This window comes from Saccoglossus kowalevskii, chromosome 6, assembly GCF_978046115.1.
Source record: "Saccoglossus kowalevskii chromosome 6, keSacKowa6.1, whole genome shotgun sequence".
Classification (NCBI taxonomy): Eukaryota; Metazoa; Hemichordata; class Enteropneusta; family Harrimaniidae; genus Saccoglossus; species Saccoglossus kowalevskii.
Genome location: NC_140646.1, coordinates 28,772,523 through 28,844,611, shown reverse-complemented (window position 1 = coordinate 28,844,611; position 72,089 = coordinate 28,772,523). Strand labels below are relative to the sequence as shown.

General features: G+C 35.3%; 2 protein-coding genes across 3 annotated transcripts in view; one reads left to right on the top strand and one right to left on the bottom strand.

The window, feature by feature from the left end:
• The window catches only part of LOC100372622 (piezo-type mechanosensitive ion channel component 2-like), a 79,614-nt gene extending 53,151 nt beyond the window's left edge, over positions 1-26,463 (top strand). Inside the window, exons 27-48 of one of the 2 annotated variants that reach the window (XM_085500319.1) lie at positions 235-273; positions 681-802; positions 1,063-1,207; positions 2,496-2,723; positions 3,250-3,413; positions 4,694-4,833; positions 5,262-5,330; positions 5,910-6,183; positions 6,433-6,621; positions 6,811-6,982; positions 15,070-15,127; positions 17,503-17,650; positions 18,760-18,974; positions 19,832-19,990; positions 20,741-20,888; positions 21,256-21,444; positions 21,829-21,927; positions 23,249-23,418; positions 23,735-23,869; positions 24,181-24,260; positions 24,832-25,015; positions 25,276-26,463. In XM_085500319.1, coding sequence (XP_085356445.1) covers positions 235-273; positions 681-802; positions 1,063-1,207; positions 2,496-2,723; positions 3,250-3,413; positions 4,694-4,833; positions 5,262-5,330; positions 5,910-6,183; positions 6,433-6,621; positions 6,811-6,982; positions 15,070-15,127; positions 17,503-17,650; positions 18,760-18,974; positions 19,832-19,990; positions 20,741-20,888; positions 21,256-21,444; positions 21,829-21,927; positions 23,249-23,418; positions 23,735-23,869; positions 24,181-24,260; positions 24,832-25,015; positions 25,276-25,528 — 3,380 coding nt within the window. In that variant the 3' untranslated portion in view covers positions 25,529-26,463. The remainder of the gene's footprint in view (positions 1-234; positions 274-680; positions 803-1,062; positions 1,208-2,495; positions 2,724-3,249; positions 3,414-4,693; positions 4,834-5,261; positions 5,331-5,909; positions 6,184-6,432; positions 6,622-6,810; positions 6,983-15,069; positions 15,128-17,502; positions 17,651-18,759; positions 18,975-19,831; positions 19,991-20,740; positions 20,889-21,255; positions 21,445-21,828; positions 21,928-23,248; positions 23,419-23,734; positions 23,870-24,180; positions 24,261-24,831; positions 25,016-25,275) is intronic. The other variant, XM_085500321.1, reaches the window with a different exon arrangement.
• Positions 26,464-32,135: 5,672 nt separating this feature from the next.
• LOC102808999 (beta-1,4-galactosyltransferase 5-like) lies at positions 32,136-71,855 on the bottom strand. Its single transcript, XM_085500318.1, has 7 exons — positions 71,620-71,855; positions 61,974-62,219; positions 57,509-57,759; positions 56,744-56,860; positions 46,322-46,509; positions 37,013-37,237; positions 32,136-36,546 (listed from the first exon to the last, which is right to left on the bottom strand). Exons 1-7 carry the CDS (start codon positions 71,837-71,839, stop codon positions 36,399-36,401), a joined length of 1,395 nt encoding a protein of 464 aa, XP_085356444.1. The 5' UTR covers positions 71,840-71,855; the 3' UTR covers positions 32,136-36,398.
• Between the last annotated feature and the right edge of the window lie 234 nt (positions 71,856-72,089).

The following is a 72,089-nucleotide window of genomic DNA, read 5'->3' as shown; positions in this document are numbered from 1 at the left end:
GGATGTGATTGTTAAACACATTTTCTCAAAGAACCAGTAAAGTGTGTTATGTGATCAGATCATATTTGAAATTCTGAGACACTTCATTGAGTCCAGTTTACCACTAGTACATCGCTATTCCCATTCTATCCCTTCTCTTTCCTGGAAATCACAATACTAAAACACATTGCATGTAAAAACATTAAAACACATCAAATCAGACTGTAAATTGTTGGTGGTGGTATTTTATAATAGAAGAAAGCGAATTCTTCCTCGGGGGAAGAAGAAAGAAAAGTAAGTAAATTCTTGTTAGGTGCTTTTCGCTTTCCTTTTTTTTTCTTCATTTCATCATGAAATACAATACGTTTCTCTCCTTGCTTTTTCATAAACACAATGCTGCTTTAATAATTGAGTATTTTATGATAACGAACTTTTACATGAATTTTTAATTACTCAATTTTTCTGTATTGGAAGTTTTTATACATATAATACATTTTCTATTTATTATGTGCAGTTCTACTATGTGATCATTGTTTATTACTCTCAAAATATGAAATTCAATGGTTTTTACTGAGATCTATTTTGAGTGTTATCATGATGCTGATCAATTCTTTATTTTGTCTTTCTACTTGGTGTACTAAAATGTGAACAACAAATATTAAAATAATTGACCAAGTCTTGTGTTCTTTGTATTCACTCAGCAATCAGAGGTGGTGATAAGTATCTCTGGGAAGATGAGAGTGATGAGGATATGAGCGATTATGATTCTTCTGAGGACGAAGATGGAGATAGTAAAACACCAAAGAAAGCTGGTCCCATAGAGGTAATCAGTAATAGTAAAATAATGCACAAATATTAGTGATTGACTGTGTATGAGTGACACATCACCTGCTGAAAGCCTCCATGAATAGCCAAAATAAATGGTGTCAATAGACAGTGTGTTAAATTAATGTGAACTGAATGTAATACTGAAATATATGTCACATTGTGTAATTAGATAGTGCATGGCTGTACCTCATAAAGTGTCTAATTACACTTATCTTCTTGTTCATTCATTATATTATTTTATTTTTTACTATATAGTTGGCATATTCTGCTATAACTGAGGGAACCAAGAAAACTATTAAGAAAGAGAGAGCGATAAAGAGATCGCTATCTCAAGTTGATGAAAGTGATGGTAAAATGAGACGCAGAACTGTAGCTGGATTGCCAACGACTGAAGATGAGGGTATGTTCAATATGAGTCATCTCATGGTTGAATTTTTGAAACTGGGTAGTCTCTTCCCATGCCACGTGATTACAAGACATTATTGGTCATTATTTAAAATAATTGTTGTTACTCATACCTGTCACTTCTCTAACCACACATGTTATGATCGTGATTATTAGCAATTCTGCTAAGAGATATCTATATGTTGCATACAAGTTGCACATTCACTGTGTTCTAAGAACAGATGAATAGTGTCCCAAGATTTCACCCGTCCTGTTTTATGGATTCTCCACTTTCCCCACATCAACTTGTACCTATCATTTTAATGTATTTATTTTCTAGCTCTATTTCTATATTACGGTATAATATTTATTTGGGAAACTTTCAGTTTTAATTATTTATCATATTTTTGTTTACCATACTTTCATATGAAGTCTCTTGTATTTAATAACCTATTTATCTGAAAGATAACCTTACATCTCCAGGTAATTCCTACTGGAGATTACAACACAACATACCAGTGACAATTTCTACAAAACATGACATCTGATATTCAATCACAGATGACTTTGACGATACTGAATTTTAATGATTACTATACCATGTAACCATGTTTTTATGAACTTCTATTGAAGCAATGAGTGTGCCTGTGCAAGTGTTGGATTGGCAGAGTTTCAAATTAAAAAACAAAACAATAACAAGTAATTATTTAATAGTCTGTTTTCTCTGTTGAGTGTTTTTGTTTCAAAGCACATTTGGCAATTTAATGAAATAAATAAATAATCAGTCAAGGGGCCAAGGTGTGTCAATGGAACGTAAAAATAATGATAATAAATTTTATATGCATTCTTAGAAATAGTTTCATTAGTTGACGACAATAAAATATTCATAGACCATAGAAAGGCTTGGCTTAACAAAGAGAATCATGTTGTAGACCAACTGAGTATTTAAAGTTCAACTCTCTGCGATGTCACAGGGTCATTATTATGCACAGGTTACACACAATAACACCCATGCGCAGATTGCTTATGCTCTTACATACATTTTATTTAGTATACATTATATATCTCTCTAGAGGTTACATTTATTTTCCCATAGAAATTTTGGTATATTATTGCTCTATAGCTATGTTTGCATGAATCTTTCTATTATGACTTTTAGTATATTCTTCCATTTTTATTCTGCTCTTATCTTTTTTCCTTTTCCCATACTTTCATCTTGTTTCATATATTCTATGTAATTAATGTTTTCATAATGCATGTACATATAGATTATTTCAGACATGATGACTTTCCTGTTTTTACAGAACCATTTACCATATCAACTCCTGGGAGTCCATCTTCCCCATCTTCTCCCAAATCACCCAAATCACCCAAATCATTTCCCACATCTTCCATCCCACAAACTCCAGAGGAAGGCGACACCACCGATGGTGCAGGGCCTTCAAAATCCGAAATGAAAGAAGCTCTTTTAGAAGAAGAAGATGAGGAAGAAGAAAATGATGAAACTGAGCAGCCTAAAGAGCAGCATACTGGTAAGATAGATGTTGCAGATTTAACAAGTAACTTAGCAACGGATTGTTTGACTAGCTGTATTCAGCAGTGGACAAGAACATACTGCCAAAATACATGGCAGGTTTTATGACATAGGCATAGGATTGTACATTGCTTTGTTCTGTGTACATGTGTTGTTTCTATCCAATTTGCATTATAATATTGCAGTGAATTACATGTACCATATTTGTTCTTAGTGCATGCACTTATGTAAATTACCGAAGTGATTCTAAAGTCAAAATATATAATATTTTAATGGTTTATAGCACTTCTATTGGAGATGCGCTTGTATATAGAGCAAATGTGGTATCAATAAATAAATAATTAATAATTTCTCTCAAATACATATAGTTGTGTTTTAATATCTGTACTACTACATAAGCTTTGAAAGTTTCATTTATGCATGATTGTAGATGAAGTGGGAGCAAGCTATACTATTACTATTACTATTAGGGGTGCAACAGTTTTTCTGTACTGATACTTGTTTATTGTTGTTTCTCTCTTTAGATACTCTCTGGGATAAATTCTGTAATACAATTACTGTTGGCTTGATGATATTTTTACGAAGTCTTGATGCGGTTATTACATTTTTCAACAGAGCATCTGCTAATTATCGCTATGTCGCATATAAACTTAAGGTTTACAGAGCAGAACTGCGTAAAGCTGATATGGTGAGTATCAGTATATTAGCTGTGTAATAGATACTGTTCTGCCATGATATGAAGAATTGTAGCAGTTGTGATGGTTATATTCGGGCTGCCAGTTTGCAAGATGGCTAGCAACTTTTCAAAAAACTTCAGCATAAGCCATGGTAGACTTGATAGCACAATTTGATTGGCAGGCATGCTGTCTACAGCTCACTATTTCATAGGTATGGTCTACATGATGTATAATGTACTACCGAGTAGATTTGATTCCAGTCTCTAGATACTGCACTTCTGCAACTTGTGGAATACATACAATAAAATATTGCATACTTTCAAAGTATTGTAAGTAGCTGGTTTGAAGTCGCCTAACTTGCATCTTTGTATCTTTTTAAAAAAAAAAACACTTTGCCCCTTGTCTTGTATGATAATGAAATGATCTGAAGGTTTGTCAATAAACTGTATTGTCAACTGACTGTCTGAATAACTGAGAACCACTGTAATATATTAATGCTCAATTATTGTGCTTTATGTGTACTTGTAACAATTTAATGCTGAAAATAGTGGGATCCATTCAGGCATACGTGCTATGCCCTCTGGTGGAAAATTTCCTTTAACTCACTACTTGTTGGGGATCAGTATACTTATAAAATATCTAAATATTTATTTCTGTAAAGTATGATGTCATTCTAGTACATAGAATATTATAAAACACATTTTATTTTAATTACAAATTATCCTTATAGCTTTTCAAAGAGAATGAAATCAATGAAGTGTTAGTTTATAAATAAATAAACGCTGCTCGGACTGATAAGTATGATATATTGAAGATAATATTTGGTAATCGTAGTCCTAAATAACTATTAAAAATAGCCCGACGTTTCGAGCAATGGCTCTTTATCGATAGCATAGAACACTTGCTATTATTTAGGACTACGATTACCAAATATTATCTTCAATATATCAAGTGTTAGTTTAGGTTGGTCTATATCCAATAAATGAAATTTGTGTGAAGTTCATATCCTATGTGTTGCTTGGGTAGGTCAAAATGAATGGTCATGATTCATTCGCTATTGAGATGGCATTGGTGCTTCTATTCTATTGGACATGGTGAAAGCCAGAATAGGGCATCAAATTACCATTGTGTTATATATAGGAAGATGTTCACACATCCCTTTCATGGAATGTCCAATCTGTTAAATGCACTGCACATATGATTTTTACTTATATTAAATAAACTATTTCTACTCACAAATAAAAGAGAATTGAGAAAAAAACTGAATCAGATATCAATGAATGTTTTACAGCAAAAGGATGAGGATAGAATTAGTATCAGATTAGAAGATGAAACACGCCCTAGAGATGATGATAGGATAAGTACATCGTCTCAACGTGACAAAGATATTGATGAAAGGTCACAGATGTCAGATGATAGCTCACTGAGAAGGTAAAATGTTTTAATATAACATGCATGTAAAGAAAAAAATTGAATTTGGCCATTTCTTGACATTCACAGATGTCTCCAATAATAAGTCAAGTTTCTCAATCAATCTGGAATGTTTCAGTATTTATATTTGTTACATAAATTTAAGCATGGATTAAGAAAAAAATCGAGTGATCATTATTAGTTATGTTCAACCACTAATGTCTAACTGTTCATTGTATATCATTTTGCCAGTTACCTATCTGTTCTTTCTTTTAATTGATCACATTTTGATCACCGAAACTTCATATGAATGGGGGAAAATATTATTACATTATTATGTTTATACATTGTTTACCAACGTGTCTTTACACCACCACACATGCCATTGTTTCCTCATTTCTTTTGTACATGTATTTACAACATGCATCGTGATTTAAAATTTCATTTAGAACTGGTGCTATTGTTAAAACAAAGGAGCCACAAACCAAATTCATCCCACCTATACCACCCCCTCACAGGTAAGGTTATTATCATCCAGTCTATGTTATCATCTCAACCAATCAACATGGTTCAATAATGGCACATGATAATGCATACTGGTATGTTCATGATGTTTACATCAGCTCATTAAATGGTTGATCTTCATGATAAACCACTATCTCATACATGTAATACGTAGCTTTACCTAGACCATGCTAGACAAATTATACCAATACATGTATGTCTATTTATTGGTTTATACATTAGTCATCAGATCCTTTGGACCAAATCCACATGTAAATTTGGTAAATTACTGTTCAATGAGTATCAGTATACACCAATAGTTAGCTTCTGAATATAAATATACATACATAGTGTTCTTAGTGAAGATCAATTTTCAATAAATGGTACAGATAATTGTGTCAGTTAATTTAGTACAGTTTGCACTTGTTTGCTGGACCAAGCATCTCGATGTATTGCACTTGTTTTATTCGTATTCCTAAAATAATTCTAGAATGTCATTTTGAATGATTTATAAATACTGAAAGTGAGTTGAAAATATAAAACTGTATAATGCTCAATGTCTGCAATTAGTAATGTTTGCTGTTTCTTTTTAGTGCTGATGATTTTGAATATATGGATGACATAAATGAAGATGGAGAAGTCGCTCGGCGACAAAAACTATCACGTCCAGTCAGATTGCTGTTTTCGGTGCTCTATGCCATCATTGCCCAGTCTCAAATTGTTTGCTACTTTCTGATGATACTAAGTCAAATTGTAGAAGCAAGTTTATTATCACTGCCTTATCCTATCTCTGTGTTTCTATGGGCAACATTGACAGTACCAAGACCAACAAAGCGATACTGGATCTGTGCTATATCATATACTGAGGTAGGGTTAGTTGTGTAGATTAACATTTGTTCGCTTTATCATTTGAAGATCACCCGGATGAGTTTTAACAAATTAAAGAAAAAAAAGTTGATATTATAGGATCCATGAATTTATTTCATAGCTTTTAAAAGTTTGTAGGCAGACTTTCCATGTAGTGTTCTACAAACATAGGGATACAGAATTAATTTCTTGTTTGTATCACTTGAAACTGTCATGATATATGAAATTAATGATTCAACTTTGTTCTAGATTGTCGTGCTTGTGAAGTTCTTCTTCCAGTTTGGGTTTTGGCCTTGGAATTCAGAGCCAGAACGGATTGAGCATATGGATGATCCTTTCTGGTGGCCTAGAGTAATTGGTATTGACAAGAGAGACAGCTATGCTGCGTATGATCTAGCTATATTATTAGCTTTATTCTTCCATAGATCTGTATTGAAGGTAAGATACATTGTATGTATGAATTTAGAAAGAAAGAAAATACTCATACATACCTGGTACTATGACTGCATATATGGATATGACCTCTAACTTCTAATAACATGTAATCTGAAATGGTGACACCTGATATGTCAGCAAAGACAAAAGTTTTATAAAGATGCATATTACACTATAATGTTTTGTTTTTAGTCACATGGTCTATGGAAAGATGGTGGTGACATGGTAGGGACTGATGATGCAATTTCTAGAGGTAGTGAAAGTACAAGTAAAGCTGGTGAATTAGAAGATGTGGCATCACCGGGTTTGACTTCTATATCAACAGATCTCACTGTTATAGATGATGGCACATCTAGAATATCAGGTAAAATACATCACTGCTTGTATACCATGTTGGATGATGACACTACAGTTTATTACAGAGTATTGCATACTAACCCCTTTGGTTAATGAAATTTTAATTTCATAAACAAATGGGGATAATTGCCAATTATCATATATACTGGTTAAATAGAATCGAAATAACAGTGGATAGCTCCCGTAGGGGGCGTCCTTCCCCTGTCATCTGATTTGCATACTTCCATTTTTAACCACGAGATTGATTCACGGTTGAAATTTGGGCTTGCCAAAATATCATTGTTTTTGCGGTGGAAATACATTGTTACCACCCATCAACACAGCCACCGAACTATTAGTGTGTCAGGAAGCTCTTGTGGACATCAAGAACTTCGTACTTAGTCACCTTGAGTAAAAAATTGTAGTTTTAGTAACGAAACTCAAAAGCCCGCCTTCAGTTTCACGATGGCGGAAAATATGGATACCGGAGAGTTGAACACCGTTCATCCCAGCACTTCGGATTCAAACACTTTCGGACGAAAGTGTGAAGAGTGCCATATATCGATGCTCACTTACGATGATCACCGTATTTGCATTCTATGTGGCAGAAAATGTAATGGGCACATCAACTGCGGTGTTTGCTTCGCCTGGCCGATAGAAACTTGGAACTGGGATTCCCGCCTACGCAAGTCAACGGGAAAATCAGGAAAGAAGAAATCCAAAAAAACGTCATTTGGAGGAGTCTTCGGTTTCATCGGTACCTACCAACGCTGAGGACGAACTATTGGCAGACGAACCCAACCAAAAACGTCCAAAGGAGACTGACAATGAGCAAAGTGTTATAGCTCATTTACAGAACAAGGTGGATCTACTGACCAGAAAAATTAAAGTTTTGGAAAACCCAGTAGACGAAGAGGTACCACCAAAAGCATGGAGTGTCAGCGCTCTCCAGGCGGAAAAGAAAAAATCCTACACAACAGTGGTGCGAGAAAATGTTGAAGACGCACTGGCTGAGGCAGGCGTGATTTTTTCTACTGAAGATACTACAAGCAACGCGGGGGAGGCCGGCTCGTCGAAAACCACAACAGCGAGTGGTACCGACAAGGAGGACCCCGAATTCAAAATCCGCTCCGATGCTATCACGAAAGGTGCGGTTATGGTCAAGAAAATCTTACCTCTACCGATTCCACCGATGGCGGACGCCCCACGTTTCTCGATCGGTTTGTCTACACTGCCGAAAAAGGACACTTTTGCGACTTCAGCAATGCTACCATGGTCTCCCCGACTGACACAGGGCGCTGCTATAACACAACGCGTGATCAGAGGAGGCAAATGGGATCGTGAAGTTACCGAGAAAACCGCTACAGCCACCAAGGACGACTTCTTGGGGACTAACCGGGACGATTGGAGCAGACGCTACCAAAAAGTTATACCGGCCGCTGATGAGTGGAAAACACCGGTCGGTACCGACGCCAGCCTGCACGAACGACCTCTCGGCGTACAACCACCAGAACTGGAGCCATGCGTCCGGGAAATGGTCGCCGAAGGAAGTATAACGAAACATCCACTCGGCAAACCACAAGTTTACATCCCGTATTGCCTGTCCCAGTCAACGCTATGTAGATTGGAAAACAACGTTTGGGACACTTCTTTTGCATTAAGCCATAGAGAATTTTTCACTACTACTACACAAATTCAGTTAGCGAAATTCAAAACAGGCAACATCACCAAGGATGAACTGTTTAGCACATTAGAGCCGCTGTTGGTCGCTACTAACGTCGTCGACGCTGACATAATACAGAGTCATCTCCAGTTACGAGCGACTATTCAACACTCTCGCCGTGCAGCAGTTTGGTTCGCTATGCTAAAGACAGCCGCCAACGCTGAAATCAAGAACGAATTGGCGACGATCGATTTCAGAGGGACCAAATTATTCGACGGAAAACTCAGCGCTGTGAATTCTAAGTTGGATGAGAAAGCAGCGGCAAAAGTTAACCGTGTGATGATCGAAGGCGCCTTTAAAGCCAAGCAAGCCGCTAATAACAAGCAGAGCATCGCGACCAAGGCGAAGCCAGTTAACCAAGCTACTACGGGTCAGCCCAAGGGAAACGCAAAGGCAAACCCGAATCAGGCAAAAGGAAAAAGTGGAGACCAGCAGCGACAGAATAAACAATTCTCGAAACAGACTGGTAACACTAAAAAGTCTTCCTGACTATACGTCAGCAAATATGGTAATGTATCAAAACAAGGTGCGATTAAACATGTCAAATATTACTCAAGTCTCCGAGTATTTTTGTCAAACAAATCAAACCACAGATCCCCTTACACATATACCACTTGCATTAAACGATTCGGTTCAGTGCCCAGGTCGGCGGGAACCAAGTCGTGCAAAACATCGTGCATTAAGCGATTTTGTTCAGTGCCCAGGATGGCGGGAACTCAATCGTGCACAACAAAAACACGGTCGGCCGCACCTCAGGTCGGTGGGCGATCGTATAAACAAACAACCGGCCGAATGCGTGGACCTAGGGAGAATGACGCATCGACCGGTGAAAAAACAGAAACCCGTAAGGCAGAGTCCCTACTCCCCTCCAGGTGGGAAAAAAGGGGGGGAAGGACGTTAAACGGGGATATAACGCCGCATTCACTCCAGGGGGAAGTGGAGAAATCGGCGATGTCAATGTATATCGCCACAAGCGACCGAGGGTTGGTGAGTCCCTCGACGCCGGTGGCACTGCGTCTGCAGAAATGTATTCCCCGGTGGAAAGAAACGATAAACGATCCATATGTGATATCGATAATAACACACGGGTATCGAATACCGTTGAAAAAAGAACCGAAATGCGAAAAAAGAACATGTATTTCGGGGAAACCGGGCTCTACTCAGTCAACAATACTGAAAGAAAGCGTGGAAATACTACTCGAAAAAAAGGTAATTCAGCGGGTACAAAACCCGAAAAATTCTTTCATCTCGAGGTTATTTCCCGTCAAGAAATCAAACAGTGGGTACAGGCTGGTGCTGGATTTAAAGGAGTTGAACAAAATTGTGAAGAAAGAAATGTTCAAAATGTTAACTCCGGCACTAGTGAGAGCGTCAATTCAAAAAGGGGACTGGATGACGTCCCTCGACTTGACCGACGCTTACCTGCACATACCAATACACACAGAAAGCAGGCGCTTGTTACGATTCGTGGTGAACGGTGTAACGTATCAGTACACCGTCCTACCTTTCGGCCTGACGTCAGCCCCACTTCTGTTTACAAAAGTTCTACGCACAGTGGTGGCGTTACTGCACAAGAACGCAGCAGACGTCAACCCCTACTTAGACGACTGGCTGATAAAAAGTCAAAATCGGAACCTGATTTGTCAATCAACCGAGCGGACTGTCAGTCTACTGCTAAAGCTAGGTTTTCTGATAAATATGGAAAAATCAGAATTAATACCGACACAGAAAATAGTCTTTCTGGGCATGGAACTGGATGCGGAGAAAGGCATGATCCGACCAGCCCAGCACAGAATTGACAATGTACAAAAAATGATACAATCATGTCTAAAACAAAAACAAGCCACACTACGCCAGGTAATGCGATTAGTGGGGATGTTAACTTCGATGAGGGGCTTAGTACCGAGAGCGGCACTACAGTCCAGACCGATCCAACGCCTAGTGTTAGACGCACAGTTAAAAATGCGACTATCAAAGGACTGGATAAAATACGAAAAACCGGTACTGTTCACACCGGCCTTTCTGGAATCACTTCCGTGGTGGGGCAACCTCAAGAACCTCACGGCGGGGATTCCCATGGACAAGGCGAAACCGACAGTAACGTTGGTGACGGACGCATCCATGACGGGCTGGGGAGGGCACTGCATGGACGGGATTGCACACGGTCAGTGGAACGAAAAACAAAGGAAATTTCACATAAACCGGCTGGAAATGCTAGCGGTGCAGTTCTCCCTGCAATCCTTCAAAAAAGCGGTAAAAAACCGGGCCGTGTTAATAAGATCCGACAATCAGACTGTAGTAGCTTACCTCAACAAGGAAGGGGGAACGAAATCACAGTCGTTAAACGACCATGCTGTAGCAGTGCTAAAGTGGTGTGCACAAAACAAAGTCGAGCTGATGTGCAAACATACTGGGAGTCCAAAACGGTGTAGCGGACTCGCTATCCCGGGGGAAACCCTACGACGACACAGAATGGGAGCTGTCACAGATGGCAGTAAACCTAGTGTTCAACATGTGGGGGGAACCCCAGGTAGATCTGTTTGCAACACCGGAAAACAAAAAACGTCCCGTTTTTGTGACGCGTTATCCGGACAAACAGTCACTGACGTGGGACGCACTTCAGATGGAGTGGGGCGGAATGTTCAGTTACGCATTCCCACCATTTCCATTGATCCACCGAACGTTACAAAAACTGGAACAATTGGAGAACTCGCACATGATCTAGTGGCACCGAACTGGCCGTCTCAGACTTGGTTTCCGTTACTGCTGTCTCTGCTAACGGACCATCCGAGAAGCCTGCCACAAGAAATCACGTTGACACAACCCGGCGGTTATACACCAACCAACCCGGAGCTGTACCAACTTCACGTGTGGAAACTATCCAGCAATTTAGAATTGCGCAAGGGTTTTCAAGCCAAGTGTCGCAAACAACGACGGCCGGGCTTAGGGATTCCTCAAATGGATTGTATCAATACCACTGGGAAAAATTTCGTAATTGGTGTCTTGCAGGGGATATACATCCACTCTATCCCTCTTTGCCCCAAGTAGCGGAGTTTTTTTCTTATTTGATCAATGAAAAAAAGTTGAAACCGGGGACAGTAGAAAACTATAAATCGGCGATCAACTCTGTACTCAAACTAAGCCTAGGCAAAAACATTTCGGATGACCCGACAATCTCCGATCTGTTCAAGGGCTTTATTACACAGGCGGGCCCCATTGAGAGGTACAAAGCACCTGCATGGAGCTTGTCAGTAGTCCTTGAAGCGCTACGACAATTCCCATACGAACCGAAGGAATTGGCGTCACTACAGGACTGGACGAAAAAGACTGTTTTTCTGCTAGCACTCGCTTCAGGGAGGCGAGTTAGCGAAATACACGCTCTGTCATTTGAAGACAATTTTACGGTGTTTTATCCCGATAAAGCGATTTTAATGACATCAGTAAAATTCAGAGGAAAAAATCAGAAACTGCACGAGACGGCGACTCCGATCGTTATCCCGGCACTGAGCAATATTTCCAATGAAAAACAAGACAGAATTCTTTGTCCGGTACGTGCGCTAGCTTATTATAAGAAACGTACTTCCGGGGTCAGAAGGGGTCAAAGGTCGATGTTCGTTTGTTACCAAAAAGGTAAACAAAGCTCAGCGGCATTGAAATTCACGTTAGCGAGATGGGTAAAAGAGACAGTTTACCACACTTATAGTGATAAGTATTTGAGCACAGAGGCAGGCAAAGTCACTGCCAAGATGCATGACTTAAGAGGCATAGGTAATACATTGGCATTTGCTAGCGGAGCTTCTTTAGCCCAGGTGCTAGCAGCCGGGTCCTGGAAAACTAGCAACACTTTTCTCTCTTATTACCTGAAAGACCTAGCGGCCGAGTCACAGGGCCTACACTCGTTAGGCTACCTAGTGACAGGCCAAGTTGTAACGAAACAATAGGGCATGTAACTTCCCGCAACTGCAAGAATTATTCAGTTAGCGGGAGTTATACAGTTAGGGGGATGGAATTTTTTCAATTCCATAATCAGGTGGGGTAGTATTTATCTGCCAAGAGATATTCTCTGGTAATCTGTCCCATTTGTTTATGAAATTAAAATTTCATTAACCAAAGGGGTCAGTATGCAATACTCTGTAATAAACTTTTAAAACTAGCGCCGAAGGTGCATATTAGTTTTTATGTTTATATAAGAGATTGCATACTTACCTTCCCGGCCAAAACCACCCCAGATAAATAGCTACGAATCAATATCGTGGTCAAAAAGATCTGGAAGTATGCAAATCAGATGACAGGGGAAGGACGCCCCCTACGGGAGCTTATCCACTGTTATTTCGATTCTATTTAACCAGTATATATGATAATTGGCAATTATCCCCATTTGTTTATGAAATTAAAATTTCATTAACCAAAGGTAAGTATGCAATCTCTTATATAAACATAAAAACTAATATGCGCCTTCGGCGCTAGTTTTAAAACATTGTTGTATAGAGATACATCACTGCTTATATACTATGTTGGATGATGACACTACACATTGTTGTATAGAGATACATCACTGCTTGTATACCATGTTGGATGATGACACTACACATTGTTGTATAGAGATACATCACTGCTTGTATACTATGTTGGATGATGACACACTACTCATTGTTGTATAGAGATACATCACTGCTTGTATACTATGTTGGATGATGACACACTACTCATTGTTGTATAGAGATACATCACTGCTTGTATACTATGTTGGATGATGACACACTACACATTGTTGTATAGAGATACATCACTGCTTGTATACTATGTTGGATGATGACACACTACACATTGTTGTATAGAAATACATCACTGCTTGTATACCATGTTGGATGATACACTACTCATTATTGTATAAAGATACATCACTGCTTGTATACTATGCTGGATTATGACACACTACTCATTATTGTATAGAGATACATCACTGCTTGTATACTTTGCTGACTGATACACTACTCATTATTGTATAGAGATACATCACTGCGTGTACACTATGCTGAATGATACACTACTCATTATTGTATAGAGATACATCACTGCTTGTATACTATGCTGAATGATACACTACTCATCATTGTATAGAGATACATCACTGCTTGTATACTATGCTGAATGATACACTACTCATTATTGTATAGAGATACATCACTGCTTGTATACTTTGCTGACTGATACACTACTCATTATTGTATAGAGATACATCACTGCTTGTATACTTTGCTGACTGATACACTACTCATTATTGTATAGAGATACATCACTGCTTGTATACTATGCTGGATGATACACTACTCATTATTGTATAGAGATACATCACTGCTTGTATACTATGCTGAATGATACACTACTCATTATTGTATAGAGATACATCACTGCTTGCTATACTTTGCTGACTGATACACTACTCATTATTGTATAGAGATGCATCACTGCTTGTATACTATGCTGAATGATACACTACTCATTATTAGTCTCCGTTCGGTGGAAGACTGAAAACGGGGACTTATATTTCGGTCTCCGTCCGTGCGTCCGGAGTCATATTTCAGAATCCTTTGGGCTGATTCCATTCATTCTTTGCATGTGCCTAGTACTTTATGTGGGACATATGCACATGCAGTTTTTCAGCGATTTCATTCAAAATGGCTGACTGGCAGCCATCTTGTTTTTTAAAAATGTTGTATTTTGGACATGCTTTGTCAGTTTTCATTCAAACTTGGTATATAGATTATACATGTTAGGATACATGTCCATGACAATTTCTTTCGCAATTGGATCAAAGATGGCCGACTGGCAGGCATCTTGTTTTGTTTTTTAAATGTGGTATCTTGGACATGCTTTTTCATTTTTTATTCAAATTTGGCACATACTTTATAAATGATCTTTGCTATGTCTTAAATCGGAAGGGTCGTCATACAACACATGTTCGAATTTGATGTAAAGAAAACAATCTGTTGTATACGCCACTTAGGACTCAAGTTTCAAGGACACACTCGCGACAACCCCTCCACTTTAATATGACGAGCACAAAGAGAACTTTAAAAAAATTAACGGGGACTGTGTCATTTCAATGACTTGTTGTATCGAGATACATCACTGCTTGTATACTATGCTGAATGATACACTACTCATTATTGTATAGAGATGTAGGGAAAGGATGTGTCTACCATTTATGTGCTTTGCCTTGTTACAATGCAATAATGGTGGATTGTGAGTTTAAGTTATCACATCTTTAAATGCAAGAGAAAACATACTCTTTAGAAGTTCTACTCATCTGTATAATTTTGTAGATATATGTAGATATGTCCTAGAAATCATACTTTACATAATGCAAATGTTGTCTTCTACTTTTTCAGGGGAAGATGATGAAGACGGGGACACGACAACATCAACAGATGAAGATACAGAATCGTGGTAATTATAACCAAGCACCGAGTGTGTAGCTAATGTGGAGTTATGACATCATATTTTGGTATACAGCGCCCTCAGTGTTGAGTGAATAAAACAGTGATGCTGATTATTGTGTGATAACAAACAAGAGTGGGGCTGTATATTTTAATTATATTACCACAAAATGAGTCAATATAAACAATAATGTTGTTATTATGTCTGAGGCATTTGTATTACATGTAGAACTTTCACAAGCAAATGGTATGTGAAAACATGCTTATGCTCAATTTCACAGAGGAAAATTTCCAGGAGATGAAAGCATCATTTCTGATTGTTTAGTAGATGCTAACAAATGTGAGGAAACATTGGATGTTAATTCACACACAGTTTGTGTTTTCTCTTTTCAACAACAAATGTGAGGAAACATTGGATGTTAATTCACACTCAGTTTGTGTTTTCTCTTTTCAAAAACAAATGTGAGGAAACATTGGATGTTAATTCACACACAGTTTGTGTTTTCTCTTTTCAACAACAAATGTGAGGAAACATTGGATGTTAATTCACACACAGTTTGTGTTTTCTCTTTTCAACAACAAATGTGAGGAAACATTGGATGTTAATTCACACACAGTTTGTGTTTTCTCTTTTCAACAACAAATGTGAGGAAACATTGGATGTTGTTAATTCACACACAGTTTGTGTTTTCTCTTTTCAACAACAAATGTGAGGAAACATTGGATGTTGTTAATTCACACACAGTTTGTGTTTTCTCTTTTCAACAACAAATGTGAGGAAACATTGGATGTTATTAATTCACACACAGTTTGTGTTTTCTCTTTTCAACAACAAATGTGAGGAAACATTGGATGTTAATTCACACTCAGTTTGTGTTTTCTCTTTTCAACAACAAATGTGAGGAAACATTGGATGTTAATTCACACACAGTTTGTGTTTTCTCTTTTCAACAACAAATGTGAGGAAACATTGGATGTTAATTCACACACAGTTTGTGTTTTCTCTTTTCAACAACAAATGTGAGGAAACATTGGATGTTAATTCACACACAGTTTGTGTTTTCTCTTTTCAACAACAAATGTGTGGAAACATTGGATGTTAATTCACACACAGTTTGTGTTTTCTCTTTTCAAAAACAAATGTGAGGAAACATTGGATGTTGTTAATTCACACACAGTTTGTGTTTTCTCTTTTCAACAACAAATGTGAGGAAACATTGGATGTTATTAATTCACACTCAGTTTGTGTTTTCTCTTTTCAACAACAAATGTGAGGAAACATTGGATGTTGTTAATTCACACACAGTTTGTGTTTTCTCTTTTCAACAACAAATGTGAGGAAACATTGGATGTTAATTCACACACAGTTTGTGTTTTCTCTTTTCAACAACAAATGTGAGGAAACATTGGATGTTAATTCACACACAGTTTGTGTTTTCTCTTTTCAACAACAAATGTGAGGAAACATTGGATGTTAATTCACACACAGTTTGTGTTTTCTCTTTTCAACAACAAATGTGAGGAAACATTGGATGTTAAATCACACACAGTTTGTGTTTTCTCTTTTCAACAACAAATGTGAGGAAACATTGGATGTTGTTAATTCACACACAGTTTGTGTTTTCTCTTTTCAACAACAAATGTGAGGAAACATTGGATGTTGTTAATTCACACACAGTTTGTGTTTTCTCTTTTCAACAACAAATGTGAGGAAACATTGGATGTTAATTCACACACAGTTTGTGTTTTCTCTTTTCAACAACAAATGTGAGGAAACATTGGATGTTGTTAATTCACACACAGTTTGTGTTTTCTCTTTTCAACAACAAATGTGAGGAAACATTGGATGTTGTTAATTCACACACAGTTTGTGTTTTCTCTTTTCAACAACAAATGTGAGGAAACATTGGATGTTGTTAATTCACACACAGTTTGTGTTTTCTCTTTTCAACAACAAATGTGAGGAAACATTGGATGTTGTTAATTCACACACAGTTTGTGTTTTCTCTTTTCAACAACAAATGTGAGGAAACATTGGATGTTGTTAATTCACACACAGTTTGTGTTTTCTCTTTTCAACAACAAATGTGAGGAAACATTGGATGTTGTTAATTCACACACAGTTTGTGTTTTCTCTTTTCAACAACAAATGTGAGGAAACATTGGATGTTGTTAATTCACACACAGTTTGTGTTTTCTCTTTTCTTGCATTGAATTCAAGCACTGCTTGGTTATTAGTACATGGTGTCGATATACTAATCAGAAAATGCTGATAAATTAATTGGCAGTGCATGGAATTACAATTAATAATAATTGCATCAACATCACAACATTATCTTGTGTTTCCAGTAACCAGCTTTATTTTATGATATATTTTTCTACTAGGTTGGGTCATTTATTCAAACCGTTTATAGAATTCTATCAACAAATGGTTGATCCAACATACAGTGCTGTCGCTGATATTTATGTTATCATGTTTTTGTGTGATCTCATTTGTTTTCTGATCACAGTCTTTGCATTCTGGGCATTTGGGGTAAGTTCATTTCAGTAAATTCAATTCATTGTTGCCTGTGTTAATGGCCACCTCTATAGAGCGGCCACTTGTCTATAGTGGCCACTATCAAACATTCCCAACCAAATTTACATGTATGAGACACTGTATAGAGCAACCACCTGTCTGAAGTGGTCGATTGTATTGCCTATTAAGACCAACTTCCCAGAAGCAGCATGGTCCGTGGACTTGTTAATTGCTTTCTAAAATGACTGAATGAGGTTGCAACAATCAAACAAGCTTCAAATAAAGCTATATTATAATTTGTTATTAAACATCTGCCACCCTAACGTTACAGCGTGCCATAATTTTGTTGTATTGCACTGGATATTTTCATGCTATCATATTAGGAAATGCGAATTCCAAATATTGAATGATTACACCCCCAGCGTTTGGCTGAACCACACACAAAAAAGTTTGCTAAATCTGTTCTTAACATTTTGGATTTCGGCATTCCCATGATGTATTCCTGGGCAGAAAAGATGTATAATAATAAGGTTATTACGAGGATACTGCAAAGTATGCCCTCAGAAAAGATGCGGTCATATCGACCTCTGCTGCACGTCAGCCGATACTCTCGTTGTACTGTCTTCGTGTATACTTTGCAGTATTCTCGTAATAGCCTCATAGATTCACACCTTCTAAGTGATTATTTTTTGACAATGGAAACTAATTGCTTTGGAACCTTGAAAAAAATAACAAATTAGGGTCTCAATATTATCACCACAATATCTTAGATAATTTTGGATCAAACATTTAATAGGTTCACCTTTCATAACAACACTAATATAAATTTGAAGAGACGTTGACTAAAGGAAGCCATGAAGTGCGACATAGTGTTGGCACACCAATGTCAGTGACACACTGCCCTGGTAAGATTCAGAGCATGGGACACAAAAACGTTACCACACATTTAGGCACTAAACATGGGCATTTATTTAACTCCAAGTCAATAAAATGTTGAGATAGTGCAATCAATACAAGATAGTTTTGACATTGTTTTTGTGACGTGATAGACCAGCTTGCTGAAGCTTACACCTACAATGAGAATATATGATCACTCCATATAATACTGTTTACTTCTTTTACAGAAAAGCATGGCGCAGGGCAATGTTACAGTTTTTATTGAAGAAAACAAGTTACCATTAGCAACAGTTATGTTGTGGTTGGTACAGTTTGCACTGATAATCATTGACAGAGGCTTGTATCTTCGTAAGAACGTAGTTGGAAAGTTTATATTTCTGATCATACAGGTGGTTGTTGTACATATTTGGCTGTTTTTCTTATTACCACATTTGACTAAAACGTAAGTGGTATTATTTGTAATATCCTATGCTGTTAAGGGTGGGTTGGTTTAATTGATGTTGATTCACTTTTGGTTAGCAGGGATGTGCAATTTTAGAGAATATATTTTACTATACCAGCTAAAGTTTTGTATTAAGCATGTTGATTTTAAACATTGATCTATGCCTCCATACATTTTTAAGATGACATCCATTGGGGGCAACATACAAGGATGTGTATTCAACTTGTGCTGATAAAAACAGCCCAGTTATAAAATCAAATGACTAACTGTAAAATTAACTCCCCCTTTATATTATAAGCATGCTGGCAACCAGGGAGCTTGCCTGGAGAACCCTGAACTCATTTACTGTGAACTCTCACAGGGCTAAATTGGATTAGAAGTTGAAGTGAGATAGCAAGCACACTACCCAGCTAAACCACTTTAAATCCCACATATTACTATGAAGAGTGAAATACTATTACCATAGTATACTACATGTACATTACGATAACAATATTTCTCTCACCACAGTTGTGTGATATGTTAAATACATTTATTTGCAGTTCCCTACAATTTCTTGCAAGTATATTCAAACAGGCTTTCCCTCATTCATGGATGTAATATATGCACAAATTTAATACTTTATTTCACTGCTCAAAATCATATCTTTAGACCCCAGAAACCTACATGTACTTGCTGATGATCACATACATTTATAATGTATTTGAAAACATTTTCAGTGTTTCACAACACTTCAAGCTGACATATTTTTAACATGAATCCCATGGTTCTACCTAAATACTATGAGTTGACTACACCTATATATCACAGGTTTATATTTGAAATAACACAAGCTATTGTCTGTTTTCTATTACCAGCTTGTTCATTGATAACACTCCTGCCCAGTTATGGTATTTTGTTAAGTGCTGTTATTTTGGGTTGTCAGCATACCAGATTAGATCAGGCTATCCTACAAGAATTCTGGGTAACTTCTTAACCAAGAAGTACAATTATGTCAATCTCTTTCTATTCAAAGGGTGAGTAAGTCTTCTTCTTCACTTGCTTTTAGTTGACTCTTCAAACTGAATTTTCAGTTAAAACTGTCAACTAAAATATACATTAAACCAACATACTTTAATCTTACACATTTTGGTTGTGTTGTCTTTAATAATTAGCCATTTAGTTTGGCTAATAATTGAAAAGCAATCGCATTGTGATCTCCTATTTATATTCAACGTGTCAGATTATTAGTCTCCTGTTGTGGTCGGTTTAACCTATCTTGTTCGTGTTAGCGTTTGCCTTTCACATATTTCAATCAATCAATATAAATTTGTATATAATAAATGGCAAATTTATTCAAATAAAATTAACTGTATGTATGTACTGACTCAGTCAGTAAATGAGCACATTTTGCCAAACTGCGTAACCTTGTAAAAGTGGTTTGAACTAACCACATATACAGACACACATATAGCAAACCAGTCAGCAACATAGCTGGCAATGTTGCTGTTTTGGTGTTCAGAACAATATGGCGATGACAGTAACATGAACATTGTCCAATTACATTGCATGTCCACACTTGCAGCACAGGCAGTTCTGTTGTTGATATTGCTTACTGTTCATATTTCATAACATGGACTCATGGCATGCTGGGATGAATTATTTTAAAACATGCCATCTCACAAGAAGAGAGAGAGGGGAGGGGGGTCATGGGCTTGTTAAACTCACAACTGTAGTTGAAATGTACATTCTACCTATCTTTTAATTTAATTTTTTATTTTTGTTAGATTTTGTCTGATACCATTTTTATTGGAGTTACGTATAATAATGGACTGGACATGGACTGATACAACACTGGCTCTATCACATTGGATGAAAATAGAAGACATTTATAATATTGTCTATGAACTTAAATGTTGGCGGAAAGGAGAAAAAGTAAGTGTTACTCTTGCAATGCTTAGAATGATAACATTCTATCCATGCTGGACATAAGCATGTAAATTACACCCAATGTGTCAGCCCTGCCCTTACTGGGGAACACATGATCTTCCCCAATTCAGTGATCTCACAAATCTCCTTATGAAGCAACTTATAGTAAAATAGTTTCTATTTAAAGAGATACTAGCTACCACCATACCATGAGACTGCTAAAATGGTAGGAATATTACATGAATGTCTTTTAATACACTGTAAACTTTTCCCCTGAAATTAAAGGCCTGGCGTAATTTACATTGTAGCAAAGACATGTATTTCACTGTATTGCAATTATATGTGTCTTAAACCCTCTTTGATGTTTCTGCAGGATTATCCAACTCCAAGAGGACAGAAGAAAGGCACCTTATCTAAATACTTTGTTGGTTTATTATTATTGATCTTATTGATCCTTATAATATGGTTTCCATTGATATATTTCTCTGTGATCATAGAAAGTACAAGTGTGTCAAATCCGCCTTCTGACTGTACTATACATATACAAATAGATGGTTATGAGGTAAGTCTCTGCCATTGACTTAGGAGGGGCATATGCAATTAAATGGGGAATGCTGGAGGGTAGGAGTAGAGTTAGAGTTAATGTCAGAGGGTAGGGTACAGAGGTAACACTTTTTCTGGGAATGCTTGTCATGCACACATATCAAGGGTGTTAGATGCTGGCACTGAAATGAGACATGGCCATAAATAACAAAACACAAAGACAGTAATGAGAGCCTTTTCTGAGACTATTAATTTTATAACACTGCTTGTTGAATTAACCTCTTATATATATAATATAATTTCTATAGCAATTTTTGTACAAAATTAAGGCATTTACACCCAACTAGTTGTAAGTTTTACACATGTACAGAAAATGTTTGTTAATCAAATTTTCTATTTGCAGTACTTGTATCAAATGAGTGCGCAACAAGAAGACTTAAAACCAATATTAAGTAATAAAGAATATGATCATGAGTTCAAAGAAAAGTATAAAGAAAACTTAGTAAGTATCCTAGATTACAATGAGAAAAACAATTACAATGTGTCAACTCCTATGAGAAATATAAGCTTAGAACATACAGAACAATTAAATCTGATAATGAGCCATATCTGATTAATCTCCATAATATTGACCTGCATACTTCACTGCTTACATTGTATGTTCCATTGACTGACCATAATCTCAAAATTGAATCTTTGTACAATAAACGCATCCCACTTAATGACTGGATTTGTGATATGTAAAAAGGGCTGTATTGAAGATAAATTTTATTTGCTACACTGACATGCAGGAAATACACTACTGTAAAGGGGGTAATTATTCACTGGGTTTTAATTTAGCTTATTTCGCTGACTGGAAAATGCGCTAATTTAAAACCCAGTGAATATGTAAAATTTACCATAGAACACATTATCTAAATGACGAAACCGTGAACTTAAAACCCACTGAATATGCCTGAAATGGTAAATCAGTGAAATTTAAACCCAGTGAAAATTAGTCATTTTACAGTACTATAAGTAACCAAAAAACAGGGTACATGCATTTGTTAGGTGCACAAAAGAACAATATTTAGTGTCCTTCTTAGTTAATGGTTATATCAGTAAGGAAGGAAAAAGATAGCAAACCCTCTTCTGAATTTTTTTTTTTATATATATGTAACCATTTCTCTGGGAAATGAGTTAGGTATTAATTAGGATTGATACATATATAGGTTGTAGATATGCACTGCAATGTATTGTCATTGTCTCACATTGTGTATCAGACACTAGTAACTTTAAAATTTCACCAGCCCTGTCAGAAAGTTACTAGCCCTGTTTCAAAGTTTATTTTATAATGCCTCTGCTGGGAGCACACCAATTTATTTCATTGCCTTGCCCGTAGTATAATTATGAAGGGCAAAATATATTGGGGAGAAAATGTCACTGTTGTTAATATTGTTATATTGTGAAGGATAATTTTTATTCATATAAATTTTAATCGTAGTTATATTTTTCATAGGTTTAAAATCTTGCTTAGGTTTGATTGTTCTGCGTCTAATGTATTACAGACCACTCACATGGAGGTTTAAACTGGAAAGTTAACCATCTTGGCCATACACGCAGTTACAGTTACACAGTTGCTCTTCTAGTCTGTTATTACATAATCGTGTAACTTGTTTATAACTTGATAATTTGATCAATGTTTATATACCAATTATAAAAGTGTATCATGATTTTCGTTCTATGTGATTCATCTGTTCGTATGATTGTATATACATGGATGTTTATTACCTCATATCTTTTCCAACTAAAAGCTGTTATTATTATTTTTTCTTTACTTCCAGAATATTCAGGCATTTTTACAACAGTATGAAAGGGAGGACATCTATGTTTCCCATTTGTCTGGTTCCTCCACAACAGTGTGGACCATAAGCCCACCAAGCCGAGACCTTTTGATTCAGGATCTTGTATCAACTCGTGATTTAGATATTAAATTCTTCATGAGCTTCACAAGGTATTTTCTGTTTTGCTTCATGAGGCAAATTATTTTACAGCCATTTCTACATTTAGAATTGGCAATTATGCAGCATTACATCCATATTAAGTGTTGGGTCTTGCTTGGATCTCTTTAGTAGGTCTCTGTAATATGTCATTTCTAAGGATGGAAACAAGACTGAAAAGTGCAGGGTAGAAATATGCCACTAGATTTGCAAATAATTACAGTATATTACCATAGGCTGGTATATAACACTCAAAGAAAAAAAAATAAGCAGACATTGATCTATTTCTTGTGCATCTTATCTCATAATATTTCTTTTTACTTTGTACAGAAGACCAACCAATGCCTTAGTAGTGGAAACTGTTAGTTACACTGCTCATCATACTTTGAACCCAAATAAAATACAAACCAAATTAATCAGAATGGAACTGGCTGCCATGTTAAATAAAACAAGATCAGATCCTGTGTAAGTTGATGAATCTTTGCTTACATTCTATTGGTATCATATATGTGTGAGCAATATACTCCTTCAATACTGTGTAGAGTCTGTTTTCATCTTCTGACTTTCTGGTACAGTACCTTGAGTGCGACCATTTAAGCTGTTTGGATTTGGCATTGTCGATACGCATTTGTAGGAGAAATGTGCAATGTGTATCAGACAATGCAATTTCATATATACCCACATGTATGCTGTTACTACAGTGTTCATATGAGATGATGCATCACAATGTATAGTCAGGGTAAATGATGAGTTTATGCATTTTTGTCTTATCTTAGGAACATCCCTAATATGTTTCCACGTTATGTTGTGGTACCAGCATCTGGAGAAGTGAGGCCAGCTGAACTACTGTTACCAGGTAATTTCACGTCCGCATTGCTGCCCACAGTTGTTTACTTGAGTCTTTACATTTTGTCTGAAATTAAGGTTGATGGATTTTAGTCAATTTCTTATTACAAGTACACAGACATTTGTTAGATAAGCAAGTCACCAATGCAAGACATAGTGTGTCATTAGTGTGTTATTACATTTTCTTCTATGCTATTGATAAAGAGCCATTGCTCAAAACGTCTAGCTATTTTTAATAGTTATTTAGGACTACGATTACCAAATATTATCTTCTATATATCATAGTGTGTCATTGGTGGCCATTCTTATGTCCCATGCTTTTGTCATGTATGGACCATTTAGATTTAAATTCAATGTACCTACCATCAAATCATGCTGGGGTTCATAGTATTTTCACAATTTAGCTGACTGACTGGTAAAATAGTTACTGTATTTCTGCATGTTTCTGCCAATGCTTGGATATATTTTATTGTGACTACAATACATGGCAGCTTGCACTGCAATCAAATCACACATAGCTGACAAGCCAACAGTTTATGTACGATAGAAACAGTCTAAAAACAAACCTTTTTTGTTTTTAGGTGGTGAGAAAAATTTCAGCAATGTGGATGTTCAGCTACAACACGATGAAGACCAAAAATTTGTTGAGTGGTGGCGACTGCAAGAATATGTTGACAAGGATAGTCCTCGTTATAAATACCTAACCATAATCTCATTCAATGATCGAGTTACAACTGATGCACTATCCTTCCTCACCAGTTATGGGTATGTATCTCATCTTTTATCATCATCCATAGTGTACACATGTACATGTTACAAGTTTACGAAAATTAGAAATGAATACTTCAGAAAAATCCACTATTTATATTAAGCATGAATTCACATTTGGCCACTGTCAGGATGTGTATGTTAACCCTCAATGATGTCCAGGTAAATTATAGTAAGTATTGTCACATTATGTACATGCCCTCTTCCTAACATAGACACACAGATTTAGTTACTAACAGATATTTTATCAATTTCAGCATTATTGGATTGTATGTGTCCTTAGTATTGGTGGTCGGTAGATTTGTCAGGATGTTTGTCAGTGGTATCTCATACAGAATTATGTTTGAAGAACTTCCAAATCCAGACCGCATCTTGCGTCTTTGTTTGGACATTTTCATGGTCAGGGAAAGCAACGAGTTCTTACTGGAGGAAGAACTTACTGCCAAACTGATATACCTCTACAGGTCACCAGAGACGCTTATCCAAGTGACAAAAGAGAAACAACAGTAGTCACTGTATTAACCAACTATTGTGGCTCTCACACTTTTTATCCTGCTGTGTATGGTTATATTGTTTGCTGTAATATGATTGTATTTTATTCTAGTGGTATTCACTTTAAGACTGTGGCTGTAATATTTTCATGCTGGTAAATGAAATTAATTACTGCAGTTCATAACTCACTGTAATCTACAATTTCTTTGCTTATAAAAAAATGTCTAGAATTTTAGCAGTTTTAACTCATTGCATTCAGTATACGATACCAGGCTTAGAGAAACAAATGGTCTATCACAAGAACACTGTAAGCTTCAGAATCTTAGCACCTCAATGAACAGTAGTGGATTAGTGTGTGATGGGTTCTACTTTAGTAATCATGGTAATAATTGCTAGCTTAGCAGGGAGTTTGTAAATAAATCAGCTAAAATGATTCCTGCAATATTTCAGTTTTGCTGTTACTAAAAATATAAGATGTAAATATATAATTATACTCAGGGCTTTAAGATGTTTATTGCCATGGTTCGAGCATTTCTTTAAATTGCACCCCTTGTCATTGTTATTATTTATAAAATGTTGACACATCACAGCTAATTTGAACTGCTATAAGAGATGTTTATTTATGCTAGTTTTTTACATACAATAAGCAATATGTATTTAACAATGCATTTTTCTAAGAGGTTACATTTATTGCCTTTTACTCCATTCAAGTTTTACATCTATATTTTGTCATTTGATAATAAACAAACAACAGCAAAACAAATTCCCCATTACCTACACTCATGTGTATTAATAGTTAGGGTATAGAATTTTTTTTTGAAAACTATTTTATTTGTGCAATCATGTTCACTTTTTATTTCATCTGATTTTAGTTTTTTCCACATTAAATTCAATTAGACAATAATTATTGTGTTTTTTTTTCTAAATAAAATATGTACATTTTGTGAGTTGTATTCTGTGTTTGTATGTTGTGCAGTCAGACAAAGTGCATCTTATAACTGCCAGCCAGAACCCAACGATTAAAAATAATGGTATCACCCAGCAGGACCACCTCCAGGGATTATGGGTAATACCTGTCAAATTTTTAGTTTTGCTCCACTTTTCCGTCCTGAGGCTCAGCAGCTTCTCAATGGCAATGTACTGGTTCTGGGGAGGCAGACGGGTAGTATAAGTAGTAATTGGAGTGACTAAAAAACAAAGGGAAGCAGCCCCTCTAATTTATGGTATCACACCAATTACTATGAATATTTTTCTATTATAAAGTTAGACAAGTGAGTTCAAGTCTGAATCTAAAAAATGAAGCTGCATGCATCGCAGTCAACCCAAATCTCACTTAAAACACAGTGTGAATTCAATACCTACACTTAATAAACACTAGTGAAAAAATACAAAACTGGGTAGGCACAAGATATGTTATACAGAAATGACTTGTGAGTCATTTCGAAGTGAAGCTCGGACTGAAATGAATTTATTACGTGAATTCCAGTACCCCAATGGTCTAATGCTGCATCATCAACAAAATACATAGGAGTTAGAGATCTTGAATCATGCATCTGTAACGCATATGCACTGGCACAGGGTGCTCCACCTCTTTGTTAGTTCCCGTTCGGACATCGTCTGAAAACAGACTTATGGATTGACTTCTGTGTATGCTTCTGTCCATGCCTCAGGATCTATATCTCAGACATGCCTGAACCGATTACATTCAAACTTCACACACACATCATAACTAAATATTATACATGTACATACAAATGTATCAATTTGTTTCACAATCTGGCTGAATGGCAGCTATTTCTGGCATTCCTGAACGAGATCTCTGCTGTTTACAGATGGATTTTGTTCAAACATGGTGCATACATTGGACATTATGGGACCTTGATGCACGTCGTTTTTTTCAGATCTGATTCAAAATGGCTGACTGGCAGCTATTTTGTTTTAATGAATAGCTTTGACTGATTATGTTCAAATTTTATATATTCAATATACATCATGTCATAGATATACAGATGTATTGGGTTTTTTTGATAAATATTTTTCATTACCCATAAACAAAAAAATTACAGGACTTTAATAAATACAGTAAATACAGTAATAAACAAAACCAACAATTAATGAAGACAGATTACCATGTAACTCCAATTGTATTAAAAAATGTGGATTGTAAATTGGAAGATGCACAAACCAACATTAGGTAAAGTTTCCCCACTTCACCTGAAACAATTCGATAGTGCTATTTTTACTACATATACAATATTCCATTTCTATAGTTTCCATAACTTTTTTTTCTACCAGACGAAATGAAGGTGAAGTGCCATTTAATTTACAGGAATAAATAATTTGTTTAGTTATAATAATGATATGGTTCAACAAACTTGAGAACTGATCATCGCCCAGCAAAATTTGAATATCTGTGAAAGTGTCTGGGGTATTTAAAAGTTCACCCCATCTATTACATATTGATGTCCAAAGAATATGTTGTTAATGTACAAACCAATAAGCAATTCTGGTCTAACAAAAAAGGGAGTACAGCCTCTCCATTCTGGTGGTATAGCAGAAATTATGCCGTGCCAAAGGAGATATTGTCTAGGAGTAAACCCAATTTCTTGTAGTTGTGTCTAATTTTTTATTTTTCCATTTGAGATATAAAGGTCCGAGATATAGACAATGCCCTTTAAAATGAATCTAGATAACACACACTCTTGTTATCAATGAGAATGTTGGCGTTATTCCAAATTATATTGTTAGCAACTGTTTGAACTGGTTGCTGGCAATGTAATTTCCACCAACTGCACAATAAACTGATAGAAAGGGGGTAGAGTAACAGGTAATAGCTCAATTTTATAATTACATCTAAAAATCAAGGAACCACCAAGGGAAAGCAGATAGTGTGATAAAAAAAGTTTCCAGGGATGATTAATTTTTGGATTAAGAAATCGCTGAACCCATTTAACTCTGAACGCGTGATAAAGAGCAAAAATGTCCAGCATATTTAGACCTCCCCGGTCAACATCCCCAATCAAAGTGTTACGTGCAATTCTGTCTGGGCCTTTCCAAATAAATTTATGAAGTTTATTATTTATTTTTTTAATATCCGCCATTTTGACAATTATGAGATTAAATATATAGAGAAATTTTGGAATAACCAGTGATTTAATAATTTGAATTTTGCCAATAAGACTCTGACTACGCGAGGACCAAAGATACAAACATTTATTAAGAGAGTCAATAGGAGCTTCCATATTTAGTAGATAGGCACTCTCGTATCTGTAAGAAAATTATATACCAACAATTTTGATTGGAGTTGATGGCCAGAGAACCCCAAATGGTTTATCCGTACGAGACCTCCAGCACCCAAGCCACATTGCCTCTGTTTTGTCATAATTTACGTGTAACCCTGAATATGTCTGAAACTTGTTAAGAAGGGAGAACAAATTAATGCAGGAAAGTTTGTCCGAGAGAAAGCAGGTTAGATCGTCAGCAAATGCAGAATACTTAACCCCCTTGCCCTGGATATGAATTCCATGAATAGAGTCATCACATTGCAGTGGATTCAAAACTAATTCAAGTGACAAAATAAAGAGGGCGGGCGAAACCGGGTCACCCTGTCTAACTTCCCTTCTTATATCAAAATAGCCAGTGCTTAGACCTCGGTTCATCACACAGCTGGAGGGGTTATTGTAAAATAATTTGATCCAGTTAATAAGGGAAGGGCCAAAATTATAACTGTTAAGGGAGTGGAAAATAAAATCCCATTCCAAGCTATCAAACGCCTTTTGAAAATCAATGGCTATAAGTATTCCTGGTTGATTAGTATCTTTGGTGTAATGCATAATTGATTCAATAAGGCGTACACAGTCCCCAATTGATCTACCCTTAATAAAGGCTGACTGCGTTTCATTAACAATTTTAGGAAGACTTTTATCAATTCTTGTGCAATGCATTTTGATGCAATTTTGTAATCAGTATTAAGTAAGGTTATTGGTCTCCAGTTTTTGATAAATCTTTTATCTTTCCCCTTTTTTTTCGATGAGTGTGATAACCCCCTGTTGTTGACTGTTGCTAAGTTTACCGTGCATATATGCAGTATTTAGGGAATTTACGACAATTTCTCCAATTAGAGGCCAAAATGTGCGGTAAAATTCTGGTTAATCCATCATTACCTGGGGCTTTATTGCTTGGTAAACACTTTAGCGCTTCAAACGCCTTGTTCATTGTGATAGGGCCTTCACACGAATCTCTTTCCATGGAATTTAATTTGGAGTGGGTTGTAAATATATTGTCCATATTTAATTGATTTATCCGTCTACTGCGGTATAAATAAAAATAAAAATGTTTAATTTCTGCTTGAACATCATTTGCATTATGTAGATATCTGTTGTTACTGTCAATCAGCATAGGAATTTGTGATTTTTTTGCATTATGGCACTCAAGACCCAAGAAAAATTTTGTATTGTTTTCACCCTGTTCGTACCAGCTTGTACGGGATCGGATTATTGCTTCGTTTGTAATGTACGCATATTCCCCCTGTAATTGTTTTTGTGCGTTTTCGAGCTCATTTTGAATATTGATAGTTGGACGGGTTGACATCAATTTATCTAATTCCGATAGTTTATTTTCCAAATCACGTATTTTATCTTTCCTGGCAACTGCTTTTGACTTGCTATACTTTATTGTACAGTTTTTGATTTTGTATTTAAGAAATTCCCACAAGAGTATACTGTTATTTTGTCCAAACTCGTCAACCCACGTTTTAAATTTATCCTGAATTAGATTAATAAATTTTGTATCGTCTAAAAAGCTATTATTGAATTTCCAATATGATGTTCCAAGTCTACAATGGTTATCACCAATGGTTAAAGTTATAGCAGATTGGTCCGAAAGCACACAGGGAACAATGTCTGCGGCACTCACTGCTAATTGAATCGAGCTACTATCTAAAAATAATCTAAACGGTTCTGTATAAGCCTAGATGTATTGGTTTGATGATCTGATTCAAATTGCTGGCCATTTTTGTGCTAAAAAATTATCAAAATCAGTATATCTGTTTTGTTTTTGACTCCCGTGTGCAAAGCACACTGGGAGTCTTTGCAGTTAGGGCTTAGTGTGTCTGTCTGTCTGTCTGTCTGTCTATTCTGCTGATATCTCAAGAACCATACATTGGTTTTTGATAAAACTTGGTGCATAGATGCTCTGGGTCAATGCGCAGATTTGGTTTTGGTAGAAATCCGTGAATAATAATTACCTAATTTGCATGATAATTAGGTAATTTTTAACTGTTCCGAGACTGTTTCACTGATATCCAAACAACCACTCATTGGATTTTGATGAAACTTGGTACATAGATGCTCTGAACTTATGCACAGTTTTGAGTGAAAATCTGTGCATAACAATTACCTAATTTTTAAGTGTTCCATGACTTCCATGGGGGTCACTCTATATGATGTTTAATACTACCCCATGTGCGTTCCAAATTTAGTGGGAAAGGCATTGTTTTTCACCTTCTAAAGCGGGCCCGCGCGGGAGGTAAATAGGCCCTATTTAAAATGCTAATACAATAGGCCCATAGGAATATACTCACAGGGTTGCTGCGCCCGTTGTAGGCCCCTCTTGCAACAACTATTCCATACACCGCCCTAGGCCGAATTGGCTGACCCATAAAGCAATGACACCAAGGAGTTGCATACACAGTAACCATTAGTTTGTTTGAGTTGATCACACTCCACTTTTTAGCAAGAATGCACATGGTGTAAAGTGTAAGACACCCCCCCCCCCCGGAGCCATGACTGTTCCACTGATATCTAAGCAACCATTCATTGATTTTGATGAAACTTGGTTCATAGATGCTCTAACTAATTTTGATTAGTTTTGGGCGAAAATATGTGCATATTAATTACCAAATTTGCATAATGATTAGGCAAGTTTCAGCTTTTCCACTGATATCTCAAGTACTAATCATCACATTTTAATGAAACTTGGTACATAGATATCAAAGGACACTGCACAGACCTGATAGTTTTTAGGGTAATATCAGTACATTGTACATAATTTTATTCATTTTCAGCTTTTGATATTTCAAGTACTAAGCATTACATTTCAATGAAACTTGGTACATAGATCCTCCAGGACTATGCAGAGACTCGATTAATTTTGGGTTAAAATCTGTACATATTAATTACCTAATTTGCATATTTAACCAATTTTGAGCTTTCACGCTGATATCTAAAGTACTAATTAGTCCATTTCAATGACACTTGACACAATAAAAATGCACCTGATAAGTTTAAGGTAGAAATCTGTACTTTCATATATCAGCCAATTTTCAGCTGTTCCACAGATATCTCAAAATCCACTTTAAATATAAAGAAACTTGGTACATGGGTGGTCTGGGATGCTCCACATACAGTTAGCAATTTTTACCTTGACCATATCATAGATGAAAGGCAAGGAATATGAAGGGGTAAATGTTTGTTCTTGTGTCATTGTTGTTGTCAACGTTAACTTACAATAACCAGTTTTTATTAGCTCCACTGTTGACTGTGGTTCAAATATCTGTAGAGCAGACCTCCATACACCTGCATGGTATCATGAACATAAACAGTAACCGCAGAAAAAACAAAAACAGTTTGAATCTTTATAATTTTTATTGCAGATGACGCAATATAAAAAACGTGGATTAAATAATGGTTAAATTGCAAAGTTATAAACATGGTAAACGGCATTTACAGTAAAATGAAATATACTGCTACTTGAGAGTTGATGTATATACACCGCTTGAATCTATTTAGAATATAAGGAGGCAAAATTTAGTATAAAAAGAAATTACAAAAGTTGATTTCTTTACACAATATATGCAATGCACATTATTTTAAACGGTAACGAACAGCAACAATGGCAATGGTTTACAATTGTAGGAAAATAAATAAAGTAACAAAATTCCACAATGTCTATAGTTGGCACACATGATTAGAAAGTAAACAAATCAACACTACAGGTTGTAGATATTTTAGACAAGCCAAAACTGTCCATCTTATGTAAAAAAAATGTGGAAATTATTAATAGATTACACTTACAAGCAAAACAAAGTGTTAGGGGTAAGCAGGTCAAATACATATAACCTCAATGTGCCACGACTAACATTTAGGGCAGACATGTATTCATAAGCACTGTTGGCTTTTAACAAGTAAATATGTATATAAAAGCACAGCGATCACATCCACTTATAGCACTGTGGCCACACACACAAATCCACATATAGCACAGTGGCCATACACACCAATGTATATATAGCATAGTGATCACACACACCAATGTATATATAGCACAGTGGCTATACACACCAATGTATATATAGCACAGTGGCCATACACACCAATGTATATATAACATAGTGATCAAACACACCAATGTACCAGTGTATATATAACACAGTGGCCATACACACCAATGTATATATAGCATAGTGATCACACACACCAATGTATATATAGCACAGTGGCTATACACACCAATGTATATATAGCATAGTGGCCATACACACCAATGTATATATAGCATAGTGATCACACACACCAATGTATATATAGCACAGTGGCCATACACACCAATGTATATATAACATAGTGATCAAACACACCAATGTACCAGTGTATATATAACACAGTGGCCATACACACCAATGTATATCTAGCACAGTGGCCATACACACCAATGTATATATAGCACAGTGGCTATACACACCAATGTATATATAGCACAGTGGCCATACACACCAATGTATATATAACATAGTGATCAAACACACCAATGTACCAGTGTATATATAACACAGTGGCCATACACACCAATGTATATCTAGCACAGTGGCCATACACACCAATGGATATATAGCATAGTGGCCATACACGCCAATGTATATATAACACAGTGGCCATACACACCACTGTATATATAGCATAGTGATCACACGCATCAATACAGACATAGCACAGCAATGTATATATTGATTTGATGGAAGAATTAATCTTTGAGAATTTACTAAATCAATACACACATCAACCACAATAATGCAAACTGTCTTTTGCCAAATTTACATTGTAGCAAATGAAACACATATCAGGAAAATCAAACTATCATATTATCTCTATCTTTTGTCAAAATAAATATATAGCGCACAATAAATGCAATGTTAAGTTTAGTGGGTTTCTTTTGAAGATGCGCATGTAATAGAGCAAATACAGTAGTCAATATATCTGTTATAAATGAGCTGCTTATAATTGTTTCAGGATAATTGACATATGAGTGTCCCCAGTCATTACCCCAAATCTATCACTATAAATAAATAGATCATTCTTTACTTTTCTGTCAGGTGACTTTTTCTACTTTAATTGTTAAATGAACACAGCATTCCTGTAATATTGACCGAAAGGTGAAGAATTGTCAGACTAGATATCAAATTATTACATACCAGTCATGTATAATGGTATTGAAACTCATCAAGGGCTGCTGAAAGAGGGAACCACGTCATATGAATGTTATTATCGTTAAATATCAACCGATAATAAATGGGTAAGTCAGACCAGCTGATTGTTGTTGTTGTTCTTTTTCGGAAAATGTTAATGGTGCATAGTCTTCTCAAAGCAACACTATCATAAAGTACATAATACAGCAAATACAATTATTGGCAGTTTTTCAGTGAATTATTCATTTCATATCACCTACTAAAGTTTGTTTCAAAATGTGTTAAGTAGCATATAGTTTAACAACCATCCAACTAATGAACTTTAATTTTGTACTTGATCAACACTAAGTATGAACCCAATTATAAAATGGTATGATTTAATGAAACGGCATCATTAAAGTTGAATGTGTCTGTACAGAAGTTTGTACAGAAATTTATGTGGTTGATTCTGTTATATGACAGAGAGAATCAATAAATTAGAGCTGTGTTATTAATTTCATATCATTTGATTGTACAACATTTATAAATGCTGTATGGGTTCTACAGCAAGATGGAATAACAATGTAAGAAAAATTAAGATTGTGAAACAAAAACTGACTCTGGAATCTATCATGCCACTGATATCAGGGGTTTGATATCAATGAATCCAGTTCCATCCAATCATTAATGCATTTATTGAAGTCATGATTAACCAATCACACTAGCATAATTTACTCAAAACCTTAAACTCAAAACTGTCTATGAGAAAACTAAAGAGTGAAAAAACTATGATTTAAAATAAATAGGATTATCCGATTTTTATGACAGTGGATGTTTGGCAGGTATATCTCAAGTGAGAAGAGTTGCAATTTCATAATGCATTTTAACACTCATGTAAAGCAAATGTAAATGTATGGCTATAAATGCTACTAACATAAACACTACTTTGTACAATTTACAACAAAATACTATTTTTAAAAACTCCTGAAACTCAAGACAGAAAGAATGGAAGTAACAAAATAGGATTTGGGAATTATTAAAGTTTTTATAGTCAGCTAGATAACAGAATCCTTATCCAGCCACAAGTCTTATCCAGCCAGTTACAAGACAGAAGTCTTATCCAGCCAGTTAGAGACAGAAGTCTTATCCAGCCAGTTAGAGACAGAAGTCTTATCCAGCCAGTTAGAGACAGAAGTCTTATCCAGCCAGTTAGAGACAGAAGTCTTATCCAGCCAGCCAGAGAAAGAAGTCTTATCCAGCCATTTAGAAGACTGATGTCCTAACCAATCAGCTAGAAGACAAACGGAAGTCTTATCCAGCCAGTTAGAGACAGAAGTCTTATCCAGCCAGTTAGAGACAGAAGTCTTATCCAGCCAGTTAGAGACAGAAGTCTTATCCAGCCAGTTACAAGACACAAGTCTTATCCAGCCAGTTAGAGAAAGAAGTCTTATCCAGCCAGTTAGAGACAGAAGTCTTATCCAGCCAGTTAGAGACAGAAGTCTTATCCAGCCAGCCAGAGAAAGAAGTCTTATCCAGCCAGTTAGAAGACTGATGTCCTAACCAATCAGCTAGAAGACAAACGGAAGTCTTATCCAGCCAGTTAGAGACAGAAGTCTTATCCAGCCAGTTACAAGACAGAAGTCTTATCCAGCCAGTTAGAGAAAGAAGTCTTATCCAGCCAGTTAGAGACAGAAGTCTTATCCAGCCAGTTAGAGACAGAAGTCTTATCCAGCCAGTTAAAAGACAGAAGTCTTATACAGCCAGTTAGATACAGAAGTCTTATCCAGCCAGTTAGAGACAGAAATCTTATCCAGCCAGTTAGAGACAGAAATCTTATTCAGCCAGTTAGAGACAGAAGTCTTATCCAGCCAGTTAGAGACAGAAGTCTTATCCAGCCAGTTAGAGACAGAAGTCTTATCCAGCCAGTTAGAGACAGAAGTCTTATCCAGCCAGTTAGAGACAGAAGTCTTATCCAACCAGTTACAAGACAGAAGTTTTATCCAGCCAGTTACAAGACAGAAGTCTTATCCAGCCAGCTGAAGACCGATGTCCTAACCAATCAGCTAGAAGACAAACGGAAGTCTTATCCAGCCAGTTAGAGACAGAAGTCTTATCCAGCCAGCTGGAAGACCGATGTCCTAACCAACCAGCTAGAAGACAAACAGAAGTCTTATCTGCCAGCTAGAAAAGAGGAGTATTTATCCAGGAGCTAGAAAAGAGACGTTTTAATCCAGTAGCTAGAAGCCACAGTACTACCTCAAGTGTATACCAGGGGTATCAATCATGATATCTAACACAATTAACATTTACACACTGCCTGAATTTAGTTTAAGACCAAGCACAATTCATTGCACATTACATCAATGAGAAAACTATACACTATAATACAAAAAAATGTTGTGCATTTATAAAATAAAAAGAGCACCTTTACAATATATGAATATATATTTAAGAGTCCATTATAATGTCTACTTTGCGTATATCCACAGATATATTGAAGTACAGTGAGTGTACACTTATGGTAGCATGGCCGTACATACAGTTACTTAACCCATCATATCGATTCCTCTCTTTCGATTTCCATAGTAGAGAAAATCTGTGAATGAAAAGCAAAAAATTAAAGAAATAATCAGAAAGGAACAAACCAAAAGTATGAACATTGAGAACATGAACTCATAAAAATGTGTTGTAACCTAAAATCAAAAATACTCTACAATGTACTTATGTAACTAAACTCACACATGTTATACAAAGAAGATTTATGCACACGAATTACCAACTTGTACTGCAATTTGGTCCAATTAAATGAGCTAATTTTCATCAATAATTTCAGAAAATTCTTGGATTACTTTACAGTCATTTTAGTCTGAAGAAGTAGTTGATATTTTTAACTCAATATTATACCAGAATAAGTTTTGATAGCTAAATGTACAGTGCATGACACTCCTTTTTAAAAATAACTACTCTTCAACGAATCATTCATAAGTTTCCAATCAGACTTATTGGTTCTTTAAAAAATAACCACAACCAGACTACACAAAACATTATATAGCATCTCTTACCTTGCTAGATTTTGTGGTGTTCCTTTATGATGATGTTGAATTGATTTATAATATCCTATACTACCTACAGGCCTTGACACTTCATATCCAGCAAATGACACTCTATTCCACAAGTCATCATCTTCTCCACCCCAGCCCCAAAAACTGTTTGGAAAACCGTTGATTTTAGACATCTGTTCTCTTGTAAGACCACTGACACCACCAAAAAACTCAAAGTAAGGTAACCTGGAATGCAAGTAAAAATAAATGTGACCCAATTTTGATATACCGGATAGACAGACTTTGGACATTTTTATAAGTAGAATTATAATCAGCTGACCATCCTGAATTAAACATTGACAATAATGTACACAGTATTATGCAAATTACCTAATTAGCATGCATACAATCAGGTCTGGCATTTATGTACCTAGCTGTTTCACAAATTTCATTTCAATCCAGCTAATGAGAAATAGCAGGATACACAGAATTTATTAGCTTCTGTGTCTAGTTGGAGACTGAAAAGATTGAAATAAAATCTGACCAGGCATACAGGTTATGAAAGACAAATGCATCTATTTTTATATTAGGACCTAGAACACAGACACACATTTTTAGTATTCAGCGGAGCTGTCAAATGTTCATGATCAGACGTTGCTGTGGTTCAATTCATAATAATAAAAATAACTCTGTAATAGTCCTATTAAATATAAACCGCGTTTTATAAAACAATGTATCAATTTGATAATTGGGGTCAAAAGCTCAAGTTTGGGGTACAGTTTATTACCAAACGCTTCAGCGTGGTATTAAGAGTTTGTTTTCAGGGGTGGGTGATACCAAGGTGGGAAATGGATGCACATATGGGGTTAATTCCTTGAATTGCAATATAGAGGGTTCAAGCTGAAATACAATATATAGTGTTTTCATGTTTCGTCTGATATTTCTGTGGTATTCTGCTGCTGTAAGTAATGCACGATTTGTTCCGAAATTCAGTATATTGTGTGTATTCCAGGGTTATTCGTTTTTTGCTGAAAACACCCCTATTTTTTTAGTGGCAGAGTCGAATAGTCTGACTCCCACTGGGAAATCTGCATTGTTGCTTGAATGTGAGTTTAATAATTAAACACCTTTTCCAGACCGGCGAAAGAGTATACAACAGCCAATTTTTAACAGCCTGTCACGTGATTTTAGTCTGAATGTCAACATGAAGAGGCTAGTCCATTTTACGCAGGAGTAATTGGGAGTAGAATATGTGAGGGATAATATCAACAGAGATGTGTATAGTGAAAAGTAATATCTATCCTTCATTTGCATCTCTGAGCATTTCTGTTTTAGTATATTGGTTTGAAAATGTTGAACTTGCATGATTTGCAATGTGTTTTTTTAATGGGACTCCCCTATTGATCGAATCCCGGGTTTGAATGAGAACGGCACACCACGTGATTCGTTTGAATACAATGCTGAAGGCAAACATGCCGTGTTACTGTGGTACTGCACTGACGGGATGACTTACTGGTACTGCATGCTACAACTTCGCTTGTGATGTTGCTTGTTAGCCATGGGATTACATGAATCTTGATTACCAGTCAAATGTTGCTCATTTGACGTTGGTAATCTTTATTTGGAACTGAGTAACTTCCTGGTACTTCGTACTATGATAAAAATCAGTCAACATACATCAAGTTCTCTCAATCGTAGTATTCCATGTGATGTACACCTAATATGCCAAAAATGTTGCTGAACGATTTGAACTGAATAAAAATAGCAGACGAAAATTTGTTTACAAAATAAAAATACTTCGGTTGCCAATGAAAACCGGTAAAAAACAAGCAATATGTTTTCCGCTGTTATCATGGAAGGGACATGAACGTGAAGCTAACGTCTGTTTATAACTAAAACCGGGCACCTTATACGAGGTTCGCAAAATAACATGGCAGTCATTAGAAGTCACTTTATTTTATTGTTAGGACGTATTCAGCCGTTAAATGTATTATTTCCAACCGTTTTGCGATAGTATTTTCTAGATTGGAGGCAGCATTTACATTTTATTCAAAGTTCAAAGCTGCGTTGGGATTCCGTTGACAGTGGTAACAATGTCGGCGCCGGTGATCTCTTACCAGTGCGCAAGGTAGCCACAATAAAAGGCATGATCATTTGGGCACTGCTATTACAAGACTTTGGCTGTTGCCATGGTAGCGGTGGGTCAGGATTGTTTTTCCAATTAGTGATGGTACGACCTGCCTGTCAAGTATGAACCGTGACAAAATCAGCCAAGCCAAAAAAAATCACAGAAGAGTTAAAAAGCCATTCCTGCTGAACAGTTACTCTAACTTCGGGGTCAACTTTCTCATTAATGAAAACAGATATCAAAAATTCAAATAGTAACTTTTTGCCCACACTCAAGCCGAGTACAATGAGCTATGTCTGAGGTGTTGTATCACAGGGAGTTGGACAAACTTATGTATTTTAATAAATTATTGAATAATAAAATGTTATATAACTTTTCTTTTTACCCCCCTCCCCTTCCTGGTATCTATTTCAAGTATTTTTGTCAGGTTCAAATCGCTCACCAGCATTTTTGGCATGTTAGATGTACATCACATAGAATACTAGGATTGGGAGAACTTAATGTTTGTTGACCACCTGGAATCTGAGTTTTATAAATCTTGAAGGGTTCTCGGAAGATCCACCCGCTGCCTGGACCCGCAGTGAAATCTCCGATTAATATGGAGCCGCAACCATCAACATCGATATACCATGAGGTTTCTGTTGGCGACGTCGCGGCGTTACTCAGTTCCAAATAAAGATTACCAACGCCAAATTAGCAAAATTTAACCGGTAACCAAGACTCAGTCCATCCACGACAAGCAAGCAACATCACAAACGAGGTTGTAGTGTGCAGCTCACGAGTCAGCGATGACCGATTTCAACGAAAGTCATTCCGTCAGTGGAGTACTGCAGTTGCACGGCATGTTTGCCAATGCACAGATCTGTGGAGGAACTTTTAACTTCAACATCAACCGTGTATCGTAGTCGCCCAGTTTAAGTTCTGGTTCTGTCGTGGTCCCAACTAAAGGGCGACAGTCGTCGTGTCGCGTCCTGTTCGATATGGGACTCATAGCAACGTATACAACGCGTGTAAAATACATTGTTTATTTACATGAAATTCGAACACGCGCTGCGCTACGACCACCGCGCTTAAACATCCACGAGTTATTTATTCGGACAATGACTTAAATTAGACGTCTGATTATTTTATTTTCACACGTACAGCGACACGCGTTCTACACTGACAAGCGTTGCTAGGTCGCAGCACTGTCTTGGAGCATATTAATGGGCAATTGGGTTCCCCGATCTAAATTTCTATCCCGGTTTGTTGCACGTTCTTTTTTTAATATGAAATAATCAAATATGGGACATGTGTATAATAACAGAACCCCACACCCTCCCCGTGGCTTCGCTCGTGAAAGTACGGCAGCAGGATACACCGCATCACTCGTGAAAATAACTTCCATACGCAATGAAAGCCACGGGGAGGGTATCTGTCATAATACTTCATTATCACTGAAAACATTTTTCCCCTGAAATAAATTCCAGTGAATATGCCATTTCCCTCATACTCTATTGAGACACAGCGCAGTGAAAATTGGATTCACATGTAATGCTTGAAAACATGTCAGAAAAAATAAATTAAGTGAAATTCTACGTGACTTCATAATAGTTGGAAATGAACACATTACACCCGACCCTACCACTCTATATACAATGTAAACTACACCCCAAAACATCCTTTCACCCACAGTTACTACCGTGTTTCACCAGTGTATTCTATTTGACGTCAGGAGAAATTGAAATAAACAAATTAATTATAATTTCAGCCTCTAGTTGACCACTGATTAAATAAACTACCTCGTCTTTATGTCAACTTGCAGTTATTCGTTGCCTACACCAGTGACTTCAAAATATATGTTTCAATCCCAGGAATTTCACTCGCTGTTAATTGCATGGGAGTGGCAGTCTTTAATGAATTTCTATTGTCATGTCAATTTCTTGCGATTACTCAAACATTAAGCTGTAACCACATACCGCCTAGGTGCTGTAATTAAATCCTGGTGTAAGCACCATATGAACTATGAACAATGCATGTGAAGCCAGCTGTGGGGTATATTCAATCCTATAGATTTCTCATTGTTTGGTAACTATTTGCTGCAAATGCAACAAAAATCAATATAAAAAATATTACCCACACAGTATTCTACAGGTTACTTGTACTATGTATATATTGCAATCACTAAATGGGCGTGGTCATTTTTTCCCACAACACATGCACAAAACAAACAATACAGAATAATCTTTTGAATAGACATCATGGAAGAGTGAAAGGTCTTAATTTGGTTCTAAAATAGGCGTCACAAAATGTTGAAAAATTACAGTCAATCGAAAAAACACATGATAAAAAAAATACTCAGTATATTTAATGTAATATGCATTTATATTTTTAATTTAACGGAAAATATATTCTAAAAGAAGTTTCAAATAAAAACAAACAAGAATGCATTGCTTAGTAGCAAATGATCACAGTATGGTAGCGCAATCCAGTCATGCTGCATTTCACAAGTGAATAACTTACTTGTTTTCGTAGTGTTAAAATTATTCATTATTACTCAGTAGTGATTATAATAATGTACGAAAAATAAATTCGCTGAATGCAAGTAAAATTCAGCTTAGTTTCACTGTATGCAAATGATTTTGGTCACATGTAAATGCTCGATGCAATACGATACGATATCCGCCATGTTTTTTTCCGATGCACACAAGACCTGGAACTGTGTTTATTGACCGCATAAGTCAAATTGCTAATTAACCAATCAAAATGCTGGATGGTGCCAACGTTTTCAAATTACCATAGCTCATTTAAATATGTTAATGACAGTTCAGATTTACTGATGTTGAAGTGCGACGGCATGAAATTAGTTGTTTTCAAAAGACAAACTGAGAATTGAAGAAGAATTTAATACTTTTACAGTGATAACAGCTCATTGTTGAAAACTTTCGAAACACTGACATATTCATAAGGTGTATTGACAAAGGTTGCCGCCAGAACAAAAGCACTGCGTGTCTGACATCTTATTACCGCTGAGCAATAAATAGGTGTAAATATTTTTTTAGACACATGGTCGAAACAATTGAATAGGATTAGAAACAATGTCATTTTGGACCAGAATGTTGACACAATGAAGTCAGTCACGGTCTTGTTGAATTGGGGGTGTGGTTAGTAATAGGTACTTTTCATGTTTTCAATCTTTGTTAAGAACTCTTTAACCCTGAAGCCAGAATTGAGGGTGCAGTAACTATTACATATGCGGTTCATATTTAGATTTTTACGGTACTCATTAATTATGCACATATCATTGAGAAAATAAGGTAAACCAGACTAGGGTAGATGATTTTCAGTACCGAAGGTCTTCTTGGAATCATGAATTTCCAACTGTTCATTGACCGGCTGCCAAATATTTACGGCAACAACTAAACATGACACTATTTTTTCTGAAGCCCAATAAATGATTTATGAATGTCAAGCTCTGTTCTATTTTTCAAATCATGTGTCCCGTTTTTACTATCACAGAGGGACTGGCTTTGGCATCGTTGTTTTTGGAATAAAAACCACATCAACATTTTCCTCGCTTCTATGCTCTCTCTTTGTTCAAAGGCGTCAGCATTGCCCTTTTCGTGTAACTGTTTCGATAATCATTACTGAAAGGAGTGAGTGGCCCTAGATATAAGCAGAACACAGTCCGCTCTATCAGCTAAATTCACATAGACTAATTTTCTTTGAAACTGTTTGTTTCTCTTACTTTGTTCACAGTAACACTTCTATCACAATTCCATGGGGTTGATGTACTAAAATGAATGGGTTCAATTATCAGTGCTCACTGATGATGTCATTGAATGGCCCTCTAGAGACGAAATAACGCCATGCAAAATTGACGTTTGTCGTCTACTTCACAGCCCGTTTTATACTCAATATTTAGGGCATTTTGCAGCACATACAAGTTGTTTTTATCACCAGAATTCATTAACAGATTTCAAATTTCATGTACGGAGTGACAAAAGCCAGACCTCTGCTCCCCTTTAATAACCTAGTAATTACTAGCATCACACAAAAATAACAAATTCCCAGAATGTTGGATGTATGATAACAGTCAATAAATAACCAGTCTATGAGGAAAAAAACTAATTATCAAGTATGATGAAATAACACATTTACTCAGAATTTAATAGCTGGATATAAAATAATTGAAGTATACCATAATATATTACCCATTATTGATTCTGTTGATATTTACTCTTCATGTAATTACATCGTAAACCAATACTTGGAATTTGCAATCAATAACACATTATAGGATCTGTATATGCTGCCCATAATATATCTAATTGGTGTAGCATCCAATTAATTTTAAAATTACATGAGTGAAAATTTACTAAAAACTGATAGTCCTATTCGATGTGGGACTCGAAGCATCATACACATCACATGTAAAATACATTGTTTGTTTACATGAAATGTTAACACACACTGAACGACCGTTATTTAAGAACACTGACAAGGATAAAATTCACAAAACTCATGCAAGGTGGTTGACAATATATAAACCACATAGTAGATTTTCAAAATAATTTTTTTTTTTATTATTTCCACGAAGCTTATTTACAGCTACAGTACAGTTTTTGCGGAAGCTTTGGCTTTTGTGGCATCATTGTTGCCTAAGCATGGCCTCATTGTTGCCTCAGCATCGCATCATTGTGGCATCAGCTTCGCGTCATTGAAAATTGAAGCTGTATTCGCCTTGCTTATTCTGTGGTATCATCATGGCCTCAGTTTCGCAGTCTCATGGCATCAGCTTCAAAGTATTGTGACATGAGTATGACACGGAAAGGCAGTAGAGAAAAAACACATGTACAGAATCGATTTGAAATTCAAGGTGGTAAGGGGAATAAAATAATATGACCAAGGGTAAAATGACATTTTAAAAAGATATCTTGTTTAATTATTTAATGTTGCGAGTATTGGGTACCAAAAACTTTGTGAAGTACATTGCAATCTGCAAGGTGACGAGTGTCATATTGACTGCAAGGAAAATCGTGATAAATTTAAATCACACGATGCAATCGTCGTTCGGATACAGCGCAATTTGCTATACAAAATGAAACTGTTCTTGTTATAAAATTACCTTATTTTGTTCATTTTATTTGCTGGTAAGAGAAAAGATTCAGATTCCTCATTTCGGTGGTATTTTTCTGTGTTTCGTTTAGTTTTAGCAGAGTCCGATCCCATGCCCGGACTACTAATACAAGCAAAACACACGTACGCCACCTGGTGCATCGGCGTTGTCGCCTGCCATCTTGATACAAAGTTCCAAAACAAGTGCGTACATTTCTAACTATGATTGGATGGTTGTGGTGGCGTCGGTCTGGTAAAATTTTACATTCAATTTTCAAAATTAAGTCACGATCAGTGACCTAAGCTTGACCTATACGTACAGTATTCTCACAAAAAATATTTTCGAATAAAAACGAGCCACATGCCCTGTAAAAAATTGAATAGCACTTGACATGCAGAAATAATTTATTGGGCTTCAGAAAACAATGTGTCCATTTAGTTGTAGCCGTAAATATTTGGTGACCAGTCGATGAACAATTTGAAACTCACGATACACACGGAAGTCATTCGATACTGAATATCATCGACCCCAATCTGGTTTACCTTATTTCCCAACCTGCAAAACTGATTTGTATCTCAGCGTAGTTTTTTTTCTTCTTTTTTTGAACTGAGGTCAAATCCCAGCCGTTTGTCAAAATATACCGATGTTTTTAGTGAATAATTGTGAAGCACAAACAAACTATTTGAATCGACGCAGGAGATTGGATGGTACAACGACCCTTAAATTAGCGTCAAATATGCTTTGTTACAACATCATTGATTGGCTGAGAGTCACCTGATCGGAGCACACAACCTGGGTCACAGAACCATACTTGTCCGTATTATCAACAGGACTTTGCGAGAGAACCACACCCACACTTTCAACCATTTTAGCGCGGAAGTTGCCAACAAATGTTGAAAAACTCGTGAATTTTATGGATTTGAATAAAATAAAGCTAGCGATTGGTAAGACTGGTTAATAATGTATCCCCCGATGCTCTTCGATTTTTTTAAATTTTATTTCAAGGTGAGAAATGGATAATTGAAGTTCCATTGATTTCAAGGCGACTGTTTCATCGCGACAACTCTATGCCGTGTTGTAGTTTCGCGAGGTAAAACAAAAATATAATAAATAGTACTTGTTTAATTATTTGGTTTTACAGCCCGCAAATTACGGGACATGATCCCCGTGAATTACAATAAATAGATGCTGATTGTGTTGAATGACAGACGTCGGGACCGTTTGGAGAAACCAACGGGGATATTCCAAACAAATTATTGGGACACGATCGGTAGACATTTCAAACAAATGAAATTATTAACGAAAGACGAGATTTTTCCAGATATTTACAAACATACTGTCATACTAAATATATGAAAAACTGACAAATACACAAAGAGATATTAGGTTTTATTTTAGCCTTAGAAATATTTTCTTTCACTCAGTCCATGCATCGGACTTCTATTTAGCTTCATGGTCCTTCGGCTTGTCTTCTCCTTGGGGGAAATAACAATAATTATACAAATCGTAAACTCAACACAGTCAGAAAAAGAAACCCAGACAACCATGTCGTACTTCTGTTGAAATATATTTTGTAGCCGTGCGTCACGTCAGAATAAGTTGTTTAAAATAAAAAAGTCAATCCCAGCCAAATCTAGGTCAAAGGGTCAGATTGCGTGCATATAATTATAGATAGTTAAAACAAAAAGTATTTGAACTTTTGACGGTTGTTCAACATCTATGCACGGTTACTAGTAACCGTGATCTATGAAAACTAGAAAATTGTTAGTCGTCCGAATTTTTGCACAGTCGAAAATAAAGCGGAAATTCAACAAGCGGTCGCAAAAGCGAGCGATTGAAAAGCGGAAGCGGACGAGAGGTTGGGCGAAATGAGCTCTGTACTTCTTTGTTTGATGAAGCAATGCTGATGCCACATTGTCACCATAATGAGGCCACAATGAAGCGAAGCAATGACCGCCTCAACTTTTTATGTCGCGACATTGAAGCGACGCTGAAGCCATAACAATGCCATAATAATGCGATGCTGAAGCGAAGCTGACGCTGAAGTGAAGCCAAAGGTTTCGCGAGAACTGTACTGTAGGACTCAACTATTATTAGTTCTTACCTGTAGCCATACTTGTCTAAACCTCTCACAAAGTGTCTGGGCATTGTACCACAACCATAGTAGTTCCTATCATTCTCAGGTATGTGATCAACATCATGGAAGAGAAAGCAATCCCAGTAATGAAACTTGAGTGACTCTAGGAAGCCAACGTTGAATAACATAGCCCTGTTAAAACTCTCCTGATTAGCCTATGAAAGAACAAGATGATGAAATGACAACACAGGTCAATTTTTAATCAACATGAAGTGTTGACAGCATAGTAAAAAACAGCTGATATTGAACTCTTGAAGCTAGAAAATTTTGCAATGTTTGGTTTTACTATTACATGATACAATCAGGAAATTATGTGAATGTATTTTAAACGTCATTATTTCAAAATGTCCACACAGACATTCAATATAACACAATAATGTCTTGCATTATTTCTCTCAAACGAGCGAAATCTCATGGTTGATCAGTACAAACACAAAACAGCAATTTATGAAATCTAGAGCTCAAATAAATCATCATGATTTAGATTGTAAAAGTTAATTTTCAGCCTTCACACATCTTTCAACTTATTGAGAACCTATACTAGCACTAAATCAACAACCTCGTACAAATTCCAATTTTCAAGCTATGCAAACATACTGAACTACTTTTAGTCAGTATAATGTATTGTAGAAGGCAATGTCACAGTGCATCGTCTCTCTCTCAAAATGAAACACCCACTGTAAAAAAACAAACAAAGATAAGCTCCGTCGTTAGCAATACACATTTCAATTAAAGAACTGAAGATATTATTAGAAAATGAACAATATGTATAGTATCAAAGCAATCGAACTTGAAAATATTCGAAAATATCACTTTTTACCAATAAAGACAAAAATAATCATTAAAACTAAAGAATGGAAGATATCATCATCAAATGAACAAATCTGAGAGAGGTCCACATGTAGTATCTATATATATAATAGCAAAGCAATCAGACTTACAGTTTTCAACAAGAAGTCGAAAATATCACTTTTTACCAAAAATATTCACCAAAATTAGAGAAATGAAGATATCGTCACAAAATGAACAAATCTGAGAGAGGTCCACATGTAATACCTATATTTGTAATTTTAAAGCAATCAAACTTGCGGTTTTTAATAAGAAGTCGAAAATATCACTTTTTACCAAAAATATTCACCAAAATTAGATAATTGAAGATATCATCATGAAATGAACAAAGTCTAAGAGCGGTCTACCCAAGTTACATATACACCAAGTATCAAAGCATGCAGACTTGTAGTTTTCAAGAAGAAGTTGAATCAAAGAAAGCTTAGAAAGAACTCCCGTGTGCTGAGAGTATTGAAGACACATTAAAAATTAATTCAAAATTACTTGTAAATGAGATATTGATAGAAAAGCTGAAAACTAATTATGTACATCAGGTAACTAATATGAACAGAACAGAACAGAACAGAACAAAAAAATTATGAATTATTATGCTAATTAGAGAATCAATATGAACAAATTTTAACCCAAAATTAATCAGGCCTGTCTATTGTCCTAGAGCATTTATGTACCAAATTTTATTCAAATGTGATGATCAGTAATTGAGATATCAGTGTTAATTAATTATGTTAATTAGGAGATTAATAAGCATAAATATTTACCAAAAACTAATTGGGTTTCTGCATAGTTCTCTTTAAAAGTTTCATTAAAATCCAATTTGTGGTTCTTTATATATCAGTGGAACATTATGCAAATTAGGTAATTAATATCCAATTAAGGTAGCGAGAAGGTTTTGTGACGTTTTTAAATAAAACATTCTCTGTCTGTTGTCTCGTTCAGAACAGTAATTTAGGTTATATATATCAAAAGACTAAGTATAGAGGTGCAAGTTCGCACAAACTGGACAGACATTGTTTACATAATTATCACGTGACATAAAAAATGGCGAACCTTGTAAAAATGACTAAGTACGCGATTGCCAGAGCACACTGCGGAATTTCCTGGTGAAATTTAAGTTATGCATTGTCCGTAATCAAGTCCATTGAAATGCGTCTCCGATAATCAAAAGACCTATTATTCCGATTTCTATGCAGGTTTGTTTTTTTGTCCCCAAATTATTTCATACTTGGCACCTTTAACAGACTATTATTCTGTGACAAAGCATTTTCTTTAAAAACCCAGACATATTTCGCACCATCATTATCTTTTGAACGATAACTGCGAGTTTGAATGTTCTAGTCCGAACGCACTTGATTTGGCGGCGGTCCCAATGAGTCGTTCTCGATCAAAACTTCAACTCGAGAAAAACGCGAAAAACAGTTTTGGTTAATAAAACACTGTAGATTTGCTGCATTATTATAAATATACACTAAAAATGGCCAAACATATTACCCATTGATATCATAGAACTCATAAAGAGTGTCAGATAATGAATAATTTCAAGCTCGAGCGTGAAAAATGAAGAAAACTGCTGGCATTTGAGTCCGTACTCCAGGAACGTTCGGGTTTTCCATTGTTATGCAAACGAACAACGAGGGATAATCCTCTGACAAACATTACTGTCCCACTGTACACGCTGACAGTTTACAAACAAGCTAATCCTTCAAGTGTCTCAGATAAGACATCTAATAAAACGGTTTTCATGGTGAAACAAAATGGCCGATGTTTGAAAAAAAATTGCTGTGTCAGAGTGCGACACTGAGTGGCAGATTTTTCTTTGCCTCGTCTGTCAACGCTTTCTTTCTTTTCTTCGCCATTGCGTTAGAAAAAAAATGTATTAGTAAAATAGAATATTGACTTGGAAAATAAAACGATTTAAAAGAAAGTTGTGCAAAGTTACAGTACTCCTTTCGCACAACCTCCCGCCCGCTTCCGCTTTCCAATCATCTTTTTCTCTCGCTTTTGCGACCGCTTGTTGAATTCAACAGGACAATTTCCGCTTTTTTTCGACCGCGCAAACCCCGAAATATCACCGCCCACCTGCTCGCTCGCGCGCATTTAAAATTCGGACTAACAGAATAATTTCCGAGGTTCACATTGTCCTTTAATTGTCCTTCTGGTTTTTATAGATGTTGAGCAGCTGACAAAAGTTCAAATACTTTTTTTTAACTGTATATAATTATATGCACGCAATCTGACCCTTTGACCTCGATTTGGCGTGGACTGAATATTTTATTTTAAACAATATTCTGACGTGAAATACAAAATGTATTTCAACACAAGTACGACATGGTTGTCTAGGGTTTCTTTCCTGATTGTTGAGTCTTCGCAATGTGTTTTGTATAATTATTGTTGTTTTCCCCCCGATGCTGAAGGACCGTAAAGCTAAATGGCAGTTACATGCATGGGCTGAGTGAAAGAAAATATTTCTAAGCCTAAAATAAAACCTAATATTACACCTCTTTGTGTATTTGTTAATTTTACATATGTTTGCCATTTCTTACCTTGAAATAAAAAAAATAAAAATTCGAAGAGCATCCGGGAAAATATTAATAATCATCCTTATCAATCGCTTGCTTTATTTTATTCGAATCCATGAAATTCACGATTTTTTTTTTACAACTTTTTGTTGGCAACTTCCGCACTAAAAAAAATTGAAAATGTGGGTGTGGTTATTTTGCAAAGTCCTGTTGATAATACGGACAAATATGGTTCTGTGACCCAGTTCGTGCTCCGATCAGGTGACTCTCAGCCAATCAAGGATGTTGTAACAAAGCATATTTGACGCTAATTGAAGGGTCGTCGTACAATCCAATCACCGGCGTCGATTCACATAGTTGTTTGTGCTGTGACAGGCTTCAAAATTATTCGCTGAAAAATTTGACCTTAGTTCAAAGAGAAAATACTAGGCTAAGATACATTAGAGCTCACGCGAATCAGTTTTCTCTCCAAGTTGTGAAATAAAGTAAACCAGAGTAGCGTCGATGATTTTCAGCCCTGAAGGACATTGAATTGTTCATCGACTGGCCACCAAATAGTTATGGCTATAACTAAATTTGACACGTTTTTCTTTTAAGCCCAATAAATTATTCATACATGTCAAGCTCTTTTCGATTTTTTCAGGGCATGTGGCCGTTTTTAGTCGAAAATATTTTTTGTGGGAACACTTTTGCGGTACGTATACAGTATAGACCGAGCTCATTCAATGATCGTGACTTAATTTTAAAAATTGAATGTCAAATTTTACCAGACGTGGACCGATGTGGATTCGATATCGTTATTTTTGGAATTAATCACTAACATTTCCTCGTTTCTCTGCTCTGTCAAAAGGAGTTACCGAGGCTTTTTTCACGTAACTGTCTCATTAAAATAAAAATATTACATCTAGAACAAGCACCCAAAACACGTAACAAGAGGTTCCAGTTCAGTTGCTTTCACGATACAAGTGTAATACAGCTATTAGATTTGAAGTGTCGTTCAGAATGTAATAATAGTTAATACTAGTTGTATGTTCACACTTCACTATCAAAACCACCATTTCGACCACCCATGTGCCAGTTTTCAGTGTTTGGGCGAGCGGTCAATGTTTTCAATAAGCGAGCGAGCGAAAAAAAAACGCGATTAAAATGCGGTCGGTTTCCGGTCGGACAAGACCGCGTGGTCGGAAATTAAGCGATAAGCGGTCGATGTAAAAGCGGAAGGTTGGGCGAAATGAGTACTGTATGACCATGATTCTCCGACGAAGTCTCGACTGACAATAATGCTGACAATGGACGTTAGATAAACACGCATTGTTTGCAACTGGAAGCTTATCACCCGTTATATCAGAATCGTCAACAACAGAGTATACAGATAAGATTTTATCATTTAATTCCTTCCAAAGATAAACACTATGCACATATCCACGAAACAGCAGTTGTAGTCTTTTCTGCTAGTGTTTTAAAACACTAATTTGAGCAACGTTATTTCGCAATTTCGATCTTTTGTAAACCTGGGCTGATGTATCAAGGTCTAAAGTAACCGTATTATCAATTTTTGAAAAATCAAGAAAAAAGTGAAAATTTCCCTTCTCGCTACCTTAAAACTAATTAGGTCTCTGCATAATCCTAGAAGATCTATGTAGCAAGTCTCATTGAAATATGATGATTACTACTTGATATATCAAAAGCTGAAAATTAATTAATTATGCAAATTAGATAATTAATATGTACTCATATTACCCTAAAAACTATCAGGTTTGTGCAGTGTCCTATGACATCTATGTACCAAGTGTCATTGAAATGTGATGATTACTACTTGAAATATCAAAAGCTGAAAATTAATTAATTATGCAAATTAGCTAATTAATATATACTGATATTAGCCTAAAACTATCAGGTCTGTGCAGTGTCCTATGATGTCTATGTACCAAATTTCATTGAAATGTGATGATTACTACTTGAAATATCAAAAGCTGAAAATTAATTAATTATGCAAATTAGGTAATTAATATGTACTCATATTACCTTAAAAACTATAAGGTCTGTGCAGTGTCCTATGACATCTATGTACCAAGTTTCATTGAAATGTGATGATTACTACTTGAAATATCAAAAGCTGAAAATTAATTAATTATGCTAATTAGGTAATTAATATCTACTGATATTACCCAAAAAACTATCAGGTCTGTGCAGTGTCCTATGACATCTATGTACCAAGTTTCATTGAAATGTGATGATTACTACTTGAAATATCAAAAGCTGAAAATTAATTAATTATGCTAATTAGTTAATTAATATCTACTGATATTACCCAAAAAACTATCAGGTCTGTGCAGTGTCCTATGACATATATGTACCAAATTTCATTGAAATGTGATGATTACTACTTGAAATATCAAAAGCTGAAATATAATTAATTATGCTAATTAGGTAATTAATATGTACTCGTATTACCCTAAAAACTATCAGGTCTGTGCAGTGTCCTATGACATCTATGTACCAAGTGTCATTGAAATGTGATGATTAGTACTTGAAATATCAAAAGCTGAAAATTAATTAATTATGCAAATTAGCTAATTAATATGTACTCATATTACCTTAAAAACTATCAGGTCTGTGCAGTGTCCTATGACATCTATGTACCAAGTTTCATTGAAATGTGACAATTACTACTTGAAATATCAAAAGCTGAAAATTAATTAATTATGCTAATTAGGTAATTAATATCTACTGATATTACCCTAAAAACTTTCAGGTTTGTGCAGTGTCCTATGACATCTATGTACCAAGTTTTATTGAAATGTGATGATTAGTACTTGAGATATCAGTGGAAAAGCCGAAAATTGATTAATCATTATGCAAATTAGGTAATTAATATTGCACAGATTTGTACCCAAAACTAATCAAATCTGCGCATTAGTTTGGAGCATCTGTGTGCCAAGTTTCATCAAAATCCAATGAATGGTTCTTTAGATATCAGTGGAACAGTCATGAAACAGCCAAAAATCAGCTAATTATCATGCAAATTAGGTAATTAATATGCATGGATTTTTACCAAAACCTAATCAAATCTGCGCATTGGTCCAGAGCATCTATGCACCAAGTTTCATCAAAAACTGATGTATGGTTCTTGAGATATCAGTGGAACAGACGGACACACATACACACACACATACACACATACACACATACAGACAAACAAACTAACTGCAAAGACTCCCTTTTTGTGCTTCGCACACGGGAGTCAAAAAGTAACTAGCAGCCTCTCGGCTGAGATAGCTTCGCTATTAGCAATGCACATTTCAATTAAAGAACAGAAGATATCATTAGAAAATGAACAATATGCATAGTATCAATGCAATGGGACTTGCTGTTTCCAACAAGAATTCAAAAATATCATTTTTTCACCATAAATAATTGTGGTTTTTAAAAAGAAGAAAATATCACTTTTTACCAAAAATAACAAAAATATTCACCAAAATTAGGGAATTAAAGATATCATTACAAAATGAACAAATCTGAGAGAGGTCCACATGTAGTACCTATATCTGTGATATCAAAGCAATTGGACTTGCGGTTTTTAACAAGAAGTAGAAAATATCACTTTTTACTAAAAATGACAAAAATATTCACCAAAATTAGAAAATTAAAGATATCATTACAAAATGAACAAATCTGAGAGAGGTCCACATGTAGTACCTATATATGTATTATCAAAGCAATTGAACTATTGGTTTTTAACAAGAAGCCGAAAATATCACTTTTTACCAAAAATGACAAAAATATTCACAAAAATTAGAGAATTGAAGATATGATCATGAAATGAACAAATCTGAGAGAGGTCTACCCAAGGTACATATACACCAAGTATCAAAGCATTCAGGCTTGTAGTTTTCAAGAAGAAGTCGAAAATGTAAAACATTGACATGGACGACAATCACTCATATGATAAGCTTCGCTCGACAAAGTCGACAGTGGAGCTAAAAAGTGGTCGATGGACAACGGACATTCACTCATATGATAAGCTCCGCTTGACAAAGTCGACAGCGGAGCTAAAAAGTTGATGCGGACAACGAAGCCGACAGACAATTACTCATATCATAAGCTCGGCTCAACAAAGTCAACAGCGGAGCTAAAAATGGCAAATAGCGATTGACTGAAGAAGGAAGTTGAATATTCAAACGGTCATCACCGCGGCTCTCCGTGGTACACCGGGGAGAGCTGCGGACTGCTTATAATTAGGGGTCTCTACTGCGGTGGCCACTAAGAACCGGTTGCAACCTCAGTCGTAGAAAAGGTGTGAAATACATACTTAACATTTTCCTTTGTGATTCCACGAGTCTTTGTTTCAAATACTAAGCATATGGTAATATTGTCAGCCCAAGTATTTTATTAATATAAAAATCCATAAGTCCAATGCTGTATACGAATTGTTATTGTGTAAAACAATGGTATATGTTGTATTTTATGCATGTACTTATCACCAAAAGTTTAAGATCGGTAAACACGAAATGGACCAACTGAAATGTCTCCTGTGTTTCACGTGCGACATAAATATTAAACAAGCAGCCTATCGGCTGAGATAGCTCCGCTGTTAGCAATGCACATTTCAATTAAAGAACTGAAGACATCATTAGAAAATGAACAATATGTATAGTATCAAAGCAATCGGACTTACAGTTTTTAACAAGAAGTCGAAAATATCACTTTCTACCAAAAATGACAAAAATATTCACCAAAATTAGAGAATTGAAGATATCATCACGAAATGAACAAATCTGAGAAAGGTCTACATGTAGTATCTAAATATGTAATATCAAAGCAATTGAACTATTGGTTTTTAACAAGAAGTCGAAAATATCACTTTTTACCAAAAATTACAAAAATATTCACCAAAATTAGAGAATTGAAGACATCATCACAAAATGAACAAATCTGAGAGAGGTCCACATGTAGTACCTATATATGTAATATCAAAGCAATCGGACTTGTGGTTTTTAACAAGAAATCAAAAATATCACTTTTTACCAAAAATTACAAAAATATTCACCAAAATTAGAGAATTGAAGATATCATCACGAAATGAACAAATCTGAGAGAGGTTCACATGTAGTACCTATATATGTAATATCAAAGCAATTGCACTTGCGGTTTTTAACAAGAAGTCGAAAATATCACTTTTTACCAAAAATGACAAAAATATTCACCAAAATTAGAGAATTGAAGATATCAACATGAAATGAACAAACCTAAGAGAGGTCTACCCAAGGTACATATACATCAAGTATCAATGCATTCAGGCTTGTAGTTTTCAAGAAGAAGTCGAAAAAGTAAAACATTGACACGGACGACGACGGACAATCACTCATATGATAAGCTCCGCTCGACAAAGTCGACAGCGGAGCTAAAAAAAAACAGAGTTAAGCGATCATGTATGTTCTATAAATCTAACCTTGCACACATAATCTTGTATTGACGTGTTTTTTTTGGTCAAAAACGATGGTGCCTTTCAGTTACAAATGTAACTCTTCGCGTTCATGGTATTTGTGAGAGTTTACAGATTTTAAGTAACAATATCGTTTTGCGTTAAACTGGGTGGCCCGAATTTAAATGTCAGTGCATGAACTCATTGAGATCATTGCCCATTGCCACACGTAATTCAAACACGTGGTTATTAGAGTTCAATCAAAATGTACGCGAATAATGCGATCAAAGTGCGCTGTGAGTTTATTATAGAAACATTTAACATTACCGGTACGCATGATATTGTATGGTTAATATTACATATTCACTTTATTTCGAATAAAATAATTCACCGATAAATCACAAGTATTTAAAATATTTTCTCGACTTTCGTTAGACACCTGACTCCGGGACCTGACTATCTTTTTCAATGATTTAAAGGCACCCATATTTATATTTGTTTAATAATTACGAATGCAACGCATTATCAAGTCGGTACTATTGAAATATTCACAGACCCAGTAGCCCGGGTTTGTGTCCCAACAATAATAAAAATAACTTAGTTTGCGTAATTATTATAAAAGCAATACATTGCAAAGTTGAAATATTTAGAGCCCGTGAAATACTGTAAACATATTTGCGTTGTCAGAAAAGCAGCACACTATGTAAACGATGTTGAAATATTCAAAGCCAATACAGAGTTGGATACAAGTTGTGTTATTACAGTACCGCCGGATATAATAAAAATTTTACTAGATCGACGGCGGACCAAGAAAGAAAAAGGTTCCTAAGGTAACGCGCCAGTTCAGTGCGCGACTAGGGGTCAAACTTTGGTCAACACACACTTGAGGTCAGCATCGCTGCGTAGCAAGTTTCGCAAAGTACTTGAAGTTCAATTGCGTCCCAATATGATGTCAACAATCACCCAATTGTCGCAGCGCATGTTGTACCAAGTCCATGATACACCCAGTTTCGACTTTGGCTTGCTTTTCCTTCTTAGTGCATGATCTTGTTCACGTAAAATGCGACCTCTCACCAATGTATTAAAACACTTTGAATTTATACTTATGCGTGATTATATTTGGTCTACACGAAACATTAATCTTTCTAAACATTTTCTGAGACCATGCATGATATATATTCACAAAATAATGCGATCATATTTTATATGTTGATCTCTACGTCTTTCTGGATTGTTTTGTGATTTTATTCCAAGGCTCAGGCAAATAAAATAATGTCAACTATTATGCTTTTGGCTCAGCCAAATTGGTTTAATTTTTCATTAGAACTTTGTGATCCTTTTAAGTTCCCAGTTCATTAATTGTCTTGACAATAAGTGTGAATTGCTGTGCAAGCCTACGGCAGACGTCAGCCGGCGTCATGGAATCTATGTATAAATTTGCATAAAATGCGGTCGAGCAGCCGCCGCCACCACCACCGCGGTAATGACCGCGTTGCACTGCCCGTTTTATTCCAACTGCATCATCAAAGACACGTTTAAAATGTACAATGTATTTCAAAACACGTACAGATCAAAAAGAAAAGCAAAAGATTAAATTACCTGTTCTATAACAAAGAAAGCAAATTCCAGTCTTTGTCTCTGCAACATGGGAACTACGTGCCTCAATAATATTGGTAAATGTTCATATCTATCTCTAAATGGAACAATTATGCCAACCTGCAGTATTAAGTAAAGAATAGAGTTAGTATAAAATAATATTGACAAATTGTGTATAGTCATCTGGCATTCTTTACAGCACTCTTTTTCATGAAATATACGTATATCAGAGAAGACTGTAGAATGTATTCATCTGTGATGTTCAGACACAATCCTTGATGGATTTAGACAATGTGAGTACCTTAGATCAATCCAAAAATCATTTGTTAGTCTGTGTAGTATGAACATACCAATAGATATGTTTTTTATACACTCCACACTAACATTAAAACTCGGGGAGTATGCCTGCAAGACTAAATCCGCTAAAATTAAATCGAATGAATAGTCCCCTTTCTGTAATCCTTGTTGCTGGCAATGTACTATTATAATGGGCAGAGTATATTTGGTTCGATTGCTAAAAAGTGCAACCAAAAATCAGTACGTAGAAACATACTCAGTTTAAAAACAAGTTTTAACCAGTTTCCAAAATAGTTTGTAAACAGCAAAGAGCAATACATGCATGTATCTCTCAATATATTTTATGTTCAGAAACAGAGAACAACAGACAGACGACAATCACCTATATGAACAGCCCTGCTCTGTCATCTATGAGAACAGCGGAGCTAAAAAGGACAACCAGCAATTCACAGAATGTTTTTTTTTTCTTACCTTCCATTTTGGCTTACAATCTTTTGGAACCCAATGGCCACCAGGTAAATAAGTATAACTATCAATATCTAAGCTAAGTCCAAAACCATAGACTGCGTCAGCATAATTATTAAGCACCATTGATGACTGTAATCTTTTATTAGCAAGAGAAACCATTTGATGTACTGCATATCCATTCTCTGATGTCTGAAACATTCTAGATTCAACTTGACTCATTGTTATCTCAGACATATTTACCTCTAATCGACCTTCTGTCAAAAAAAATATACCGGTATATATGTTATCTGGCATAGATTAAAGATTTAGGTTTAACTCTTTTTTAGCTCGTCTCTATTGTCTCAATTTTCATTTAATATTATCTATCTCCCTTTTTTTTGTTCAAAACAATATCTGTTTACTACCAGTAGTCACTTTTGTTTCAACAATGTCCATTTACTAGAAAAGTACATGTATACTAGTTTTGTTGTTCTCAGCCTGTTTAAAACAACAATCCTTCTCTCAGATGAACCAAGTTGACAATACAATTTTCTCCTCCTTTAAAAATTTGACATTTTTTGAGCAGTAACATCCTGGATTTGAACCACCAATTTCCAGATAGATGAGTTGTGTGGATGCACAGTCACTGAATGAGCTGAGTATGTGATTTGTGGATGTTGCAGCATATAGTTCACTATAATTTGTACATGAATGAAATGAGATATGTAGCACACATATGGTAAGCAACACCCAACCCACAATGGGACTGCAGAAAAAGCACCAACAACTTTTGTTTAAAGTACAGCATTTGTACAGAAGAAAGTTAACTACAGTTACTGTAGCATAAGAAGAAAACTGAGAATCAAACAAGCAGCCTGTCGGCTGAGACAGCTCCGCTGTTAGCAATGCACATTTCAATTAAAGAACTGAAGATATCATTAGAAAATGAACAATATGTATAGTATCAAAGCAAAGGACCTTGTTGTTTTCAACAAAAATTCAAAAATATCACTTTTCACCAAAAATGACAAAAATAATCATCAAAATTAAGTAATTGAAGATATCACCACGAAATTAACAAGGTCCAAATGTAATACCTATATATGTAATTAAAAGCAGTCAGACTTGCGGTTTTTAACAAGAAGTCGAAAATCTCACTTTTTACCAAAAATGACAAAAATATTCACCAAAATTAAAGATATCATTACAAAATGAACAAGCAGCCTATCGGCTGAGATAGCTCCGCTGTTAGAAATGCACATTTCAATTAAAGAACTGAAGACATCATCAGAAAATGAACAATATGTATAGTATCAAAGCAATCAGACTTACAGTTTTTAACAAGAAGTCGAAAATATCACTTTCTACCAAAAATGACTAAAATATTCACCAAAATTAGAGAATTGAAGATATCATCACGAAATGAACAAATCTGAGAAAGGTCTACATGTAGTATCTATATATGTAATATCAAAGCAATTGAACTTTTGGTTTTTAACAAGAAGTCGAAAATATCACTTTTTACCAAATATGACAAAAATATTCACCAAAATTATAGAATCCAAGATATCATCACGAAATGAACAAATCTGAGAAAGGTCTACATGTAGTATCTAAATATGTAATATCAAAGCAATTGAACTATTGGTTTTTAACAAGAAGTCAAAAATATCACTTTTTACCAAAAATTACAAAAATATTCACGAAAATTAGAGAATTGAAGACATCATCACAAAATGAACAAATCTGAAAGAGGTCCACATGTAGTACCTATATATGTACAGTTGCAGTCATGCTGCAATCTGCCATTCCATACTAACATCATGCAGCTATGCTGCACCAACCAACATGTTTTCAGTCTTATTCTAGTTTGTATTTTAGTTTAGAAACTGTAAGCCAGCTAGTTTACACCTGCTTTGTTCTACATTTTGGGGGCGGCACCAGGGACCATCTTATCAGTCTGTTATGCATTGTCTCACTTTTGTGTACGATGGTCTTGTGGTGTGCCCCCCCTATTTGCCAAATAAATTATTGGTTCATGTACATGCTCTTGTGTTTGTGTCATAAATAATATCAAAGCAATCAGACTTGTGGTTTTTAACAAGAAGTCGAAAATATCACTTTTTACCAAAAATTACAAAAATATTCACCAAAATTAGAGAATTGAAGATATCATCACAAAATGAACAAATCTGAGAGAGGTCCACATGTAGTACCTATATATGTAGTATCAAAGCAATTGGACTTGCGGTTTTTAACAAGAAGTCGAAAATATCACTTTTTACCAAAAATGATAAAAATATTCACCAAAATTAGAGAATTAAAGATATCATTACAAAATGAACAATTCTGAGAGAGGTTCACATGTAGTACCTATATATGTAATATCAAAGCAATCAGACTTGTGGTTTTTAACAAGAAGTCGAAAATATCACTTTTTACCGAAAATTACAAAAATATTCACCAAAATTAGAGAATTGAAGATATCATCACAAAATGAACAAATCTGAGAGAGGTTCACATGTAGTACCTATATATGTAGTATCAAAGCAATTGGACTTGCGGTTTTTAACAAGAAGTCGAAAATATCACTTTTTACCAAAAATGATAAAAATATTCACCAAAATTAGAGAATTAAAGATATCATTACAAAATGAACAATTCTGAGAGAGGTCCACATGTAGTACCTATATATGTAATATCAAAGCAATCGGACTTACAGTTTTTAACAAGAAGTCGAAAATATCACTTTCTACCAAAAATGACTAAAATATTCACCAAAATTAGAGAATTGAAGATATCAACATGGAATGAACAAACCTAAGAGAGGTCTACCCAAGGTACATATACACCAAGTATCAAAGCATTCAGGCTTGTAGTTTTCAAGAAGAAGTCGAAAAAGTAAAACATTGACACGGACGACGACGGACGACGACGACGGACGACGACGGACAATCACTCATATGATAAGCTCCGCTCGACAAAGTCGACAGCGGAGCTAACAAATCTGAGAGAGGTCCACATGTAGTACCTATGTATGTAATATCAAAGCAATTGGACTTGCGGTTTTCAACAAGAAGTTGAAAATATCACTTTTTACCAAAAATGACAAAAATATTTACCAAAATTAGAGAATTGAAGATATCATTACAAAATGAACAAATCTGAGAGAGGTCCACATGTAGTACCTATATATGTAATATCAAAGCAATTGAACTTGCGGTTTTTAACAAGAAGTCGAAAATATCACTTTTTACTAAAAATGACAAAAATATTCACCAAAATTAGAGAACTAAAGATATCATTACAAAATGAACAAATCTGAGAGAGGTCTACCCAAGGTACATAATACACCAAGTATCAAAGCATTCAGGCTTGTAGTTTTCAAGAAGAAGTCAAAAAAGTAAAACATTGACACGGACGACGACGCCGGACAATCACTCATATGATAAGCTCCGCTCGACAAAGTCTACAGTGGAGCTAAAAACGAATGTACATGTTTGTCAAGGCCACACTAATTTTCCTTGTGCCTATACATGCACATACAATTTTACTTTTTCTAGAAGACAGACTTCCCGAGCAGTCTCAACTTGATTTTGGGAGATTACATTTTGACTCAGGATCCCTACAAAACTCGTCCTGTTTATAGAGAGCACACTGATAAAAGAATCAACAAGCAGCCTATCGGCTGAGATAGCTCCGCTGTTAGCAATGCACATTTCAATTAAAGAAGTGAAGACATCATTAGAAAATGAACAATATGAATAGTATCAAAGCAATCGGACTTACAGTTTTTAACAAGAAGTCGAAAATATCACTTTTTACCAAAAATTACAAAAATATTCACCAAAATAAATTAATTAGAGAATTGAAGATATCATCACAAAACGAACAAATCTGAGAGAGGTCCACATGTAGTACCTATATATGTAGTATCAAAGCAATTGGACTTGCGGTTTTTAACAAGAAGTCGAAAATATCACTTTTTACCAAAAATGACAAAAATATTCACCAAAATTAAAGAATTAAAGATATCATTACAAAATTAACAAATCTGAGAGAGGTCCACATGTAGTACCTATAGATGTAATATCAAAGCAATTGCACTTGCGGTTTTTAACAAGAAGTCGAAAATATAGTTTTTACCAAAAATGACAAAATTATTCACCAAAATTAGAGAATTAAAGATGAAATGAACAAACCTAAGAGAGGTCTACCCAAGGTACATATACACCAAGTATCAAAGCATTTAGGCTTGTAGTTTTCAAGAAGAAGTCGAAAAAGTAAAACATTGACACGGACGACGACGACGACGACGACGACGGACAATCACTCATATGATAAGCTCCGCTCGACAAAGTCGACAGCGGAGCTAAAAACTCACTGCCAATATTTCTAATGCAGCAATTAAATGTGCAGTAATGATATGGTAACCAGTAATTTCAGGTTGATACATGTCAATACTAATAACAGCATCTAATTACTATACCTAAATCTGGAAGCCTTGTTTCTGGACACAGATCTGAACTGTTCAACTGGATGGGTGGACTAATTGGTTCCCATGTTCCAGATTCTGATAAGAAAAGGTCCCCTGTATATGTGAGATAAGAACCATTGCGCCGTGCTAAAGAATTTGCCTCGTGTACATTCGCTTCTAAAACTGCAGTTTTCCAATGTCGTAGCTTCTCTCCAAAATTTTCACTCAGGGAGATGGATGAAAATATCCAGGCATTTGCTGAAATAAAATGTATGCAGAAAAAAACAAACAACATTTTAATACTGTAAACCACATTTTGATAAGAATTTTTTGCATTTTGATGATTTTGTGGCATTCACAAAGACAAAATTTTGTGAATATAACACTGTGTCATACATAGAACCCCAACAAATTTTCACCGCTACAAAATTACATGATATTTAGGGACTTGCAAAAATTTTTCTTTTATGAAATTATGTCATTTTACAATATTTTGCAATATTTGTGTCAAGAAATCTCTAGTTTGCTAGACAATTGATTCATGATTTAAACGTTAAGAAACTTTCTTTCCAATTATTCAGTTTGCATCAAACTGTGTTGATCAAAACAGCTCATCATTTCACATCGGCAGTGTGTGTTTCAGTTTCACACTCACACAAGTATAAAACAGCAACTAGACATGAATGTACCAAATGCATTACCAATAACTGTGTCATTGTCACTGCAATTATAAAATATTACTACCAGGTACCCAGATAAACAGTTAATAACTGATATGAATAATAGTGTCTGTAATATAATAGATTATACTAGTATTTTCAGACATTTGAAATTAGTGCCCTTGAATTTTAATTAAACAAATAAAAAGGTATTATAACCTGCTCTAGATTTATTCTAAGTGGCCAGCTGGCAATATCAATTGCATGCATGGAGAGAACACATAAACTGAAACAGAGCACAAAATATCATTTGGTAATTTGAAAGCCAAATTTTTTTAATCACTCGTTAAGATGATCACAGATAATAAAAGATGAACTGACTGTTACAAAAACAAAATTCCATTCACAAAACTATAAAGTTCAGAGTAATCTAGTTTTTATACATTCATGTGGCAATAGTTATCCATGCCTGTAGACAGGCAGGCAATAAATGATATCAGTAAAAATAGCTGCTCTTGGATATCTTTTATTAAAATATATGCTCTGATTTATGCAAAATTACTTTTAGATGAAGACTCATTATCAGATATATTAATATAAGAGATAGTTTTATTTAATTATTGTATCACAAAATATCATGCTTTATTTAAAGCAAAATAACCCAAATCACATGTCATGCAATTTTCCAAGCTGTTGCTATACCAGACCGACAGCTGTGATTTAACATCAGTATAATGGTAATTCCATATTTTACTGATGCGACCCTACATAAACCTTAGTCATGACCAATTTCTATGAAATAAATATACCAATACAATCAAATTTAATTGTCCTCTACCTGCAAATTAAATTATTATTTATTATATTAACATTAATGGCACTCGATGCATCAAAATGGCAAAAATACCTGATTTTGATGAAAATTGCTTGAATCAAATTGCAAAAAACAAAATGCATACATATTTCAAGATTAGATGTGATCAGCCAAGGCTTGTCACATACCCATGTCACTCCGTATAAATTCCCTATTTTCGGACTGTATATGAACAGGAACTACGGTAATTAAAATTACCATAAGCCACAGCAACACCAATAAATTGACACAAAGTAATAATTTATAAATTATGATATGTGCTTAAATAAAAGCATGTCATGTGGGTATAATCATAGAGGTCTAAGATCTACAGTATAACAACAAGTCATCTGAAGATGACACAGCCCCCACTTGTCAGATGTGATTATAGTTGACTATGGATTATAAAGTTTGAATGTATATGTATAAAATCGAGTAGGAAGATTAAGTTGAAAATCAAAAGTTTGTTACTCAAAGTTAACAGTTAATTTATCTCTAATAAATTTGGTAAAATTCAAAATTCATTAAATATGCAAATGAGCTTGTTAATTTAAATTGAAACTCAATATTGCATATTGGTCTGATATGGACAATTAGTTCACAAGATATTCAAATTAATAATTCAATATGGAAATGAGCTCATTAATTGATTCCTTGAAAAAATAAATCAATGTGCATCTGCACTCTGTACCAAGTCTAAGCACAATCGGTCCAGGCATCCCCGAGAAATGATGATGGACAGACCCAAAAAACTGGATTTTACAGGATTTGACATTAAAATGGCTCGAGATAGCCATATTTTATCAAATCAGGAAATAAATCCATGTGAATATGCAAACCTCCTCACTGTGTCTTTGTACCTAGTATCATTGAAATCAGTCAAGGCATCTCTGAGAAATATCAATGGACAGACAAAAGCCATGATTAACAATCAAAATGGCTGCCAGTCGGCCATATTTGATTGTTTCAAAAAAGTAAAACAACGTACATCTGTATGGGCAGTCCAACAAAATCAGTCAAGCCATCTCCAAGAAATGACGATGGACATACAAGGACTGGATTTGACTGAATTTTGGCATTAAAAATGGCCGTCAGAACACATGTATAGTTGACCACTATGTTTTTGTACTAAGTTTCCAAAAAATCGGCCCAGTCATTTCCAAGAAATCATTCCGAACAGACTGACAAAGGCAAAACTACAAGCCCCCTCCCGGACTTTGTCCAGGTGGGGGCTAATAAACTGACCTGAAACAAGCAATCATCAGAAGTCTTATCATAGGTACATATTCAATGACAAAAATCAAAAAAACAGATAATTGAAATAACTACCAGTATGACATATTTCCATTAATAATTTTAATTCAAACTAGGACATCTGTGATCTATGCATTTGTCATTATGGATAAAATTGGTGATTGCATTTATTAAATATTTATTCAATTTTTAGTATTCAATCCACTACGGTGGTCCACATAGACAATCGATTTGATACATGAAAATTGATCTGTTAATTGAAAAAAAAAATTGGTCAGCTACTTGAAATTTGTTCCACTACTTGATAATCAGTTGGCTACTTGAAAAAAAAAATGGGTCTGCTACTTGAAAATAAGCAGCCTCTCGACTGAAATAGTCCCGCTGTTAGTAATGCACATTTCAATTAAAGAACTGAAGATATCATTAGAAAATGAATAAATATGAGAGAGGTCTACCTGAGGTACCTATATGTTTAGTATCGAAACAATCAGACTTGCTCGAAGTCGAAAATATCACTTTTTACCAAAAATACCAAAAAAATATTCATTAAAATTAGAGATTTGAAAATATCATCACAAAATGAACAAATCTAAGAGCAGTTTGCCCAAGGTAAATATGCAAGGTACATTATAAGGATCAAAATAATAAGGCTTGTGGTTTTCAAGAAAAGGTTGAAAAAGTTGACGCGGATGACAGACGCTCGACAAAGTCGACAGCGGAGCGAACAAAATTGGCACCAGTTAATCATTAATGTTTTAATCTCAAAAAAGATACGACTTGCAAGTTTGAATGAAATTGCCCTGTACAGCTCTGATGAGCTGTCCTGGAAACATACACATATAGATCAGAATTTAGCAATTTTGAGGTCCAAAATGGCTACCAATCAGCTATATTTGATGAAATGGTAATGAAAATACACTCAAGTTTGATATGTCAAATTCTGAGAAATGGCTTCGAATGGATGAACGAACATATGGTAGAAGCCAACTTATTAATGCAAATAACCATAATTCATTCATTCATTTGTCAATTTGTCCTCTCGGGCAATATAAGGATATTGACTTGGGGGTCACTAGCCTAAGTTTCAAGAAAATTATGGTTGTACATTTGTATTTTAGTTGATAGGAGCCATTTTGGCAGCATTATTACGCTTTTACCAAAGTATAAGAACTTTATGGTAAAAGCGGAAGAGATATAACGCTAGAGACATACCTGCAAGCTGAAAAAATTATGTATTGTGAATGTTAATGTATTTCAAATATCTAGGTTTAAAAAGTGTCGAAAAATAAAATTGTGTGCAACATTTTGTGCTATAGAATTGTTCTAAAAATACCAAATTTTAAATTAGGACAAGTTTCTCAAAATATGTCACTCCATCACACATGATATGGGATGCTCTGATATGGGAAGGGGTCCCAGTAAACTAGAAATCGGTGAAAAGCTTTGAAAGAACTTCAGCGAACTGAAGGTATTGGAGGCATGAAGTACAAATAAGGAATACTGTAGTTACTATATATTACAGTAAGCACATGTGCTTCTATTAGAGCAAATACACCATTTAAAAATATAACTGCAAGCATCAGGGTGGTTCCAAGTAGCTATGATTCAACTATTATAAATATTTAATGAAATAATGACCATATATGATGATTTTGGTCATATATCTTGTCAACAAAATTATAACACCAGTTGTATGACTCTAGCTCCATGCTATCTCCAACAGTACATAAGATATTATAGTAATGCATATTATTGAAGTCACATGACCATATAAGGTCATCTAAACATCAGTCATATCATATTGATCTCAATGAAAAACTAATCAGGTTTGCGCATCATCCCAGAGCATCTATTACCATGTTTCATTAAAATCTGTTGAATGGCACTTGAGAAACAAGTGAAAATGCTTTCAAACAACCAATAAGATCTGTGCATTATTCTGTGTATCAACTCAGACCACTAAAAAACAGACTCGCAACGTCTATTGTTTTAGGTGTGAATTGGGGATTACGCCAGTACGATGCGTACCACGGCAGACCTTGCTGGTAGTTTATTGACACAAGTCTACCCGAAGATTCCCGTACGTACTCGCATTTACCTGCTTCGTGTGTTTTCGTAATGTCATTCTAGTGCAGAAATCGCAGGTGCATACTTTCAGATCTAACCGGAAATGATATCTATGTGTTCTGACCTTTCCATCGTCGTCATTTCTGTCCAAATGGGTCAATTTTTGGGTGAGTTATGATGATATTTATGAATACATAATGAGCAAATGTATAGTAATATTTCTCGTTACTTTGACTTTTCCCAACATTTATCGAACTTTTTCTATAAAGATCAAATGGCGGTGTTGCCGTCGACAGTGTTCCTTTGTGTGGACAATTCGTAGTTATTGTGGACACTGCGTTTGAAAACTTTATATGCTCTCGCAACTAAGCGATTGAAGTCATTTAATATTCGGTAGGAAGCTAGTATGTTCATGGAGCATAAATTATAATTGTCTCTATTCCCTTTTTTTTTATAATTTCCCAGTCATAATCGTCATTGTCCCAATCAACAAATTCACTCAAAAAGAATGTTTCCCTTACACAGATGAAGCCATTTTCCTGGAGCACCGTGAAGCAGACACAACACTAGAAAAATGAATGAACTATGACCCAGCTAATACTACTTTCTGTGTACATCTCGCAGTATCTCGCGTGATTTGATGAAACAATAATGAATATCGCGTTATTACGTTATAGTCACGTTAGTTCAATCTGTTGTTTATTGTATTAAAAAATTAAGCCCAAAAACAAACGTGGCACACATCTGACCAAAGGAAAAGCCGCGTTGCTAGTCTGTTCTTTAGTGGTCTGAGGTATCAATGATTTATTGAAATGGTTCTTGAGAAACAATATGAGAAGGCTTAAAGTTGGTTTAATTAATAAGCAAATAAGGTCATTAATATGCACAGAATTTCAAACAAAAACTAATCAGGTCTGCGCAATATTCTAGGGCATCTATGTACCATGTGTCATTGAAATTTGATGATTAGTACCTGAAATATCAGCAGAAAAGCCAAAAATGTATTAACTATGCAAATTAGGTAAATAATATGCATGGATATTAACACAAAGTGTATCAGTTCTGTCCATTGTCCTATGACATCCATGTACCAAGTTTTATTGAAATGTGATAATTAGTACTTGAAATATCAGTGGAAATCTGAAAATTGTGAATAATCATTATGCAAATTAGGTAATTAATATGCATATTTACCCAAAAGTAATAAACTAATCAGGTCTCCTCATTGTCCCAGAGTATCTATGTACCAAGTTTCATCAAAATCCAATGATGGTTCTTTAGATAATGTATCAATGGAACAGCCAAGGAACAGCTAAAAAAAATTAGCTAATTATCATGCAAATTAGGCAATTAATATGCAATACATAATTAAACTAAAAACCTAATCAAATCTGCGCATTAGCTCAGAATAGATCTATGCAGTCTATTCTTCTAACTTAAAATTGTACCCCTTTTCAAGTGCAGAAATTTAAAATATATATATACTAAAATCATACTGTTTCCAAGTTTAGGTACATGAATTCATGAGATTTCTTTTTTCACACTTTATTTATATATTTTAAAATATTACGGTAGACCCTAACACGGTACACTCATTTACGCATCAAATAACTACTAGTAAATAACACCCCTTTTACACGTTTTGAGTACCATATTTTATTCAGAGACTTCCCCCTGGGACGTTTTGATGTGTTTGAACAATATAGAAAAAAATCCATAGATTTCTCATATTGTTGGTGAAAGAAGTTGAATATGACAAAATATATTACATTGTACTTTGTTTCAGAATGTCATAGAAAAACAATTTGATGGGAAATCATGAGCAAAAGAACACAAATGGTCCTCATGCCAAATCATCGGGAAAAAATGTGCAGCTAAATTAAAACAGCTGGTGTATTAATTTCATTATTAGAAAAATATGTTTTTATTTTGTTAACAACTGTAGTTAATTAGGAATGTGTAGTTTGAATAAACCAATGAGATTGCTAAACATGGTGGACAAAACATTGATGATCGCAAATGAATATTTTGAAGTTTCTCCACAATAGAAAGATGACAATGAATCAGCTGGAGAGTTATCCATTACAACCCAAAAAGTTGAATTTTTATTTTAAAAGGGCTTTATTTGATAAAATATAGCATACCATTGGACTAAGGTAAAAAATGCACAACAGTCTGAGTCATATATAAATAAACACTATGACCTTTACCCCCTCCCCCCCCCCCACCCCCGTCACTGTACATAAATAGAGGTTACAATACTTGAACTATGATAACACTGGATCCACCCAGTGTTTATATTATTTAGCCAAATAGTAAACTTATGTTGTTATATTAAAATGTTAATTATTAACCAAGCTGCTAATTGCCAAAATATCAGTTCATGTCCTCCAAAGTTCATTTTAATTTATTTTTTAACAACTTTCTTCAGAAGTAGCTAAAGCATTACTGATTTAGCTAAAATTGAAAGTTGCATCGCTAACAGGGGACACATTAGTAAATGTCCTGTGATATTTTATACTCACACACTTCCTATTTGACTTATCTTATCCTTTAAGAGTCATGTGAGTAACATGCAAACTTTCACTGAGGCCAGGGTTATTTCAACATCATCTCAACATACAGTTAATGACTACTGTAAATTGTGCTAATGATGATGGACATAAAAACCGCATAAAAAATAAAGTACTGAGAAATATTACCAATAAAATCCTATTTCATATAGAAAATAACTGAAGAATATTTTTTTTTAAATAACTATTGTTTATTGAGTACTGTTTTTCAAATGTCAATAAATAACTATTATTAATGATCATGCTATATTTTTTTTTTTTTTTTTTATTAGACGCATAAAATCCTTAGGAAAGGATAAAAAGGGTCTTACAGAAAGAAATTAAAAAAAAAACTACAATCTAAAAAATAAAACAAAAAATAAAAACTTTTCTAAAAAAAATAAAACAAGTCAAAAACAATAAAGACAATTTGCAGCCAATGGTGAATACAGAATATGGAATGAACACAAAATGTGGCCTAATACACTGATAGTTGTTGCTGTTTTGTTCCATAGCTGTTTTTTAAGAAGACAGCTAAGGCTGGTGCTAGAGTATGGTTTGCCATAATTAAAAATGAATTTATTCTGACTATTTTCTTTATCAAAATTTGGAATTTTTTTTTTTTGCAGTCAGGAATAATTTGTCCCTATGGCGACTGTAAGCTGGACATTTCATTAAAAAATGTTGCTCACATGTTCTTTTATCCAGCGGCACATTATTATGTCTGCCTTTCTCAATTTTAAGGTCATGGTTGCTTGTCCTGAATTTTGCAATTAACCTTCTAAGACCATGGTTCTGCATATTAATTAGGTAATTTTCAATTTTTAAATCTTGTTTGAAAAGTCTGTATGTTCTTAGTTTGTTTTTAGCCAAGGTTTGTTTTCTATTATCATTATGCATGTCTAAGATCCATTGGTTCTCAAATGATTTGTTTATTTTTTTATGAATAAAGTCTAAATGTTTCTTAATTATTTTTTCACTTGAGTTTACAATGGTGACAACATCTATATCTTGCATGAGGGTTTCTACACTTGTAAACCATTTACTTTTTACATTCTTATTTACTAAGTAGGCTTCTCTTAGTAATGTGTTATCAGAGTTTGTTACCCGGTTGAAATATTTAAGTTGTTGTTTCTTGATAAAACAGTCAATGGGGTACCTTCCTAGCTCACCATAAACAGCCATTTTTGGTGTGAATTTTGAGAGACCAAGAATGAACCGACAAAATGAAAGATGGACATCCTCAATTGCAGACTTAGTTGTAATGTCCTTGATAAACCAAGCCTGATAAGAATGACATCACATTCTAGGAATTTCCTATCTAAAACCTTGTGTAGAATAAGAAAACACAGCCCCAATGAGCTGAATTTTCCAGAAATATGTGGTTAAGTTGGTTTCTAACATTACTGAATGTTGAAACATCCATGTCCACTATTCCAGCATTATCTTAGTTTATAGTAACATGGCAAATGGATGGGCACTAAATGTAAACATTCTTTGTATTCAGTTCATTCATGGCCGTTCACAGCCACTGGTATTCAATGCATGCAAGATCATATTACAGACTTGTTGGGCGACAAGGACCAGCGAACACCTTATATACGATACCTCATTGCGTACTTGTTGATCGCATTAACTTGTGGATAATACACACGCGTGGTTTATTTACACCTCCATACAATTGTCTATCTTGAGTGCAACAAAGGGCATTCAATGGAAACGAGCGCTATGTATTGTAAATGGACAAATGAGAGGGCATACATACACGCCTACTAACTTGACTGGTAATATTTGAACTCGTGACAGCTACGGTACATGAAATGTGGTTTTATGTATTAAATATACGCGGCACCCGAAACTTTCTTTGTAACAACATCCAACAAAAAATGCAACACTGTGTTAGGAAAGTTGGGCATCGGGTACATCCGCCATGTTGGATTGTAGTAAATATACTACCAATAACAGAATGTAAAATTTGATTTTGTCTTGTTTTTGTTTCATGGTTACAAAAATGGCATCGTTATATTTCAAAGAAAAATGAGTTCTTTTCAAAGTATTATGCGATCGCAATGAAGTTATATCGAGTTCAATTGGGCAATAATACAATGCTAAAGGCTGCCAGTTATTATTTGAATTGATGTGGAGTGTCATGCAACACATGGTATATTTTGAATTAAGCCATAGGAGTGATTATCTCCCAACAATATAATTATAAAACGAAAATATGAGGATGGTAAGAGACTATGTATACATCATAGAAGACGGTCACCTACCTGCACTTGGGTCAGTATAAACCCAGTAACCCACCATGGAAACACACGATGCACAGGAGAGTAGCATGAAAATAGTAACAAAACATTTCCTCAAAACCAAGTCTTTCACCCTCCTGGTCCGAAACAAACCCATGACCCATCTAACTACCATGAACCGTATGTCATATTTGAAAAAAACTCCGCAATAACCCTGAGACGTCCGCCATTTTCCACTAGCCATAAACGTCCTTTTGTCTGCGCATGTCAAGTCCAGCCAACTTTATCTGTCCACGCCCAAGCGTTAAATCTTGTTTAGAGAATTTACTTTGCAAACATTAAAAATATTGAGCTCCGGGAATTGTAAGTAATTCATTAGATATTTCATTTCCACGAAGCATTGCGCGTAGAAAATATAACAACTAAAAATGTGTTTCAGCAGTAAATGAAATTGAAAAATGATCAGCGATTTTATATACCACATCCGCCAGTTG

What these genes read in the sequence shown, in the direction of transcription:
- LOC102808999 (XM_085500318.1), bottom strand. Translation starts at nt 71,839, where the DNA reads ATGGCTAGTGGAAAATGGCGGACGTCTCAGGGTTATTGCGGAGTTTTT. An exon ending in TTATACTGACCCAAGTGCAG is followed by an intron (nt 62,220 to 71,619) that starts GTAGGTGACCGT and finishes ATTTTATTTCAG; the next exon opens with CAAATGCCTGGATATTTTCA. An exon ending in ACACCACAAAATCTAGCAAG is followed by an intron (nt 36,547 to 37,012) that starts GTAAGAGATGCT and finishes TTTCATTCACAG; the next exon opens with ATTTTCTCTACTATGGAAAT.